Source organism: Manacus candei, unplaced genomic scaffold, assembly GCF_025592945.1.
Source record: "Manacus candei isolate 608988 ecotype Guabito, Panama unplaced genomic scaffold, ASM2559294v1 h1tg000008l, whole genome shotgun sequence".
In the NCBI taxonomy this organism is placed as follows: domain Eukaryota; kingdom Metazoa; phylum Chordata; class Aves; order Passeriformes; family Pipridae; genus Manacus; species Manacus candei.
This window is the reverse complement of record NW_026138056.1, coordinates 12,026,363-12,087,310: the sequence shown is the minus strand read 5'-3', so window position 1 is coordinate 12,087,310 and position 60,948 is coordinate 12,026,363. Positions and strand designations below refer to the sequence as shown.

The following is a 60,948-nucleotide window of genomic DNA, read 5'->3' as shown; positions in this document are numbered from 1 at the left end:
GTACAGTGCTTGAGTAACCAGTGAATGACATCTAGATGTCATACTTGTGGAAACAGAAAAACATTTTGTGGCATTCCCAGTGTTCAGTGTACTTCAGGGGAACATGTTTGCTCTCCAGTTGCTGGAGATGCCTGTAGCCTTGGGACACTTTCAGGCACATCACCAGTTCTCCAGGGCCAAGTATATGCTTCTGCCAAAAAAATAAGTCCTCAGAATTCTGTTAGTAACTGCCTAGGAGACGGTACCTTCCGATTACCTGCTGATTTGGCCATGGCCATCATGCATTCTTCATTCCTAGGATTCTTCATTGCAGTTTGTAGTGACTACAAAAAGTATCCTTTGGAACACAGAGATATTAGAACAGTTACCCTATGAGTTCACTCCAAGATCATACAAAAATAACCAGGAATCACCATGAAGCATATCAACTCTAGAAAAAAAACAGGTTTCCTCAACCCTTTTTTCTGTTTTTGGTTTCCTACAAGTATTATAGTGATGATGATAAAGTGTGTGGGAGACAGAAGAAATGGACCAAAATAGTCCAAAAAAATAGATACCAATAAAAACAGATACCATGGTGATGAGTGAAGTCGTCAGAAATACAATCAGCCTAATGGACACGCTGGCATTGCTCCTTAGCATGGCCTACAGCGTCAGGATTGGGCCAGAGACATCTCCTGGAGAGAAAAGCAAGCCAGATTAGCATCACATCAACTCAAGGTCCTGTATAATCTGAAGAGACAGGGCAGAAGAAGTGCCATTCTGGTAACAGAGAGCATAAGGCCCAGGCAGTGGGCCCTTGGAGAGCCTGATGCTGTAGGAATGCAAGAACAGCTTGGAGCCAGCAGCCTGGGAACTGGTTGTCAAGGGAAAAAAGCAGGGGGTGATGGGCAGCTGCAGTGCACCCTTGGACAGCAGAGCCAGGAAGAGTAATCTTCATGGGGCTGGGGAAAGGAGCCAGCCTAGGAACAGTCTGAGGAGAGAGCATGCCAGTTGGGAAGCAGCTGTACAGCCACGGGGTGGCCATGGATGCCACTGACAAATGTGTGCTGTAACCCAAAGGGCTGGATAGGGCTGCAGGGAAGAGCCAGGGCCTTCAGCCAGCAACAGCTGAGGAATAGAGCAAGCAGTGCACGGAGTAAGGACCAAGATGCACATTTTGTGTTGTAGTGTCCTGTCATCGAGTAGTGAGTGTCCTGTCAGCCACAGCAGCACACACCTCTGCCAGCCACAAGAGCAGGGATCAGTCTGCAAAAGGCAGGGAATTCTACCCACAGCCTACAGTGTGGCTAAGCAGGGCATGTGATCAGGAAAAAGCAGGTTTAAAATGCTTTAGTTGGGATCTTTCGACGTCCTTGAACCCTCTACCCTATGAAACTCCTCATTCTTCTAAAGAATTGTCTTAGACTTTGCAAACTTGCTCATGAGGCTCTTTGGCAAAACCGAGATTCCCTCCAGTGGCTGCACTGAAACAAACCAAAGCTGGTTTCAGCACTGCCAGAGTCTGCCATTTATATTTAAAATTGCAGCAGGAGCTGCTTTTCCCTGCTTCGTTTCGCTCCCACTCCCTGCGGCCGCTCAGCTCGGCAGGGAAAAGCAGCCCCGGGTCAGCGAGCTGGAGATCATCGAGTCCGACCCCTGCCAAGGCAGGGTCACCGACAGCAGGTGACACAGGAACGCGTCCAGGTGGGTTTGGAATGTCTCCAGAGCGGGACACTCCACGGCCTCCCTGGGCAGCCCGTTCCAGTGCGCTGCCAGCCTCAGCGTAAAGAAGTTCTTCCTCATGTTGACATGGAACTTCTTGTGTTTTATTTTAGGGCCATTGCTCCTCATCCTGTCGCTGGGCACCAATGAAAAGAGTCTGGCAACATCCTCTTGCATCGCACGTGGCAGGAGCGTCACAGTGGCAGCGGCACCTCCTCCGGCGCTTCCCGACCGCCGGTCCCCTCACGGACGGGCCGGGCCAGGCGAGCACAGAACGCCGCCCCCGCCCCCGCTACCGCTCCCCTGCCGCGCCTCCCGCCCCGCCCCGCCCGGCCGCCCGCGCGGGCTGCCCGGCTGCAACCAACGGCGGCGCTGAGCGGAGGGGGGAAGGAGAGAGCGCCGCCCGGCACAGCCCGAGCGCGTCCCCTGTAACGTGCGCACCACGGCGCTCGCACCCCCCCCATCCGCCGGCCGTACCACTTCCCTGCCTGTCCGGCTCTGAGGCGCGTCGGGCAGGATCGTACCAACGCGGCCGAGGGAAAGGGGGTAGACAAGAGGGTGCGTGACAAGGGGTGGGGGCTCACGTTCGAAACGGCGCAGCGCCGGCTCTCGGTCTCGTTGTTTTGGCCGAGCCGTGCGGGGCAGCCGCGGTCTCGTCGGAGCTGTCCCTTGCCGGCTGGAAAAGCGGGAAGGAGCCGCCGGTCCTCCTTAATGCCTTCCCCCGGCGGGACGGGGATGGGCCGTCCCGCCAGGCGCGCGCCCCCGCCCCCCCGCGCGCCGCGTTCTTCCCGGATCGGGGCCGCTGTTGGATTCGCGGGGCGCGCGCGCAGGCAGGCGGGAGCGGGGGCGGGCGGGGAGTCTCCCGGCACCCGCCAGACATGTCGGTGGCGTTCGCGGCCCCGAGGCAGCGGGGCAAGGGCGAGATCACGCCGGCCGCCATCCAGAAGGTGAGGAGGGCGAGGGGAGGCGGGCCCGGCCCGGCCCGGGCCGCCCTGGGGGCTGCAGCTGCCGCTTCCTGCCTCGCGGGGAACGGGGGCGGCGGCGCCCGGAGCGCCGAGGCCCCGGCGGGAAAAAGGGAGGGAGCCGGGCCGGGGTCGGGCCCAGCGGGGCACTTGTTGGATCCGCGGACCGGGGGCGGGCGATGTCCCTGAGCCCCCCACTCCACCGTACTTCCTCCACCTCGGCTGCCCCGATCGACCCCGCGGGCCTGAATTAACCCGAAAGAACTCGGCCTGGACGCGGAGGAGTCGAATAAGTCCCTTCCTGCGAGGGGGGCCTGACGGTGGGACCGCAGACGGGCTGTTCCAGAGTCTTTGCCTGACTTCGGGCCCTGCGGGGTAAGCGGCGGATCCAGCTCCCAAACTTGGTCGGCCAACTTAATGCTCCCTCCCCCAGAACCTGAGGTGTGATTAAAGAAGAACATCGCTGCCGGAGCCAATGACAGCGGCTCCGGACGACTCCATTTCAGCTTTTGTGGGAGTGAGCAAGTTAACTCGTTAAAGAGCTCAAAGAAAAGCACATAAAGGATTTGTGAGAATCCACAGTGTTTTCTGTCAGCAGAAATAAAGGAGTATGTTCAAGTTCCCTAGTAAGTGGGTGGTATTTGGATTCTGTGCTGAAGACTCGCACTGTTGTTGGTGTAGATAGCAGTGAATCAAACACATCTCAGATTGCTACAAGCTCCTTGCGTAGTAGGAGCCTTTTGGGTAAATGCAGCTAACCTCTGATTTAATAAAGAATTAGAGCGTCAAAAAGTAGGTGTTTCAGGGATATGGACCTCAAAGGAGACCCCAGAATTATAATGGAGTCCTCCAGGAGAAGTTGGTGCTTGAGAATCGTAGATGAAAAATATATGCCCACTAGGTGGAAAGCTGCTCAGAGGTAGTCTGTAGAGACTTCAGGTCACCGAGGTGCTTACAGAAAACGTAGACAAGTTTTTCTTGTGCTGTAGTCAAACCACTAATCTGATGGTGGTGTGCTGGCAAAATCCTGGTGTAGTTAAAGCTGAAGAATCTTTGTAATGTACGTAAGGTGTCAGAAGCCCTGGAGCTACCTTCATCCACCTGGTAACTAAATTCTCTTTTGATGGTAGGTGTTTATAACTATTTCAATTTTCTATCAGCAAAGACTCAATTAAACTTGTATAAAATAGTTGTCTGCAGCCCCATCTAGGATACAGTTATACTGCTTGTTGCCTTTCCTCTTTTCCCTATCATTTCCCCCCCCCTCCCAGCCCTTCTTCCCCAAGAGGTCCAGCTTACATTGGCTGCAGTGAAGGATGCAGCCATCAAACTGGTAGTCTCAAGGTTACCTGTCTCTTAAGTCTCTCCTGTGCGAGACATTCTGAGGAGAGCCTTGATTCAAGGCTTCCTTTGCGAGTCCTCTGTTAGACTTCAGTATCAAAGGTATTATCTCCTGTTTTACTTATTTTTTTTTCTGATGAAAGTGGCCACTGTGTTTCTTATAAAAGTTGAAGTTAGTATGTGTGTCATGTGTCTGTGTAGCAGTGGGTTTGTGATCCTCTTTGGGGAGTGCAGCTTCAGCTTTGCCTAGTTTCTGAGGCTCACACAGCAGCTGAAAATAGTGCAGTCATGTCTGTGTTTAGTGCTTAAATGTGTTTCCAGATCCAGCATTTTCAGGCAAAATACTTGTGCTGGGATCATTCTAGTCCGTTCTGGTGGATTCCTGGTTAGCATTTAAGAAAACTTGGCTGGCTGGGTCATTCTTATGTGGATAGAAGGCCTGAGTGGACTGCATAAGGTTTCTGACTCCATACACTTTTCATAGTGGAGGTGGATTAGTCAGGGGGGGAAAAAAAGTCAGTACTTCTTTCTTTTTTTTTTTTCCTCTCTGTAGAATTTTTGTAGGTTGGATTCCTAAGGAAGTGAAGATCATGTAATGTTGTTGTGCTTTCCTTGTAAAAGCATGAGCCTAGTCATGGCTAGTTTCAAACACGTTTGGAAGGAGAGAGTATTAGAAGTGGTTAAGATTCTATTAATTTTGTGAAATTCAGCAGCTGGGTAAAGGGATCTAAACTAGCTTTCCAGTAAAAGAAAGCAAAGGAATAAATTGATGCAAAATTTCCCATTTGGCAGTAAATTTTCTGTTTTGTTCAGTTGACTTGGGTAACTTGGCTTGTACCTCAGATTATCCATGGTTCTGCTGAGTCTTGTCTGATCAGAATGTGGGATGGGGGTTAAAAAGATAAGAGTGTGGGGATGTGCAGCTCCAGGAAACCAGACTTTTTTTTTTCCTGTTTATGTGACTTTGTGAACTTTCTGAAGAAAGCTGTGAGATTGACCATTTCCCATGATTTTTAGAGCTACTTTTTTTTTTTTGGTCAGAAAAATCTAATTCATATGTGTTCATTTTTGTGGACACTTCTGAAGTATAACAGAACTATTGTGCCCATTTGTCCTGATTCTGACCAGAACACAGTTAATTTTTCCAGTAGCCTGGAGGGGCATGGCTGGGACTGGGAGGCTCTTCTGTACCACCTTACATCAGGGATGTGGGAAGGAGTCCCTTCCAGATCGAATAGCCTGGTGGGGTCAGGTATTTTCAGAGTCCTGGGTGCTGAGCATTCACATGTGAATTGTTCACCACTCTTGTACACTGTGTTGTTAATGTTTCTGTTACTGGTTTTTTTCTTATTTCATTGCTATTTCCAGCAAATTGTTCTTATCTCAACCTTTTGTGCCTCCAGTTCTCCTCTCCAGCCACCAACGGGGCAGAGGGGGAAGTAAGCAAGGGGCAGGTGGTTTGGAGTGTTTCAGTGGGAACAATAAATTGGGGAATACCATTCCTCAAGCACAACACCATTAAACCAAATAGCTATAAAATGCAGTTTAGTTAGAGATTCTTCATGTAAATACGGCCTAACTTTCCAGCACATTTCCTTGAAACAAATCTGACTGGTCAGCTCACTTCTCATCAATAACAATTTCAGTGCCTTTTGTTATTAAATTTATAAACAGTTGCAGGCTTTAGAAGGAGAAGGGAAACTTGGGGTGTAAACTTTTAAGCAAGTTTCTTCTTAGCAATCAAATGAAGGAATGCAGAAAACTTCTAAAATTTACAAGAACATGATGCGGATCAGGCAAGTATTTGAACAGAATGCTTCACAAGTGTAGCTATGGTAGTGCTATGAAACCCTTAAACTGAAACCAGTAATACTAATCGGAGGGGAAAAATGGGAGCAAAAGAGTGTTTTATAAATTATTGGTGAAGTAGAGCTTTCTGGATTACGACTTTTTTGTTGTTGTTTTTAAAACCTCTGAGAAGAGGAGCAAGACTCAAAACTTATTTCCAGTCTTTCAGCAAAGAATGTGAAACTTACTCCAAACTTCTTCTTTATTGTTTCAGATGTTGGATGAAAATAACCATCTTATTCAGTGTATAATGGACTATCAGAACAAAGGAAAGACTTCTGAATGCTCTCAGTAAGACCTTAATCCATATCTTCTGTGGACTGGGTGAATTTCCATCTAGATCAGCATTACAGATTTTTTTAGCTCACCTTGTAGGAGAACTGTGCTCTGAAGAACAAATAAGTTGTGCTACAGATAAAATTTATGTGGGTTTTTTTATTTGCTGTATGAGTATCACTTTTGTCACTGAAATGTTTCAAGTTGCCTACTGCAAGCTGATGTCATGATGACAACGCTCATAAAAATTGGGACTGTATAACAAAGATCTTTTCCCTCTGTATCATAATTACACTTTGGGAAAGAGGTAGCCTTCTTCTCAAACATTTCAAAATCACGTAGGAAAATGGACCTTTCTTCTTCATGATGGCATGTTTGAAAACTGCCTGCTTTTCACTTGCCCAAGAACAAATAGGCTTGTCTTAAATGTTTGGCCTGCCAAAATATCCCATGTGGACTTGCTGTCTAATGAGAACTGTAGAAGGAGTCAGTTGTTGAGGAATGTTATTTTCTCATTACCCTTTTCTGGCACAAGATGATCACGGCACCCATGTAATCAAATATGGAGTCGTGGGACAGAGCATCATAGTATAGCTCAAGTCTGTTGCCGAGAGAATCAGTAGTGTGGGAGTAGGAGGGAAATCATAAATAGTAGGTATTTTTTGTTTAAGGGAATACTTTTGTTCTAGCACAGTTGGTGTATTAAGCTGTTTGAAAGCCTGTAGTTATGTACTTGTGCTCTGTTCCTGATTTTAAGGTTATTTTTGTGACTGGACTAGATGTTGGGACGCAGGACTGTGGTTCTGTAGCAGGAAAATCATTCCATAGCAAACTTTCAAAGCTTAAGGTCCTATTGAAATGTGTGCACTGGTCTTGGTCATGATTCACATAAATCTATGATATCTTGTATATTGGGACATAATAGAAAGACCTCTTATTCTCTAGTGTTTGTGATGAAAATTACACTGAACAGGCACAAACACACGAGAGAGCTCTAAGTCTTCTGGTGATTTAGTTTAGGGCAGGAAGTGAAATAGGTGAGAACAGTGTCACCCAGCTTTAGATTTTTTTCACAGCAAGACAAGTAGAGAATATACAGGCACAGATTTGGTGGAGATATTGGGAAAGACTGGACAATGATAAGTGTGAAGGGGAAAAAGCTTAAGATTCCTAATAATGGTGCTCTTGTAAGTCTCTTGAATCTTGATTTTCACAGGTAGCTTTTTTGACATGTGTAGAGTTAAAGTAAATTCTGATGTTACTGTATTTGTGAATTAAGATCTGTTTTGCTTTGTTTATTTTGATAGATACCAGCAGATGCTGCATACAAACTTGGTTTACCTAGCCACTATAGCTGACTCCAACCAGAACATGCAATCTCTTCTACCAGCAGTAAGTACAAAATAGTGCAAAAGTAGGGTATAGATTTCATTTGGATTCCTGGAGGAAAAAAACAAAACAAAACAACCAAACAAGTGTTTGAGGTAATGACCACCAAACACTTTGCCTCCGATTTACTGTATATCAAATACATGATGCAGTGTGTCTTCATGCTGTATTTGGGGTAATCTCGCTACTTAGGTCTTGCTTAAAACCTGACCTGTTTAACTGGAGACTGTTACTGGGAATCAGGTGTGCAGTGCACAAATTATCTGGCCTCCTTCATGGATAGATTTTTTTTCCCCCCTTAGCTGAGAACTGTAGTGATATGACTCTTAGTCAACAACTACAGCAGTGCTCTTTTTCCTCTTACATTAGGGAATATTTTAAAATATTATTATTATATTTTTATTTTTTACTGGAATATAATCCATTCTCTTACCTTGGTGGAATGAGGCTGGGTAAATTTTTGTCTGCTTTTCTATACTGTAGTTGAGTTTCAAATTCTTTGCCTCTCTCCTGTTTTGGAAAGCAATCTTTTTTAAGGTGGGTGGTGATAACATGAAAAATATAAGGGCTCACAGGCTTCACTTGAGACACTGCATTGCTTTACATTTCTTGGATATTACTTGCTGTCTTTTTAATCTGAATTTTTCTAAGTCTGTCTTTGTGAACTCTGTGTTTTATAAGATCCATGAAATTTTTCCCATGTTCCGTTGTTTATGGAGCAGTAAGGAAAGAAACAGCAAACATTAAAATAGCTTGCTGTCTGTTTGCTTTCTGCGTTAATCAGAAAGCTTGGGGAGTTCATTGTGAGTAACACAAGGAAGTTCTTTGTTTTTTGGTAATAAGACTTTTCTTGAATTAATATAGTCTTGATTCATTTCTGTAATATGAAGCTAAAAAGAATGTCTGTAAAACAGCCATTCCTAGATACTAGTTTTCACCAACTGAAATTGAATTACTTTTTCTTTGGTCTCTGGAGAAGTGTTCTCCAATCATTGCTACTAGCAAAGCATCCTTTCAAGTTGGTACCTAGAGGACTATAGAAACAGTGCTTCATTATGTCCAACCTGTTGTGCCTGTAGAGGCTTCTCTTTTTATAAATCCATGCTTGTAGCTGAGGGGGAGGGAGAGAAACCTTTAAGAGGGCTGTGTGTGTTCCTCAACTAATATGTTTTTTGAGGCTTAATTCATATCCTGGTTCTGATGACAACTGGAAATGAATTTGACCTTATCCTAATCCCTGGCGAACAGCCCTGCTGTTAAAGTTGAATGTGATGACATTCTCTTCTTAAAAGAAAATGAAGATAGGGCTGGGAAAGGCTTTTGCAGATCTAGACTGAAGTGCATTTCTGATCCTGAATGGAAGGAATGTTCCACACTACTGAGAAAAATAGCATAGTGTTTGTTGGAGGGAGAGGGAGTCCCCTTTGGACAGCTGAGGAAGGGAATAAAAAACGTAGCTTCTTTGTTTTTCTTACAAACTAAAATACAAAATCAAATTTTGATCTTGAGTGTTATCTAAATGTAGATGCTCTGACCTACCAAGTAAAATCTTGGAAGATTTCCCTGAAATGTGGTAGCATAATCAGATAAGGTGATTTTTGTTGGGGTTTATAGAAGAATATTCTTTAAGTTCTTTCTGTCTTCCCAGTAAATTTTAGTTAGAAGAATTTGGGAACATGTGAGCTACTGCCTTCTACAATGCAGGATAAACTACTTCAGACTCTTTTCCTCTATTGGTTTTCCATTTAAGAACTGATGAGGCTCAAGTTGACTTGGAAGTATTGAGTGTCTCTTCACTATGCTTCTCTATCAGCTGTTGAGCAGTTTACTAAATTCAAGCTGTTGTGGGTGGCAACAGCTAAATATGGAGAAAGATACTGTGTGTATAGACATCTACTATTTTTGATACTAAATAATCAATTATGATACTCCTAATGCAGTAACTTTGCACGTAACTTAGGAGGGATTGAGTCTGGATAGCTTCTGAAGGTGAGTTCTATTTCATCTATTCATCTCTGGAAGATTGTTCCCCTAGTAAACTGTATTTTCTTTTTTGTTTAAATTTTATCTTGTTGCTGTTTTAATCAGCTAAATAAACTCTAAAGAAATTTCTCAACTTAAGGTATTTTGTAGAAACTAGTAGTTGTGTAGTAAAGTGAGGTTGAAAAGAGAATACTGCTGTTAAGATAGCATTCACACTGAAGAAAAGGGATGAATGACCAGGTTCACTGAAGTTTTTAATACAAGCTAAAATGATTCTAACCTGATGATAACTTCATTGTATTCTCTAACAATATTCCTTAGACTTAATGCATAAAGCATTGCTGGGAAAATGGTTCATACTCAGCTGCTGTGCCTCTGTCCTCGTCTTTTAGAATGCACTAGTCTAATGAAGTGTCTGACCTCCTCTCTGAAACTCTGGTATTGCCTGTAGAGAACAAGAAGTGTAGTGGGCCATCAGTGTTGTGCAGAGAGTGTTTCTGCAAGGGGGACCTGGAAGTGAGGAGAAGGTGATGAAACAGATTAAGGAAGCACTGCAGGGTCTGGGGTGAAGGGAACTAGAAAAACTTTGAAACTCCAGTGTCATAATAAAGCTCCTGTTGTCTTTGTGTGCGTGCTAGAGTATTAAATTATGACTTTTGGGATGAGAGACCTTCTTTCACATTAAAAGACAAAAAGAGTGTGAGGTTATTCTGGAGTCAGCCAGTCTTTCCTCAGCTGTGTGAACAGCAACATTTTCAAGGGCAGGGCTGTTTTGAATTGTCTTCCTATCTGGATAAGAGCACTGACTAAGTTCACCTGTGAAGTTGATAGAACTTTCTGTTTCCTCTCTTAGAGTTGTGACAGGTATTTCTTTCTTGGATAGCAGTTAAAAGTCTCTTTACTACCACCTTATCAGATAAGCCAGTTTACCAAAAAGGGCTTGTACCATGAGGAAGACAACACTGTTGAAGTCTTGTGATATTTCATTAGTGCTGCTTTTGAGGGAGGCTGTAACAAAGTATTGCTGTCCTTGAACTACAGAGAGCAAATGTGCAATTAAAGCAGTAGTGAAGTATTGTATGTGTGTGTTCCTAAACACATTCAATCTCAAACTGCAGAACAGGCATCTTGTCCTCCCTGACTTTTATTTATTTTGGTTTTTTGACAATGTTTTAGTGGCCTCGAAAAGGCATTGCCAACTATTGAATAAAAAACCCCCCAGCTTTTCTACTTGGACATTTTCTCTCCCTCATATCTTAATTTTGCCAAATATTTATAAGGAAACAACCTGTGACCATCACTTTATTTGATATGTAAAGGGGAACTTTCCATTTTATAATGGGCAGATATTGAGGTCTACAGGAATTATTTGATTGGGTTTTTTGATTATTTGTTTGAGGTTTTTTTAAACACAGAAATTTATTTTTTTCAGTGTTTTTATTACATAATGCATCTTGCCTTCTGTCAGAATGAGATTTCAGCATGAGATTTCAGTGTGTAATTCAAGAAGGTGATGAAAATAAATGACTATTACTCACTTGTGTAACATACTAGTTTTATTTTATGTTGAAAGTGCCAAGTTGTAGAAAAAATCTGGACATCACATTAAATTATTTTTCTAAATTTCACAATACTGGAAAGATTATAATAAACTAATAAAAAAGTGATATTTTTTTCTTGCTTGAGATATTTATTTCAAAACTAAAACTTTTTGTAGGACTGGTGAAATCCCTTATTGTGTGTTGTTTGCAAACTTGTCACACAGATTAGAGTGGAGTCTGTTTAGTTACAAAATACTTCTACATAAAATGGTAGTTGCTTTTTATAAACACCCAACATCAGCAGGCACTGAAATGATGTTTATTTCCAAAACAACTGCTGCAAGAGATAGAACCACTAAGCATAATTACTAGCACTTGATGAAAACTTGCCTTCATCTTCCTTATTGGGAGGGGTTTTTTATTTGTTTTGTATGTGGATGGTGATTGTCTTTTTTTTCCTAAGTTGTGGAGTTCTGCAGGCTAAATAGGAATCTTTGACGTAAGCATGGTTTCACTCAAACAGTGGAAAGTCTCTTATGATCTTAAACACATTGTTTTTCAAAAGGGTAGTGTTTAATCTATGGTTTTAATGAACTTGTGATGTTTCTAGAAAAAAATTGGAGTCTTAGGAACTGAACAGTGCACTCTGCTTCTTCGGTAGCCTTTATTTGACCATAAAAGTTGTCTAAAATATATGTTAATTGAATTACCTTGATAACTATTTTTCTTGAAAAAAGCAAGATGGGATCCAGAAAATAAAAATATGGCTCAGTTTTAATAACTTAAAATTTTGAAATAAAGTACTTGTTACTGATGATGAGAGGAATCTTAAATTTATGAGAATCTTGTCCAGTTACGTACTAAATGCCTGGGAAAGACTGATGTCTGTGTTAGTGTGTCATGGTTTAACTTCAGCTGGCAACTAAGTACCATGCAGCTGCTCACTCACCCCACACACCTTCCCTCTCCTCATAGTAGGATGGGCAGGAGAATCAGAAGAAAAGCTAAAACCTATGGGTTGAGATAAGAACAGTTTAATAATTTAAATAAAATACTATAATAATAATCACAGAACACGCTGAGTTGGAAGGGATCCACAAGGATCATCGAGTCCAACCGTTAGCCCTGCACAGGACCATCCCCAGGAGTCACACTGTGTGCCTGAGACTATCATCCAAACACCTCTTGAACTCTGTCAGGCTCGGTGCTGTGACCACTTTCCTGGGGAGCCTGTTCCAGTGCCCAACCACCCTCTGGGTGAAGAACCTTTTGCTGATATCCGACCTAAACCTCCCCTGCCACAACTTCAGGCCATTTGCTTGGGTCGTGTCACTGATCACCACAGAATAATGTAACTGTAATTAAACTGAGTCAGCTTTTGCTGAAACCAGTGCCCAGCCTGAGTGTGATATTCTATGGTGTGGAAATATCCCTTTTGTCACTTTGGGTCTGCTGTCCTGGCTGTGCTCCCTCCTGACTTCTTGCACACCTGCTCGCTGACAGGGCATGGGAAACTGAAAAGTCCTTGACTTAAGAGTAAGCACTGGTTAGCAACAACTAAAACATCAGTGTGTTATCAAGGTTAGACTCCTGCTGAGTCCAAAACACAGCACTGTACCAGCTATTAGGAAGAAAATCAACTCTATCCCACGGGAAACCAAGATAGGTAGTATAGCAGAAAGTCTGTTTGTGGTGTATGCTTTCCTGCTCATCACAGCTGGCATCAATCTTTAAACCTCTAGATTAATTCAGTGTATATTTAATGTTAGTGTATTGATTAAATTACTTTTAAAGCAGATACACAGAGCAGTATGGTGCATAATTCTGCATTAGCTTTTCAGAACACAAGTCCATGCCCAACTGAAGTTCAACTATTTGTAAACTGACTTAATAGAGAACAGAGCAAAAGGAAGGTCAGATGTTTCCTGTCAAGAGGCAAGGGAGCTATTAGTCAGAACTGGAGCTTGGATTTTGAAGAATAGTTGCTCTGATTAAATGTTTGTTAAATAGTTTTTAAAAAATCATAATAATTTCTTAAGACTTTCTAAAAGAGATACATTTGGTAGTAGATTTCTTGGGAAAGGGAGGAAAGATGAAGCGTTCATACCTACCATATTATGTGGCTACACTCTAATGCTACACTCTGCTGCCCTTCAAACAAGGGACAAGTAGAGCCACTATGATTTGATGGGTAAAACAAATTAAGCTCCATATTCCTGTCCTGGTATTAGAAACTCAAGTCAGTGCAAATCCATAATTGATAAAAGCTAATTTATTTGTGCTTGCATCCTCCATGAAAAACTTAATTTCTTAAATTATTCCTTCCTCCAACTCTTCAAGCTCTTACGTTTTTGTTTGCTATGTTGGTTTTGCATAACAAAAAAGATGTCCTGTGTTTTGTGCGCAAGAAGCACATGGGGTAAGCATCTTTTGAAAATAGTCTCCAGCCCCCAGTTAGTTAGGCTTTGTCAGCAATGAATAGGAAATGTGGGACATCAAGATTCATGTTGTATTGCCACAATACTCTTAAAAGTCAGCATTACCACTGTGTTAGTGATCTTGGAGACTCAGCAGTCTGAACAAAATGGTAAATAAGACTTTTCTTGAACTTGTACAGTATTCCAGGTCTGTTAGGGACGAGTTTTAATTCCTTGTTGCTGTCCGTAGCCTAGGTCTTAGGTATGACTGCAGTAACCAGTCATATAAGCAATCCATTACGATCTAGCAGTTTCAGTGCTTGCAGAGAGCTCTGGTGTGTCTGTATCACTTAACTGGCTTTACTTTAAGGCCAGCGTGTGATTCTCTCTATCCATTTGCTTTCTTTGAGGCTTTGTGTGCTATTTTACTTCTGACCTCTCAGTGGACATGCTGATTGTCTGCATGTTCATTGTATGTAAAAACGCGGTTATGAGAGATTAATCAAAAGAGAACTAGTTTTGCAAATAGGGACACAGATTTTTATTTATTTTGGGTAGAGCATGAAAAGAAACACATCCATTGCTTATACCATCAAACTGAAAACCTACTAATGGGAAGGAAGTCCTGGAGAATTGTCAGTAGTACAAGCTTTTTAGAAGCCTTAAAAGCAAAACAACCAAATTTACTATGATTTAAGTTTTGTGGACTGTTTCTTCCCTAGTCTTTTTTGTTGACTCTCTAACAGTCCTTGTGTCGATACACATCTTCTAGGGCTAGTAATGCCACCCTGTTTTAGCAAAAGCGAATTGTGTATGTTTGTTTTTAAAAGAATTTTCAGGTTGTGGATCCTCAGTTGATCCGTGTATGCCATGGCCTCATAATAAAAATTCCTTTTCCAGGTTGTTCGTTTTAGTCCAGAGAGGCTTTTAAATGTTGGAAAGAAGTTTGGTGGCTGTTTAACAAGATTTCATTTTGATGGTGATGGTTATGTTAACATCAGTAGAGCTGTACTCTCATCAGCTGCAGTTCTGCTGTGTGATGTTTTAAAGTTGCTGTATGATGAAAAATCTGGAGTCCAAATTAATTAGGTGGAAAGGGCAATATTTTCATTCTGGATTACTCCAGACTAACTTTGGGACCGTGTAAGTGGCTATGTTGGCACAACTGAATGAGTGCTGTTGGAAATAGGGAGCTGCTGGAAGGAGCTTCTTAAGCCAGCAACTCCACTTAAAAAAGAAATAAATAAAATCAGAATATGGGAATTTCAGTGTTTGAGATGTTAGGTGAATTTAGAGACTACTAGCTACCACTTTAAATCAGAGGGTTGTTTAAGTTCTGTAAGCTAGTTTGCATGTGTTGCTAATGAGGTGTGTCCACACGGGGAGCTAGTGCACTGTACACAAAAAACTACTTCTGTTGCCTCCTAACTTCTGTGGCTGATTTAGAAATCAGTAAAAATAGCTAGCAGTTTGAAATAGGAGTATACTCTAAGGTGTAGTTCTTTCATACTTGAAGATGTGATTTGCCTCTCCGTGGTACAGTATCTGCACAATAAATACCTGTTTGAACCGTAGGCAGTTTGCTGAGAGCCGTACCAGGCAGTCTGGTAACATAGGTGCCAATCCTTCAGCCTCTATGGTTTTGCTGTTTCCCCAGTGCCATGCTTTAAGGGTTCTGCAGGATTCTTTCTGCTTTAATAGAGTTTACATAGGGCCTTTCAGCTAGAAGAGAGTTGGATTTTTTATCTTAGGTTACTAAATGCAAGCAAAACCTGTAAATATTAGACCAGATAATAATCCATCTTAAAAGTGAAGGAGACAAGAGGCTGTGGAACACAAAACTCCTGCTTTTGGGGGCAGATATGAACTGCATATTACTGGGGAATTACAGAGCAGCTCTGAAGTTCTCTAGTTTCAGTAACTCAGTGTGCCCCAAGCTAATATCCACAGTTAATTTATTCATAGTCACTTATAATAAACTCTTCTGAATTCATACTGGATTGTTTAATTTTTGATTTAAATATTTTCTAGTTATATCAAGAGTTATGAATTATTTTTGATTATTTTTAAAGTATCAGAATAACTATTGCAATGAGGTTATCAGATATTTTAGAGTTAAATTTTCTGTTTGTTAAAATGTTGTTTAAGAATATTGGTATAGTAAAATATTTTTATACAGTGATATATGCAATTTAAAACAATTTCCTCTTCAAACAGAGTGTTTTAAGTATTACATTATGCACTATTTTAAAATTTTGTTCAAATCTTAAGTCAGAATGTCTCTGATTTTTGAAGATACTGATGTGTAAATCAAGATGTATAAACTGGATGTCATTCTAAATTTAGATTTCCTTACTCCTAGTATCACAACTCGTACTCCAACAGTGAGAACACAAATTACATTTGTATTTGACTTTACTGTTTAGATATGATTGATAATGCTTTTCCTGTAGAAATCCTTTCTCTCCCTAAATATTACACTTGCTGAGAATTGATACATGTTCTTTATTTTTTTAAGACATTCAGTTCTAGAATACCCTGTACCTTGTAAAAGAAGAGTCACAACCCGATTAAATAAATCCTGCTCTTTCAGTTCTCAAAAATGTATCCTTTATGGTCTTACTTCTCAATCTGACACCTCAGTAAGTACTCTGCAGGTGCCATCACCACCTATCAACAGAGTACTGCTCTCTGAGGCCAAGACAGGTCCTGTTATATTAGCAATGCGATATGTGCAGGGCAGAGTACCTCCTGGGACGGGGCATTTTACTTTGCAGAAAATGGTATTTGAGAATTGAAAACAAAAATGATTGATTAAATCCTCATTTAAGGCTTCTCTTGGAAAGATCAGAAGGCTTTTATGTTTGTATTCCATGTAGCTTTTAATTGTTATTCTGAAAGAATTTCAGGAAAATTGTATTTTTGATAGTGTAGTTTAAATATCTACTGCCAGTTCTATTGATTAGCTATATTGTGTTTTAATGTGTGTAACAGTAGTTCCTGTTTTTTACATTTTATTGATGACTGAGTTGGTATTCCACCTCAGTTTTTATAGCAATAGAAGTTCCATAAACAAATCTTAGAAAATTCCAGGTGTACAATTCTACCGTGGCAGATTTTATTGTTACTGTCTTTCATTTGATCTAATTTATTATTTAAAGGAAAAACTCTAAAAAAATGCAGTGTGGCTATTGTTTTCAGTGCATGCTTTCAAATAACTTTGGATTTACTAGGATTTTGTTTGCTGAAAGTTGTCAGTTAAAATCTTGTCTCTTTTTTCTTGTCTCTTGTTTTTCTTGTCTCTTTTTTTGGTTGCAGCTATTGGGTCAGTTTCAGTCTTTTTCCAGTTCAGATTTGCAGAATTGGACTAAATAGCTTATAATTATTGTTTTTCATGCTCTGATAAATTTTAAATGCTCATAGCAGCTATAAATGTAATCTGTGTGTTTGGGGAAATGAGCCAAAAATTAGTGTTTAGCAAGTGAAGCTATGTCTATCATCTTCTAGTTCTTTAATTTACTTTTTACTGATAGCAAAATATTTAACATTTTCTACTTCATATTTGGAATAAAATCATCAGCGATTTTAATTTTCATTCCTTTGCGTCATGCATCCAGCAGGAGGGAAGTAGCCTTTCCTTTGGTTCTGTTAACCTTACTACGTTTGTATGTCATTTCACCTTTCAGAACTAGACTTAATGGGTAGGGTTCATGTTGGGTAGCTTTCCTTTCACAATGGGTGGGTTGGGTTTTTTTGAGTACTGTGTGATCCTTTTGTGTTTTAAAGGATCTTCACCCCGTGTAGAGCATGTTACTGGGAATAGTTAATTTCCTTCTGTAAAAAACAAAAAAGGTTAAATAACCCAGGCTATGTGGTTGGGTTTTTTGTTTGATTATTGTTCTGGGGTATTTTAATTAAATCTGATTTAAAGAAGTTTATAATTTGTAAAAACCTGGATCAACTCCAATAGAAATAGGGAAGTTGCCATTTTAAAACAGTTTTTTCTTGTTTTCTTCTGTCTGCGTCCAGTAGAAAAGTACTCTGGAGGATTTTCGCTGGGGAATAATTATATCTGCAGGAGACATTTCGTTTTAATTACTATCAGGTAGTGATTGGTTTATGATCTGACATGAAGGCTTGTAATACACTTTTAAAATATCCTATATAATATTCTGTATAACTGTTTCTGTTGCATATGTATGTGTAATTATCTCTGAACCTTATTTAAACTTTGTTCTAGTGTCTTGTGTTGATGAATTCCTCAGGTTTATATGATTTATGTGCTGCCCTGTATGTTTAATGTTGTTCCTCCATTTACTGACTGTTCTCCTGAGGTTTTTTTTGTTGTTAAACCGTAAACTGAAGGATCTACTTTTTGTATGTATCATACATTAAATTGTATTTCTGTCATATCCTCTTAAGTTCCTGCCCCTGCCCCTGCCCTTTTTGACTTGTTTCAGGTGATAACATTCAAAATTTTTAATCACTGTTACCTGTCTTCAGAATCCTTCTGTTTTTACAGTATCTTTTGGTGATTGCTTTCCCCGAACTGAACGTGTATCATGATCACAAATACTTTGACCTTTTCTTCTTTCACATTGTACGTCACTTTTGATATATCAAGTCACTTTTGATATATCAAGTACTGACGATAATCAGAAAGTGACCATGGGTATTATGAATAGTTTTTATGAGTTTTGGAGTTTTCTGTTTGTTTTTTGGGGGTTTTATTTGATTTTTTTTTTCCCCCAGCAAACTGTCTGGGTTGTGGTCATTTATTTTTTCTCTGGGTTAATGGCAATAGGAGTTTCTTCTTTCTGAAGAAAGAATAGTTCACAGTTCAGTGTATTTGCCATATATTTATCCCTGTTGAATTTTACTTGGCACCTTCTGTTCAGTAATGGTGCAGTATCTTCAGATGTTGATATTTACTGAGAAATATTTTCAGGAGACCTCTGTATGTTCCTTTATTCTTTCAACTTCTTTGGGCGGTTTTTGATCAGTGCAAGTGAGTACTCCTGAACAACATATTTCTCCAAAAGGCTTTGTCAAAAAACTTGTATTAAGAAGATCTTGTTAAATATGCATCTAGGTGGTTTAATTTATATTTATATTTTTAAAAAATTCTAATAGGTTAGAAAGATTTGACTTTACTGTATTGACACTTTACTAACTTTTTACCGTTGGTATTTTATGATACTCTAATTATTTTCATAATTTTATCTGTAGCCCAGGGAGCAAACCTCACATGATTCCTAGAATTGGTCCCACTACTTTTTTATAAATAGAGGTACAGGGTTCATCTACCTTCTAGTCATCTTATAGGGTAGTTTATTGTAATGGAAGATTAGATTTTTTTAGCAGTTTGGTCCTTTTTCTTGCATTATTTTCAAGAATTTTAAGTGGGTTCACACAGGTCTTTGGGCTGTTTCTATATCCAGGAGCTCCTTTTGCTGAGTTATTTTCTGGTAGTACCTTTTTGAGTGTTTTTAATTGCTCCCACAGTTCTCTTAATTCCCTGTGGTTTGTGAAGTCTCTTGCAGGTTTTTGTATCTAATGGGATTTTTAAAGTCCTTAATACTTTTTTTCCCCTGTCCTTGCATGTTTGCATTCTTATGCTGTTTTTTTTTTGATAACTGCAGTGTTTGTCTTAAAGGAGAGTTGCTTTGAAAACTTCCAGACTTAAATTTTAGAGTTGGAATGTAGTTTTTCTCACGTAACCTTTGGAGGGTTTTTTTCCCTCTTTCCATGCGTAAAGGCATGCCTATGTTTGTGCATATCACCTGCAGGATAGCTAAAACCTAGGTAGGGTCTAATCTTTTTTTAGTACTTTATAGTATTTTTCATTATCAGCGTGTTATATGAACATTGGATTTGCTAATGTTTTATGCTTGGAATCTAAGAAGTTAATTTTAATTCTGAAAACATTTCAACTTGAGTGGTTTCTGACTTTGCTCTCAGTTTGCTGACATGGGACTGCTGTTAGGCTCTGAGCTCTGGCTGCTCATGTGGAGGTACCCAGTGTGTTGGTTTTGCTGATATTCCTAAGCGTACTTTCTAAACAGAAACTAAAAATAGTCTGTTTGTTTTCTTTTTTTGTTTGTTTCTCTGTATATCAGTTTTAGATAACTTCTGTTACATGCAAATTACCACCATAGTGAGTTTTGAAAGTGAAGGAAGATTTAACTGAGGTGAAGCGGCCTTGCTTTGGTTGCTCACTAGTGGAGGAAAAACAACCAAATGAAGCAGTTTGGAGAGTAGAGCTGCCTTTCACTCTTACCTTCTCTACCTTCTGCCACTTCTGCTGTAGGATGAGGAAGGAACTTGCTTATAAAATGTCATTCTCTTCATTGCGGATGAATGAAAGGAATTTAGTAAGAGAATTTGCCTGCTTGCTTGCATTTTTCTTCATCTCCTTCCTTCTTCCTTCCGAAAAATAGCTTTTACTATGTTCTTGAGGAATTCTTAAAAGTATTGCAGGGAAAATGATACCCACTTGAGCTATGTGAAGAAACATTAAGACAATAAATCCATACTGTTCACTCCCCTCCCCTGGCAAGCAAATATGTGTGTATCTGTGTTACCCTGATGTTACTGTCTCCAAGGGTAAGAAGGGGTCCTGCCTCACGCTCATTGGGAAAGCCTTACTTTTTACCTCTGTATTGTTTCTTGTCTTTATGAATCTCCTGATGAGTAGGTGTAGGCATAAGAGGGCACTGGGCTAGACAGGAACTTAGGGTTCACATCCTTGATTCTTTCTGAAGAAGAGAAACACTGAAAAATGCACATGTGGTTGTGTCATGGGAAGAGTTTTTCATGAATAGTTATGGTCTGTAGAGAGAATCCTCAAAAGCCAGAGAGCCAGGTGTTCGCTCTCACAGAGATGACTTTTATTCCCCTGAAAGTGTTTGGCTAAGGTATGTGAGGAGGATTGTAGAGTCCCACAATTGTTTTTAGTAGGAAAATGAAGGTGGCTACTAGCAGTTTCTGCATCTCCTTACATTGCCGTGAATAGAACCTACCAGTAAATTCCCCCTTGTATTTATTGTTTTTTTGCTCTCCCTCTTTGAACTCTCAAGGTTATTCAGTTATTTTCCTCACAATTTCATTAGGAAATTTGCCAAAAACATCCTTTCTAGGCAGCTGTCTCTGGACCTTTGGAGGCCAGCACTAATGTGCTTCCAGTCTGTAGGGGGTGTTTGGCACGGAATTATGAACTAGGCCTTCAGCGCTTTGGGGGAGAGCGGGGGAGAGATCGCTAGTGTTTTACCACACCCAGGTGCAAATTTTTTGCCAGTCTATGAGCATTCAGAGGCTTTCATCTCATGTTGTACCTGTTTTGTCCCTGTGCAAGGTCTGTTAACAGCAACAAATTGTTGATGTGAGAGAATTACAGTGAAGACTTATTTCTCTGTTGAAGGAAAGCTTTTGTGTGTGTGTGAGGGAGTGACTCCAGCAGTCTTGAACTGTTCAGATGTAATTTTTTAATGAGGCATTGATTTGTGTTTTTTTATTTTAAAGCGATGCTTGAAGGTGCTGTGGTGTTGTATGTGTGTAATACTTCATGTAAAATTGATTGAAATGTTAAATGTTTTGCCAAAAGTAATGTTGGGAGGAGTTAAAATGTATCAGAAGGAGCAAGAAATGCCTTTCAGTGCTTGCTTTCATAGCCTGCTGAACAATATAGGCAACTGCTGTACCATATGTACATATAATATATTTGTCAGGCTAACTGCTTCTCGTGTTTGACTAAACTGTCTCCTTTCAGCCACCCACACAGAATATGCCTATGGGTCCGGGAGGGATGAGTCAGAGCGGCCCTCCCCCACCTCCGCGCTCGCACAACATGTCTTCAGATGGTATGGTAGGTGGGGGCCCTCCTGCACCACACATGCAGAACCAGATGAACGGCCAGATGCCTGGTAAGTTTTTCTCCTCTAAGACATTAACACCAGCGTTGCCTGGCAACTGAAACGACATGGGGGCTCAAGGGATACTAGATTGTTGATGACAAAACTGCTTTGAATGCCCCCGAGTACAAGCTCTCTTAGAGTTTGTTAGCTACAGAGCTACGTGACCTGTATTCAGTGTTTATCAGGCTGCCCTTGGGCTTTGATGTAGCTGACACACAGCATTCCTCTGATGAACAGAACTGGCTAAATTTAGTCTGAAACCGTGCAGTACAGCTGGCTTTAGAAGGCTTATTGGGGAAAGGTATTGGCCTGTGGCTGAGTGAACACAAATCCTTCCATATAAAGATAATGTGAAATTATCGTAGCTAAATAATTAGATAATAATAAAATAGATACATCTGAAAGTGGGTGTTTCTAATTTAGGTAAATGTTTTTGTTGATTTGTCTTTTTTTTTTTTTTTAGAGATTGTTTTTGTACAGAAAATTGTCCAGCTTCCACTAATCCTCTGTGTTCTTTATTACTGAAGATGTGTTGAATTGTAAGGGATTTGTAAAGGAATGGCCTCCAGATTATTGTTCTAGGTGTAAATTCTAAGTTTCTATGCCATCCTGTTTTGTAATAAAAAGAAAAGTGCTTTGGAAGGCAGAAACAAAGCAGTGAAATAAGATGATAAAAATCTATGTTTTACCTACCACTACTGGCTTTGGGGTAACTGCTCCCTTTAGCAGTCATGGAGTAGACCATGGAAAAGCTTGCCGCTTTATATAGAGGCTGTATTCCAGAATTTCCACTCATAAAGTAATACTACCTATTTCACATGAAATGGCTTTCAGCTTAAAATTGCATTCCCAGGATTGCTTTTGTTCAGGACCACATTTTTTTTTTCTTTTCTTTTTTGTATGGAGAAAGTTTTCACACAAAAGCTCTTCAAGGTATTGATACTTCCAAGAAAGGAAACTACCGTCAAAAGATCCTTGAAAATTCACAGATTTCACAGAATATTCTGAGTTGGAAGGAACCCACAAGGATCACTAAGTCCAACTCTTTAAGTGAATGGCCCATACAGGGATCAAACCCACAACCTTGAGTGTTATCAGCACCATGTTCTAACCAACTGAACTAATTTCATCTCTCACTGGTGACAAGGATAAACTTTCATGACAGGAAACACAGTAAATAACTTTGCAAAACTTAATATAGGTAAAAAATACGATTGCTGTAGTCCCTCATTTCTGAGCAAATCTTAATAGTGCCACTTGATAGTGGCAGCTTTTCTGAAAGAGTAGCTAAATAACCTGCAGAGGCTGTGTGTAAGAAGTGTAATAAAAGATCTAGAGAAGAAGTTAGTTTCATCATACATGTTGGTCATGGTCTACATCTGGAAGTGTAAAGAGCAATATATGCTGCTCCCTAATTAGGGCAGAGATATTTTGATTGTGGAGTCCTTTATCCATCTAAAATTCATCAGTTCCCATGGAGAATAGCTTTGCCTCTCAAAAATCAGTCTCTTTGACCCTCGAGTGTAATCATATTATTGTTATTATACTGATCTTTTCCAAGGAGAAGGATTACTAAGTCACAATGTGAGCATAATGACTTCACTGCAGAGCCACAGGGGAGAAAAGTCACTCCTTAAACATACATATTTTGTAATTAGATAGAATAAGAAAAGAGCTCTTATGAAAATACGTGAAAGGTAAATAGGTTTGTTTTGGTATTCACCTAGACGGATACTTAAATACAGATTCCAACTAAGCTTTAATTTAGCCTTTCCAACATATTCCCTTTTTTGAAGGTCTGTTCTTTCCTTCTCAGTTTGAAGTTGTCTCTGAGGATGTGAAGATAAACGGCTTAGGATGAGGGCATCTCTAATATCAGAAAGGCATGCTAAAATCATTTCATGGGTAGACCTTAGAAAAAGGGAAACGGAATTATCTTGGTAATTGTATAGCTGAATTACACATATTTTTAAAGTGTTTGTTAGTTTACCTGCATGTGAGCCTTTCTGTATTTCACAGAGGCATGTTTCTAGTAATTTCTGCAGAGTATGGATTTGCTTTCTTTTAAGGCATTTACTCTGAAGTTACATAGACACTTTGTAATAGAAAACAGATACAAACCCACAAATATCTGAGGAGATGATCTGTCGAAGGGGAATAAAGTCCCTAATATGTAAACTGAGAGAATCCAGGGTTGACAGCAACCTGACCAACCTGGAATAAATAAAATGCAATCTCTTAAAAAGTGCTAGCTGAGAATTTCTGGGAGGCCTTACCTGACCTGGGGCTTCCGCAGACCTGAGTATGCGTGGAAGGGTTGATTAAAAGAACTGTCTAGTGATGGTCAGGACATGAGTCAACTTAAAGTTCTTCTTTAGATCTGTCCCATTACTTTAAAGGATGATTTTTCTCATACTTGTGTTCTGTTAGTGCAGAACCTGAAGTGCTGCTGAGGCCATTAATTGCATCCACTGACAAGTGAATGTCTGTATCCTCATGCCAGGGAAGACAGTTATGGCAAACCTTTTTCAGCCTGTGGTACAATTGAGAGTTTTCTGTAGTGACAGATTGTGGTTTGTAGATGAAAAAATTACTGTTTGAAGAGTTACTTGGAGAGTTTGTGTGATGCCAAAGTAAGAGTGGTCCAGATTTGGAAGGAGATGATGAAATGAGCTGTGCCGCTGGCAAGTTATTTTCCTGATTTTATTGTATGTAAAAAGTTGAAAGTTAAGACTAGCCTCAGGGTTCTCTGGCCTTTGTCCTTACATTGGTAAGTGACCTTCCTGAATAACAGGTGCTTGTGTGTTACCAGCAAGTTCTCTCAAAGTCTTCTTTCCTTCTAAGCCTTCCTCTCCTGCAGGCTTATATGCACTTAGTCTGGCTTACAGCTTCTCGGACCTAAGGTGCTGGTCTATAAGTGAGTAAGAGGAAGAAGGACTTCTGTTTATAGTCAAGATAGATACTTACTCTGCTAACTATTATAACACAAAATCTAATTTGTACTACATTTAAAGCAGTTACATTAAAGTGCAGATACTTCATTCATATTCTCTTCTTTCTATTTCATTTATTCATACAAAAAAAGAAAATCAATTGTTTTTTCCTTATGTGCAGGAGAATGCCTTGAAGCATTTTGGCAAATGATAAAAAAAGTTATTTGTGAAGTGTGTTTTTATTATTTTTCATTTGCAAGGCTTTTTGATATTTTGGTCTTAGCTTTTCCCTTATCCTTGTATTCTAGCTTCAGCTTTTTCACTTCTCTTGACAAAATAGGTTTATGTGTTCATTTCAGTAAGGTGTCTTGAAAAGGGCGAGAGGATAAATGTGTTTTTAAACTTATTCTCTGTTTCTTCACGTTGGCTTTAGTAGCTGTGTTCATTAATCATTGTTACCTTTCTCCTCTGCATCTTTTTGTTTGCAGGTCAGTTTGTGTTGTCTCTCTGACCTTGTGTACAGGTCTCTATGTCCTTATTTCAGCCTTCATTCTACCCTAGATTAGTGCAGTTATTTCTTAAGCCAGGGCAGGACTTGGGGAGCTGTTCACATCTGAAGATGCAGGTGTGTGGGTGGTGGTTGTTTTTTTTGGTGTTTGGTTGGTTTTTTGGTTTGGTTTGGTTTGAGGTTTGGGGGGGTTTTTTTGTGTGCTTTTTGTCTGTTTGTTCGTTGGTTGGTTTTGAGTTTTTTAAATTTCCACTGTGAAATATGTAAACAAATCACTGTCTTCCTACAACTCTACTGGCATTGTTTCTTTTAGATTCCTTTTCTTAGGGTTTTGTAGCTTAACAGAAAACCTGTGGCGTGTTTAGCAACAGTAGCATGTCCGTGGTGAAATCAGTACATACCAACATTTGCCTTGTTTACAGTTGACCTAGTCTGTCACATACTCTGGTTGTTCATATCTTCAGAAGCTCTTCATGTGGTGCTTGTCATAGGCATAATCCTGCCATTTCATTTACTTTTTTCACTTGTCGTAGTTACATCCAGTCACACCTCTTACTAATTGTGGTCCTAGTAGCTATTCACCTATCCCAACTAAAGTAATGAATAAACTGACCACATGGTATTGTAATGTTTGTACTTGTTAAATTACCCATTGAGAGTAGCTTTAATTCAGAGAACAATCCAAATCCAACCTGTGTTATCAGGAAGAGGGGAAATAAAAGGTGAGAAGATGCTGTTGGCCTCATGGGTTTATGAACAGGTTGCTTTTCCTTTGCATCTTCACAAGTTGAGCTGATAATTTGGTGTCTGTCCTTCCAGTAATCATCTCCCACCCTACTAATCTCTAAATACAGTTGCAGAATATTGGCTATAGACTGTATGTTCAAAAATGTTAAATATGCCTTCAGCCATTTTTATTATACATATGGATGGTCACATATGAACTGAATCACTGCAATGCCAGTACAATTACAAATCGAAAGTGTTGGTGATTTTCTGTTGTGTTGAAATTTTCCACCTTACTTAGAAGTAGGAAAAATGCAGCACACTGTCTTTAACATTTTTGCTTTGTTCTTTTCTTCACACCTTTCTCTGTTTTCCAAGGTTGTTCTTTTACTAATGCACAGGAAAGCTGATGACAGTGTTTGCCAATAAAGGTCACTTAATGCTTTCCATTTACAAGTCATTCTTTTAAAAAAGTCATGATTGAAGCATCCAGGGGAAAAAAATCTTAATATCTTACCACTATCATTTGTTCTCATTCCCTTCTCAGGAGATAAACTCAGGAGTCCTATTCTTGCAATAAATAACTTTTGGTTAGATTTTTATCTACAGGGGCATTAAAACAGCTCTATAGAAAGAATGAGTTTGACTTACAGGCTTTCCGTAAAAGCCTTTGCTGTTGTATCAGTGACTCCACGGAGTGTTTGTCACCTTCTTTATCTTTTATGGGTGACTGTGTAGTCATTTGAGTGAAAGTCACAGCCTAAGTTAGCATTTAGTGATGGACTTGGCAGTGTTAAATTTGTGGTTGGACTTGGTGATCTTAGTGGTCTTTTCCAACCAAAATGTTTCTATGATTCTATGTAGTTGTACCATGTCAATGTTAATATTGCCTGAGTTTAAAAATAATAATAATAAATAACTGTTACTTTCAGAAAAGTGTCTTATATAGGTGTTCGACTACACAGAAATGTTACAGCTGTTGTAGTAATTGCAGCTGTGGTGGAGATAGCAAGCTGGCTCTTATACTGGTCTTGTGCAATTCTGGTTGAAATTCAGGAGGTGTTGTGTGAGTACTAAACAGACTAGTTTTGTATGTGATATAGATAGAAGATGAGCTATATTATAATTTACACCTTTCAGCTGCTCAACAAAAGAAAATGTATTGCATAGTAGAGCTGAACTTTGTTTATTTTTTTCAAGTGGGGAAATCATACAAACTGTGTTTTAATTTTTTTTAATGTAATTGCATTTAATGACTTTTATTTAGTTTTGTGAGTCAGTGTGACTGTATTTGTTTGCTTTACGATGCTTAATGTAGATCCTTTTTCCCTGTTTTTCCTTCTGAAGGACCTAACCACATGCCTATGCAAGGACCTGGACCTAACCAACTCAATATGACGAACAGTTCCATGAACATGCCTTCAAGTAGCCACGGGTCAATGGGTGGCTATAATCACTCCGTTCCATCCTCACAGAGTATGCCAGTGCAGAATCAGATGACTATGAGCCAGGGACAGCCGATGGGCAACTACGGTCCCAGACCAAACATGAATATGCAACCAAACCAAGGTAAGAGAGGCGTTAATTTTTGTAAAAACAAAACGTCTCAGGCATTTTTAAAAGGTCTAATCTTGTAAATTTCCTTCTCTAAATTTGTACCTATGTACAAAAGAGGATTCTCTTTTCTCCCATATATCTGTGACTTTTTATTTATTTGCAGACATTGAACTGTTTTCGGGTATTGTGCGAGAATCTGGGAATGGATCTGCTTACATCAGTTATAAGTTTGAACTACTGTTTATCTTTTTCAGACTTTACACTTCTAGCTAAGTGTTGTTATTGTTCAAATTGATAAAATATATCTCTACTTTTAAGTCTCAGGGGTAAATTTAAAAATTAAAGTCAGATAGCCCTCAGATTTTTATACCTTGTTAATCTTGGTTTTCTGCTGCATGCTGTTTTAGCATGGAATGTGTGTTAATCTTGGAGAAGTAAAATTCAGTTCCAGGAACAAATCTGCTACTGCTTATTCTTTTCATGAGATGGCCTTGTGTACATTGTAAAACCCAAAACTAATTTTGTATCTAAGATATTTCCATTGCATAAACTGATGATGATTTGTTGATGTCCTTGTTGAAGTGCAAGGAAATTGTGAAGTTAAAATATTACATTAGAGTCACAGCACAGCAAATTATTAAGTTGTATATGTACTGCATATTCTTAGAAATATGCTTTACAAGTCAACAAGCAGTATTTTCAGCTTACCTTTTAAGTCTGTTACTACATTGGATCTGGACATAGCACCTGCAGCAGAATTTTTTTTAAAAAATGCTTCTGCCATGTTTGCAGCAAATATGTTTTTTACCCCAATATATATGAACTCTTATGGATATCTTAGCTGAAAAATGTGACTCGGATCGAGGTTTTAATCTCTTTTCTGATGCTGTAGAATGTGGGTTTTTTCCTAAGGCTCTCTCTCTCCTTGGTCATTTTAGAAAAAAATAATCCACCAGTGCATAGGTAGTTCTTACTGCTGTGTACTCTCTTTGAAGTCCAAAATTCCATTTTTTTATATACATAGATACCATCTGTTCCTAAGGTGGACAAACAGAACAGGTCATACTGATCGGTTTGATTATTAGATCACAGGAAGGTTCAAAACAGATAAAAGACTAACTTAATGAGAGACCAAAACTAAGTCATGATGAAACAGCTGTTTCTGCACTTTTCTAACCAGTAGAGAAAGTGGGAAGTCTGAGTCCATCATCCACATTGTTAATAGCATTTTTCTTAAAATATAGCAGCAGAGGAAATCATCATAAGTGGGAATATTTTTGACTGTCTCTCTGAGCTGACAAGTTATCTGCGTACTCTGGGCAGTGCACAAAGGAGTAATTTTGTAAACGTAAGATGCTTGAGAGAAGTCCTGTGCCTGCTCAGTTCAGATTTCTTAGTTGCAGAGTTAGCAATAATTATGTAGCAGTATGTGTGAGGGAGCCATCTACTAAGTTGGTCTACAGCAAATGATTTTGTACGACTGGCTTAAAATTTAGGACTAGTGATTATTATGTCTCAAAGTAGTGCTCTTTACTCCTCCTTATAATACTCCTCTGCTGTGTTTTCAGTGCTGTGTCAAACTTGAAAATTGCTCATTAGAAATTAGGCAGAAAGATACTTAAAAGGTTTCTGTTCTGAAAAAATAACCAAATTATAGGTTCAAGAACAAGAGCAAAATCTCTAGTTAGAACAACTGGTACTACTACCTGTACTTACGGCCATGGTAACCTTTCACGTTTCGTACCTCTGTTTCTGCCAAATTTGGACCCTTTAGGCTGAGACTTTTTCTATTCCAAGTGTCTGCTACAAGGCTGGTTCTCCTTTTTTGCAGAGGCTTCACAGAAATAGAGAGCCATTTCTGACAGTGGCATGAAAAATTGCATTCTTCAATATGTTTCATTATCTCCCAAAAACATTAGTAAATAGAGCACTTCGTATATAAGTGTTGGAGTGCGGGTGCCCCTTGCTTTAGAGTGAAAGCTTTGAAACTTGTCTGTGATGCAAGCAAGGTGCTATTTGCTGTTAAATGAAAATACTGTTCCGGATACCTGTGAGGGAGGAAGTCTAAGCCTGAAGATTCGCATGTTTGTTATGTATTGGTAGTTAAGGTTTTTAACCTAAGATTATTCCCAATCAGGTCTGCTTAGTACATATTCTCCGTTTTCTACTCTTAGTTTTTACATGTGTATTGAAATTTGTTGACAAATTAGAGGTAGTATTTTTGTATCTTGACAAGACAGCAGGGCAGAGAACGACAGAGAAATCTGTGACACCATGAGAGATTTAGGTAGGTAGCCAAGCTTCAGTCTGGCTGGGCAGAGGTCTCAGCCAAGCATTGACACTGCATGGTTCTCATCTAAGTGAAGACTCAAGAATGAGCAACTGGGAAATGCACTTAGTGCAGTTTAATAAAAAGGGAATAAATGGATTGTGACACAAAGGTTTCTTAACTGGTAGCATGTGCTGCAATTCAGAAACAGAAATGAACAAAATTTCTTAATCTCAGTATTGTTGTCAGGAGACGTTTGTGAACCCCAAAGCATGCTTTGTTTCTTTGTCTTAAAGGGGTGATCCATACTGAGAATGAGAGATCCTACTACCTCTGTCAATTAATAACAACACTAGCTAAACATAATTATAAATATCCCTCAAGATGAGGTCTTAGCATCTCAAGTTGGCTGTTAAAAATTAGTAGATGTTTTTGACCTTAATCTTCCCCTACATGGGTTCCTCATCTCTAGAGGAATGAATCTGATGGTAAGATTATGATACCATCTGATTTCACAGGAGTGTTGTGAAAGTATATTCATTATGAAGATTTGGACATTTTACTTATGGGTACCATAAGAAAACCGATAAGTAAATTAATAATTCTGTCTTCGGTGTTTGCTAGGCATGGCATCTCACATGAACAATTAGGAGGAAACAAAATATTGAAGTAGTTTTTCAGTGAGTGATATCTGCTATGTGTGCTGATTGAAGCCAATACTTTTAGAGGGAAGAAGAAAAGCATAGTATTATATAATAGATAAAGACACCATAACACACAGCAAGGTTTGATCTAACACTTGGATGGGTTTAGCATAACTTTTTATGTGTGTTTGCTAGCAAAACATCTTGCTGTATATACACCTTGTGAGGCAGATGGTGTTAGTCAGAAAAAAAAATGAAAAAATGCTAATTAAGAAATAAACTGTGTAGTAACAGAACTCATTGTTGGATTTACTTTCTGTCTCCATTGTGAAGTCATTATTGATTTGCACTAGTTTATCAAATGCTAGCCAGAGGAATACCTTAAATGAGAAGCAAAGTTGTCGTGGTATTGATTTTATATAGTCAGTCTAGCTAAAAGAGGAATTCTAGTAATTTTTGATTTAGGAAGCAGAATGTTTCAATCGGAAGATTCTGTAGATGACTCTTGATTAAAAAACTTATTTTAGCAGCCTGGGATATCTGCAAGGAATATTGGCTACCTTTTTGGAAAAGATAGGAAGCAGCAGGAACTGGGTGACTGTGGAAGAAACTCCATTCTTATGGATGTATCTTTTCTTTCTTTTATGGGAAGCTACTTAGGTTGAATAAAAAATTTCAAGTTGTCAGTTTTTGACTTTTCCGAGGGGAGGTGTAAGCATGGTTTTATTGAAACCTGAAACTTACATGAAAATTCCTCTTACTTATGTTGACCAGATTTTTCACAGTCAGAGAATAATAATAATAATATTAAACAGTAGAATTAATACACTTTAAAAGTAAGGACCAGGAAATTATAGCTTGGCCATCTCAGAAACTGTTTCTCAGATCCTTCTGCTAAGCTTGGCCGTCTCAGAGACTGTGTTTCTTGGATTCTTCTGCTAGGATTCCATTCCCTTGCCAGAAGTGCTTGAAGCAAATTTACCAAACTCCCAGTCGGTATTTAATGAGCATTATATGTTGCTTGGGGTAAGGGAGGGGAACTAGGTTACTTTTAACAGGTGAACTCTATAAGAGAATATTATCTTGACTTGATAATTTCCAGGAGACCAGTTATCAAATCTGGTGCTGAGATTGTTTTTAGTGAATTTCACTTATATAAACTTAAAAAATTTCCATCAAAATTTGAGAGCTCTTCTACTTACAAGCAAATATGAGGAGATCATGGAAACATCAGAGATGAGACAGGTGCAGATTCCTGTGCTTTTGTTGTCCACATAAAAAAGGAGCATAAAGATAGGAACATCCAATGTTAGCTGAAATATAAATGTATTCAGGGTATGACAGACCAGGATAAAGTGATTTCTGAGGTTCAGTACCTTTTGTGAATGTCTTACCATCTGTTCATTCCCATGTAAGCAGAGACTGTTACGTTTCAATACCTTGACTTCTAGTGTAGTCAAGATGTCATGGAGAAAGCAGGGAAGTCTCAATTTTTTTTGACATCTAACCTATTAAAGGGAAATAAAATTGCCACCACATTCTGAAATGCTGTCATGCTATAGCTGGATTTGTAGGATATCTAGCTGTAGAAGACACTATAGTTTTGTCATGAAAAAACAAGATATAAACAGCTACCACAGAGCTTGTTCTTTCATCTTTCTTTCCTGGTGTAAAACATGAAAGACAACATTGGTAACTAAGGAATTTTTTTGTATGACATTTTATATACTGTTTTTTTAAATCATCCCCAAAATTACAGTTCAGTTTGAGATGAGAACTTTGTGGAGTAAGCAAGTGTGGAAGAGTGTCTACTGATCTGTCTATTGATCTTCTGAGCAACAAGATCAACATAATTTTGAAGACTGAAGAAATAATAGCTTGTACTGCTGCTTTTTGGTCATACCTGCCTGTTCCCAGTCAGAACAGCAGAGTCACCCGTTCATTTGTATGTGTTTCCTCTGCTTCTTCAGAAGTTTCAACCATATCAGCAGTTATCTTGTCCTCTCATAGCATTTACTGCCAGTACCTGAGTTTCAGCAGAAGGGACAATGCTAAGAGACATTTTTAAACCACTAAACTTTTCTGCAGCTCTTTCATCCTCAATGCATTTCTGCTCTCCGATTTGTTAGCTTTCTCTGGGACCTACTTTTAGTTTGCATTTCTGTTTCTTTCTATTTATCTTATATTTGTGAAGACTAGGTTGTCACTTTTCTGAAGTGCTCTCTTGTCAGGAGGCTGCCACTGGGTCGCTGCACTTACAGGAAGATTAGGTAGAAGCCCATTTTTGCTTAAATCCACATACCTTTTCTTCTCTGTACATGAGACCTCCTTATGAGGTACTGTCTGGAGCACAGGGAGGTTTTTTTTCCCCTCAACTGCTCATTTCAAAGTTGTCTACACCTACTAAACCGAAATGTGGTTTTCATCTGTTATCTGGCTTGCTTTATACATTCACTGACTGCATAAGACTGATTTTGATCTACATCATGCAATTTTCAAACGCCTGTTTAATGACTACAAAAATTGCCTGCGCTCCTCACAGGACCTACAGTATTACTAGTTAGCATCTAGTAATCTACCTTTATCCCAGGAATACTTCCAGTATACTGACATGTGAAAACTGCCTTCTGAACATACAGGAACATTTACAGGACTTTTGTACTACCAAAGTTTAAATAGTTTCTTGTAAATCCAATAAATAGTCTACTTGTGTACTTGCATATTTTACAGAGATAATCCTACACAATATTTTCTTGGACTCGTTTTTAGCTGTGTACAAATCAGATACTTTGTCCTCTCTGAAATAAATAGTTCTCGAAATTCACAAAAAAAGAGTTCCTATGCAGAGTTTTTGAAAGCAACGAGCATTCTCTTGAAGTGCACTGTTTTGTGAACTTTGTATGTGATATCTTATCTCCAGGTCTGGAAGAGATCATGACTTCCACCAAATGTAGCTTTTTGTGACCTGATTAGAGATTCAACAGCTGTGTTTTAAGGGGGTTGTAGAAACAATTGCTACAAATATTAGAAAGTATTACACATCATACAATGATGAGAGTTGGAAGGGACCTGAAAGATCATCTAGTTCCAACCCCCCTGCCATGTACTTCTGCAACTAGCCCGGCTTGCTCAAACTTCATCCAACCTGGCCTTGAACACTTCCAGGGATGGGGCATCCACAGCTTCTCTGGGAAACCTGTTCCAGTGCTTCATCACTCTCACAGTAAAGAATTTCTTTCTAACATCTAGTCTAAACCTACCCTCTTTCAATTTAAATCCGTTACTTCTTGTCCTTTCACTGTCTGCCTGTATGAAAAGTCCCTTTCCCTTCTTTTTATAAGCTCCTTTCAGGTACTGGAGGCCACAATAGGGTCTCCTGAAGCCTTCTCTTCTCCATGCTCCTTCAGCCTGTCTTTGTAGGAGAGATGCTCCATCTCTCTGATCATCTTGGTGGCCTTCCTGGATTTGGTTGAACAGGTCCATGTTTTTCCTGTGTTGGGGACCTCAGAGCTGGATGCAGCGCTCCAGGTGGGGTCTCCAGAGCGGAGAGGGGGCAGAATCACCTCCTTGACCTGCTGGTCATACTTCTTTTGGTGCAGCCCAGAGCATGGTTGGCTTTCTGGGCTGAGAGCACCTAATGCCAGGTCATGTCCAGCTTTTCACCCATGAGAACCCTGAAGTTCTTCTCCACAGGGCTGCTCTCAGTAAGTTTCCCATTCTGTGCTCAGGTATGGGACTGCCCTGACCGAGGATGCAACACCTTGCACTTGGACTTACTGAAATTCCTGGTGTTCTCTTGGGCCCACCTATCAAGTTTGTCCAGGTCCAATTAGATTATGACCTAGTAGTCTATGTTTTTAATTAGGTATTGAGATTTTATGTCATATTAAGTATTACACAATGAATATATGTAGCTTTCTTGTAGGCTTGATTTTTCTAAAGGAAATACAAATTCAAAGTTCCCTCACCCCTCAAAACTACTGCATAAAAGGGTTATGTTCCATGAGACCATAGAGACCATGATGCTTCTTTTAGGTGTCTTCTTAATAAGAGGGAGATGTGAACCAAACTGGAAGGAAGCCAGGCTTTCTGTTATGAACACAACACAGCCTGATACAGGGTAGTGAATTCTCATTGTGGCTCTACAAAGCGTTAATGAAGTTCTAATTTAAAAAGCAAACAGAAAACCTCTACATTGCACCATGGGGACCCAACACATTTTATCACATTGTATTGTGACTAATATTAATATTGTTAATTAACAAGCTTTCTTGAGATCTAGGAATATTATGGCAACAAGTTTTTATTTTTTTTCAAGGCTGCCTAATGATTCTCAGTACCTCCAAACAGAGGAGCAGTGAAATGGAATGATCTAAATTACGAACTCATTTAGAATATCAAAAAATGAAACATTTTTGCCAAGTGAAAAATAATCACATCTCAATTTAAGCAATTTTTTTACACTTTAAAATAGAAACCGTTAAAACAGAAACTTACCATGCTGAAGGATAGAAGCATAACTGGATCTTTTTAAGTGTGGCCAATATTTATCTTCAGAGTGAAATGAAGTTTACGCCACTTCTCACTGAGAGATCCCACACAGGGGTTTAATGGGATTTAACTAAAGCACTTTGAATTCATACAAATTAATTCAGACATTAATTATTTGTCTTAACTTTCCTTCATAACCCCACATAGACAGGATCTGACTGTGTATTCCTTTACTTATATAAATCCGTTCTCACTATTGACTGTATCTAGGTAATTTTCCAGTACTGTGGTTTCACACAGGACTTTCTTCTTGTGCTCCAGCACCTACTTATTTAAAAATACTGAATGGAATGGCAAAATCGAGCATACAGAAAAGTAGATGATATCTTCCTTTTTCTCCTGGGATGACACTTAGGAGTGGCTCTGCTAGTTTGGTGTCATAATTTGTTTTGGGTTTTAGTGAGGCTAGTTACTTGCTGTCTTTGGAGTTTATAAAATAAATTATTTTTTTAAAAAGGCAAAAAAAGCTTAGGATTTCATCTTCATAAAATATGTAGTATCTCTTAAGCGGTTTGAATTAATGTGCTGTTTAAAAAGTTTAACTCCTTGTCACAACTCTTTACTCCTCATATTTTTAATACTGGAATAACTCTTTTCTGAGGCGGTACTACAGAAGAAGCACAGAAACTGTGCTTTGTTAAATGTTGTATCAATCTAACCTGCAATCTCATATAATGAAATGGCGTAATCATCATTTTCATTGCCGTTTGGTGTCAGTAGGGTGCTCTTTAACTGTCTGTTTTCATTACTGAAATTTGCATTTCTCCGAGTACAACCTTAATCAGATTTTCTCAGTTGATAAAATATGGACAGTACTTGATCTCTCCTGGTCTCTTTCCATGGTTCACAGAAACTTGGTGCAGCTTGATATGAAAGAATATTTTTGGGGTTTAGTTTTTCTGCATATGCCTGTCGCGAGATTGCCTGACTGGTACACGTGGTTTGTCTTTACAGGCTAAATAAAATTGCATATTTTGTGATAACAGCTCAGTGGCTTGGTGGTGGACTATAACAACAACTGTGTGTGCATTAAAACTATGCCCTGAGGATTTCACAAATGTTAAATAATTTTTCTATGACTTACCAGAGTTTCACCATCAACTTTTCACCTGCACTTTTTTTGGTAAAAGTGTTTCAATATCTTTGTGCATGTGTAAACTAATGTCTGTGATTTTAAAGAAAAATCATCTAAAAAGCAACCTTATTTAGGCTGACTTCTGTTTTGTAGTTTGGTTACTGAAGCAATCACCTGCATGTGCATAGGTCCAGAAACAACAAATCCTTATGAGAGCACTAGAAATACAGAGCCTCGTTTGGTCCATATTTAAAGGTTGGGTTTTCCATGTTCTTTTGGAAAGATTTAACCTAAAATAATTTTTGCATGTTTGACATTTTTGCTGCTTGTCCTTTTGCAGGTCCAATGATGCACCAGCAGCCTCCCTCCCAGCAGTACAACATGCCGCAGGCAGGTGGCCAGCACTACCAGGGGCAGCAGCCGCCGATGGGAATGATGGGCCAAGTTAACCAAGGAAATCACATGATGGGTCAGAGACAGATCCCTCCATACAGGCCACCACAGCAAGGTAGAAATTCACTTTAGTACACTTACATCGATTTTAAATAACCATTTTAAAAACTATTTTACATCACTTGCCTACACCAAATTTTGATCAAATCACTTGGTGTCACAGACTTTGTTTGCACACTCTTTTTATTACTTTTTAAGGGTGGTTCTTGCAGCAAGAGACTACTGGTATCACCATGAAACACGAAGACAAATATTCTCTTTTTTTTTTCTTTTTGGTTCTCTCTGAGATTATGCATTCTGAAATTATGCATCTCAGATATGCTGATGCAGAATTCTGTTTTGATATTTAAATGATAGGTACAGAAAAGGAACAGAGTACCTGCTTGGTTCTGAATTCACTCAATTACAAAAAAAAGGAACAATGTTCCCCAGTATTGCTTCCCCTTTTTTTTTTTTCTTTCCAGTCCTTTTTGCCGAGGAATAATTTTATTTTTAACACCTTAGTATGCTATATGCATTCCTAAAATGAACTCAAATCTGGTTTGATATGTATGTTCTCAGTCTAGTCCAGCCAAACAACTGTGTGTGTATATATGGATGGATACATTTGTTTCTTTTTTTAATTAAACTGGATTACATATGTTGTCTGTAATGCAACAATATGGGTGGGGAATACATTTGAGAAATATTTCTCATACTAAAATCAGAAATTAGCAACTTTATAACAGAGAAAACAAGTTATTTACGTATTGACTGGTTGTGGTTTTTCAGGCCCACCACAGCAGTACTCAGGCCAGGAAGACTATTATGGGGACCAATACAGTCATGGTGGACAAGGTCCTCCAGAAGGCATGAACCAGCAATATTACCCTGATGGTAATCTCTCATAAATGTTAACTTTCCCATTTTCTATACCTGCCCAATACTAATGTAGTCCTATGCCCAAAATTAGAGGATGAGGCAAGAATAGTAATTGGATATCATACCTCACATTTACAAAACCTTCCAAATTCAGAATTGTTACTACAGTTTAAATTACTGTGACTTACTGTGACTAGTTAAATTTGCAACTTTAAGCATGTAATTGGTATTACTCCCATTTGAAACTCTTAACAACAGTTTTAGTATTTAAAAATTAATTGGAATAATTGGTTTATCTAAAAGTATGGAGAGTTCCTTAGCATATCTAGTATGATTGAGATGAATGAAAACAGTCGTTACTTTATTATCAATAAGAGAGGGGGCGATATCCTTTTATTAAAAATTTTATTGAACTGAAAAAACTTGCTAAAAATATGTGGCTTTTCTGTAAATATTATATTTTTTTCACTTAGTGTTTAGTTTTCGTGTAAGTTGTACAAATGTGTTATTGCTGCTATGGTGTGGGCCTTTAGTTTAATTTGTATATGGGAATGAAATGGTCCCTGCCCTGAAGAGATTGTGTCCCCTCAGTGCTTTCAAGACAAGACCGAAACCTTGCATTTCATAAATCTGTCTTCCTACCTGGTGGAATACAGAGTGCTGAAGGTTATTGGATTGTGTTATAAGTTAGAAAAGTTGAAATTAACTTGTTTTCAGGCTGAGCAGAGACTGGAAGAACAAAGATGCTGACTCATGACTACTGTGATAACCATGTGTGCAACTTAATAGTATCTTACTAAGTTCAGGGAGTGTGGTATATGTTAATGTTTTAAAAATATATACAAAGTAAAGCTGTGTCATTGCCAAAGCAACTACTCATTGCAAATAGAGGGATACAAGTTAGTTGTTTGAATTTAATATCCATTAAATTGATTTTAAGATACATCAAGACACATCTACCTAAGCTTACATGTGTTAATTTTTGGAGATGTATGTGCAGAGTTATTTTACAAGTTGCATTAATTCATTAAGGCTTTCATTTTGGAACATTTATGTTACACACATGAACACTAAATGGTTACAGCAATTTACTCTAGTAAGGGCAATTTGGTGTTACCATCAACAGCTCTGTGACAACACAGATTGCTTTTAAGACCTGTTCCTTCCAAAGAGTAATCTTTGGCATCACCTCATTATCACTCTTATATAGAATGCAAAGACAATATGTTTTAAGAATTGTTTTAATGGTTAAGTATTCATATAAGATTCAGTCGGTGACGTATGGTACAATTGCAGAACTAATAACAAAGGCCAACTGAGTTTTAGAACTGTTTTCTCCTTTCCTTATTTCAAAATTTTATTCCAAATTCGTATTATTAAATTTCAAATGTAAACAAAGTTTTGGCTTGTTTTCTTGACCCAATTATCAATAAGATATATTTCGATCATTTGTAAGACAAAATATGTTTGTATGAAAACCAACAACAGGTGGGGTGCTTACTGCATATATTGCTTTCTTAATCAGAGATGCCTGTAGTCTCTGAATAGGAAGGATTGTTTGTAATGAATCTACTCAAGACTGGAATATAAGAGGAAAAGTTTTCGTAAGACTTAAAGTAGGAATTCTGTTTGTAGGGAAAACCTCGAGAATGTTATTTTTCTGTCACTTAAAAGCTGAATTTAATGTAGACTGTGGTTCATAACTTTATTGTGCTTTATTTGTTATATTTCACACTGCTTTTAGCATATGCTTTTGAATTGGAGATCAGCAGAACAGGTGTTAGACAAAGTATGATAATTGCTTTCTTTGTTCATTCTAATTTAATTCAGGTTATTTACATGTGAAAGGCCTAAATGCTTTCATTTTTTTCTGAGTGAAAGATAAAGTACTTCCCCCCCTACTCCCCCAACAAGGATTATCAGAAGGTTAAGACCATCCCTTGCTGTGATGTTGCTAGAACTACTGCATTAAGCTTTTTTTTTTCCCCCCGTCACATGTTAATTCATATGAAAGAAAATCATATTAATAAGTCTTTGGCTAGTGCAATTGAAAATTCTTCTTCATGTATATCCAGTTGAAATTTTTTTTTTTTTTTCATTTTTCTGAGAAATGAAATATTTTTAGGGTTTTCACTCAGAGACCATTAACGTTTCTTCCTGTCTCTTGTCGAATTGATGTAGGTCATAATGATTACGGTTATCAGCAACCGTCGTATCCTGAACAAGGCTACGATAGGCCTTATGAGGATTCCTCACAACATTACTACGAAGGAGGTATCTATATACCTTCACACACATACGCACATACATTCCCTTTCCTCCCCCACCCGCAACGGGAACAAAAATTCTCACACAACACAACTTATACCCATGCAAAGCTCTTGTAGAATACTAGTTGCTGGCTGTCTTGAAAATTGCAGGGAACTTGAAGCCTTCAGAATAATTTCTTGCAAACACCTAAAAATATATAACCACAATTTACCATTTCTAACAACAGTAAAATGACTAAAACACTCTAGAGATTTTTTTTTTTTTACCTCAATGGAAATTTTTATTTAAACATAAATTTGTTGGTTCAGTTGTATATCTTTTTGTGTGTGTATATATTTTGTATAATTATAGTGCTGTTAGGAAACAGCTTGCTGATCTTGTGTAGCTAGTCTGTGCTCTTGTAGCTGTCTTTAATTTTGTCTTTTTTTTTGTTTTTTATTTTATTTAGCGTAGTCATGATCTTATGACTGTGATGTTCCAGTAAATGTAATGCTCGTTTGGCAGAGATGCTGAAAGTGCTGCAGTTCAACTTTGCAAAATTGGCTTTAACTGCAGTTTGTTTGGCCGAGTTCCTTCTGTTTGGTTTGAGTTTTCTTTGTTTTGTTCAGTTTTTGAAATCAATATTGCATTTTCATTTTGTTTTTGTGTTGTTGGCTGTGCATCTTAGAAGGAAAAAAAATAAAATAGGTATCTTTATAAGTTTTTGCTTTCTTGCAATCATCTTACAGGAAACTCTCAATATGGTCAGCAGCAAGATGCATATCAAGGACCACCCCAACAGCAGGGTTACCCACCACAACAGCAGCAATATCCTGGCCAACAAGGCTATCCAGGACAACAGCAGGGTTATGGTAAGAACCTAAAGACACAGACAGCAGTCACAGAAACGACTGAGAGACCCTTGTTGTATATTATCCTATCCCTGTTTTACTGGGTCCAGAGGCCAACCCTGTGCAGAACAGCTGTATGCCTGCCCTTTCACTGGGCCAAAACAAGAAAGCTTAGAAGACAGATTCTTTTGGGAATTAGGTCTCTTGGCAGTCTAGGAGAGTGCAGTAGCACAGAAAACTGAAGGTGACTAAGTAGCATTATAATGGGTGTCTTTAATTTAGAAGGACCCAGAAAGACTCTGCTTTTTTCTGTCCTCTGTAGGTGAACACAGTCAGAAAGATGACAAAGAGCCATTTATACCTTTTCACCTGTGAATTTACCAATTAGAACAAAATTATTTAAAAACTTGTTTAAAACTTTGTCCAACGTACATGAATCATTCTTTGAAAATTCTTTTACTGATCAGTACAGAAATGCAACTTTCACAAGAGTTTGTCATACAAATTTCACTAGTAGTGCACACCTTCTGATACATGGCAGGAGTGAGAAATCCTCTGCCACGAGTAAGATAGTGTAGTCCCTGGATTCAAGGAAAACCTCCCAAACAGGAAATTGAAAGTGGTAGCATGTAATGTTTGTGCATTACTTCTGAAAACTTGAGGTCAGAAGAGTATACTGAAAATACTGCTCTTTTAAGTTTTACATGCTTGCACATTGTAAAGTTGTAAATATTTGTCACAGAAGAAAAAAATCTCTGAAGTTCCGTAATTACAATTTTCTCTGAAATTCCGTACATTCTGTATGTATTTTAACTGTTAGCTTTTTTGTAGGTTTAACTGCTAAAACTGTCAGCATTGTAGGTATGTGAGGAAGTGCAGGGATGATTTGTTTGCCATGTAGATAAATGCCAGATTTACATTAAGTCTAGTTATGTTGAGACAGAGTTAAGTTTTATGAGAATCCACTGAGATTTAGGAAGTGTTTTCCTTTTGGAGGTTATGGTTGAATTGATAGTTCTAAAATAATACTCAGGTGCTTCTCTTCTTCTAAACATAACATAGGAATAGAATGAAGACCAGAGTGGAGGTCCATGTAGCTCACTGCTCTGAATATGGAATTAAAGAAATAAAATCTGACCTATTCAGAAAATTTAGCTTAAGAAATACTAGAAGAAAAGGGATAAGGAAAACTGATGGAGGGACTTACCCAATGTAATTCGTAAAAAAAAAAAAAAGCATACTTTTAAATTTCTGGGTTTTAGCAGAAATAGTTATTGAAGTTCCATTTTTATTTTATAAAATCTGTCAGTGAATATTTAGAATTCAGTTATAAAGGTTTACCATGAATAAATAAACCCATGTTCATTTGTCAGATGAACACAGCAGTTTTTCGGATGTCGTATTCTTGCTCAATTTAATATTTAATTGCTTTCTAATTTGCAAAAAAAAAATCAATATCTCAGTCATTATTATCAATCTTGAAGGTTTTGTTTCACTGTAGAAAGCTGAAACTGCATAGTTCAAGGGGATTTGAGGCCTGAGGAGAATGGTAATAGCTTATGGAACTTTTTTTCTCCAAGTCAACTTTTTGACTATCTTAGATACTACTGAAAGAGTTACCAGCTGATGTCATCTAAATGTCCAGTGCCTGTACCTAAAACTAAAAACTAAAAAGTGTTGGTTTGTTTAAAAGAAAGCACTTTAAGAGCTGCACGTCTTCAGCTCTTAAAAATGGAGAGACAGTTTTCAGGGATGGTGTTGAAAAATCTAACAGATCCACTGCAAAGGATTCATATGGAGTGCCACTGAAATACACAGTACACCATCTCTCCCAGTGTTGGAGGCTACACTGTCTTATGGCAGCTTCCAGTGCTAGACAGGCTGAGTCCCTGTGAATAGTAACAGAAAGAGTTTGTACTGACAAAAAAAACAACTTCTTTTTACAGCCAAAAAAGACTGGAGTCAAAGTTTTGGATTTTTTCCTAGCCTTTTTCTGGAAAGCTAATATTACCAGAGGAGTATGGAGTAGATGGTGCTTTTTTTCCATCCCACAATAGTTTTTACTGGTTGTCACATCCCACATTGTATGCACAGAACTTGCTTGCCTGACATCCCATTTATGATTGCCTGCTGTGGTGTGAGAACTCGCTCTCTGGCAGTGAGGTGCTGCTGGTCTCTTCAGAAGGTCCAAATGCTGATCATCTGGCTGCTCCTGGCATTATAAACTTCTGTAACTGGAGCAGCACACAGCAGGAGGAGCCTGCTTCCCTAAATCCTGGAAAGGGTTCATGTTTATCATTCATCATTTCTTGCCTTGTTCTGCTCTGTCCTATGACTTTGTCTGTGGAACTTGAATGCATGGTATTACATAATGACTATATAAATAAAGGTAGATGTTTCTGTGGGTGGAGCACAGGCCCTGTCAGCAAAGGTGCTTTCCAGGGAGAAAGGAGGGCCACTCAAAAGACCTAACTACACAGTAGTGATATTTCTTAACCCTGCTCAGCTGTAAAATTCAATGCTTTTACTGTTCTATTCTTTCCAACACCTTAAATAGTCTTTTTTTTAATTTTATTTAAATTTTTTTTTTCCATTTGCATGATCTCCAGGCCCCTCCCAGAGTGGTCCAGGACCTCAGTATCCCAATTATCCACAAGGACAAGGCCAACAGTATGGGGGATACAGACCCACGCAGCCTGGGCCACCCCAGCCACCCCAGCAGAGGCCTTATGGATATGACCAGGTATTCTTTCGTTTGATGAGAAAATTGTTGTTCTTACGCACTCATTTAATAATCTTAAGATTCTTCTGGACATTTAAAGTAATGAATTTGAGGACATGATCTCTCAGGTATGTATGTACAGTTCTCCCGGGTTTTATTTCTTGGTGATTTACCCAGAATCATTTGTCTGGAGTTGTGACTAGTCACTCTCTCCCGAGTTTGCTAAGTTTTAATGCAATTTGGCAAAGTGAGGCCCTCCAGACAATCTTTTTTGACTTTAAAAATTAAGTATAAGGTTTCATAACCTCATGATGAATAAATAAAATGAAATATAAGGTTCCTAAATCTAATGGTGGATCATTTTTCATCACTGCTTTGCAGTAGAAATAGTTGAATTGATTTTCCACAAACACAAATCCTAATCCTAATCTTCCTCTCCAGTTGCAAAAACATCTCAGGTGCGCAACTGAGGTCTTTTAGCTGTAGAGCTGTATGGGAAGACATGAAACCTCTTTGTGCATAGATTTTCTCTGAGCAGTATCAGGAGGCACTGAACATGGGAAAGCAGTGTCCCAAAAATCAACTGCTTCCTTCCTACCACTGCTAAGATAAGTTTAAAACACAACAAACCCACCATAACTTCAGGCTGGAGTTGTAGTGAGGGACTCCTGTAAAAAAATCTGTCTTAGAATTACAGGATGAAGCAGAAGTTTTATTCCTGTAGAAGGTACTAAACTATAAAAAACCTAATCTTTGCAGTATGAATCGTTCAGAAATGTCATTAAAACATACACTGTTATTTTCCTTGGCATAAATAAAATGAAGATCAAGTAAATGATCAAGATGAGGTTCTAGCATTTAAATAAAACCCTGATATGTCAGTAGAAGATCAGTTGAACTTTCAAGAAAAACTTTCCCTTGGAAGTGAGAATAGTCACAGTTGCCCACATTTTTAAAGGAGAACAGTTGGCTTGCTTTCTACAGAAAGTAAAAAAGACAAGGAAGAGGGAACAAAGTCTTTCAGTGTCATAGTTTAGAGATGCAGTTACTTCTAATTATTTATCAGATAAACAAAATGTTTATGCACGGAACTGGTAACTTTCTCTGCAAACAATAAGCTACAGCAAAATTCTTTGGTTTTGGCAAATATAGGGTCAAGGAAACTTAATCACAATTTGCTGAGTTTCTTTCAGTTTTTCTTACAGTAGGAGTGGATAACCTTCTCTGTAGATAGGCTCTGCTCCTCTAGTTTGTGCAGTCTTAAGTTCCACTGGGAAACTCAATTATAGAAGACCTCTCTTTCATACTAGCCATTCCCATAGGAATTGCGCTGCTTAAATTCTCATCTAGCAGCTGTTGTGAAACTCTTCTTCATGACTGATTGTTATATTACAATGTAACAAAGCTAACATTAAACTGAAATTTAAAATACCACCTTATCGTGGTGGTACTTAACACGGAATGGTGGCAGGACTGCAGTTCGGGACACGTTCACTTCCTAGCACAGTGCTTTCTTCTGCAAGCCTTGAACCCTGTGGTGAAGGATCATGGTAAGCTTGTAGCATTGATGCTTTCACCTCTGCCCACCTCTGCAGTACATGACATTCTTTCAAAAGAAGGAGAATATCAATAAGGGTAATAACTCTGTGTATTGGATCTGTGGAATAATTGCTTCCCATAGGATATGTGGACTAGTTCTTCATGTTCACTGGGATGTGCCTTGGTTTTTGAGATACATGTACAATTCTGTAATGCTTGATAGGTGGATATTTTTAGGTATCTCTGTGTCATGGTTAGTTTCCTAAATTACTTTGAATTTAGGTGACCTTGTCCTTTTGAAATAATTTTCAAAGTTCAGGTGGGAAGTAATCCCCGTCTTTTATTTTTTGCTGATGTTCTGCAAATTTCACAGCAGTCCTTTGAATGTAAAGGTATACTCTTTTGATCCAGGTTCCTGGATTTAAATCCGTGTCATTGGTTTTACTTTTACATCAAAGCACAAAGGATTTTTAGTGAGATGAAACTATACCAGTTACTTATATCAGTTTATCATTTATTGTTATTTGTTTCCACCTTTTAACATCACAGTTTATTTGGATGGTCTTCTGATTTCAGCTTTTAATACAGGAAAATGTGCCTTGTGGTCTAATTATATATTTTGAATTTTTTTTTAGGGTCAATATGGAAATTATCAACAGTGAAAAAGTACTCACATTCCGGTAGGCAATATTTGTTAGCAGCCATATTGTCTCCTCAGCACTGTGGACATCTTCCCAAGATGAGAACCTCCCATTCCACCTAGCTTTTGGAAAAATCTTGTGGCTGTGTTACGGTATACAGTCTTTATGGGTTAATTATTAAAGACTGTAGATTCTCAGAAACTGATTTCACATCTCTACTCTAGATGGCAATATTGGACAGAAAATCTGTGACATAACAATTTGCAGTGAGTTGAGGACTGTATGTCAAATAGACTGTTACTGACTGAAAGGTGTGAACCAGCTTTGTATGTTTATGAAGGTTATGGGAATTTAATATTTTTTTCCATGGATTTTTTTTGTAGGGGGGAAAGGGGAAATGCACACTTTTTACAGCAGCAATATTTTGTATATAATGTTTTTCATGGGGTGAATATGCAAGACAGTACACTACTCGCTGGGCAGGATAACAAATCTACTGTTAAAATGGGTAGGACATGGTAAGTGCTTGATTGTATTAGTCTTGAAATGGTGTACGATCAAGATAAGAGTGAAAAAAGATGGAGAGCATCCTACATCACTGACAGGTTCACGTACAAAGGTAGAGAATCCCAGTTATCTAAATGGGAACATAATTAAAGACAGTGTAATATAGTCTTGTGCAAAGATTAATTTTTTAAGCTTTCCAATTTTTCTGAGTGAAGCGGTTTTGTAAAAATTGTTTCTAACAGTTTGACAATTTTCTGCAACGTTTTTTGGGTAACAAACGTTTGGGTTTTATTTCTCAAGTGTTTTGTCAGAGCTTTGCATAAGCAAGCTGTAATCCCTCTTATTAATTGCAATAACAAAGAAAATGACAAGTGTTAATTTTACTTGGCTTGAATATGCAAAGAACTTGAAAAAGAATATGGAGAACAGGACTGTATTGTATAAGTGTATTTTAACCTTTAGTTGAATAATTTTTATGTATCAAAATAGCCTAGAGGACTTTGTAAAACCTATCTAAACTTTTGTTGTGGTTTAGGAACGGTATTCCCCAATTTTATGTTCCCACTGACACACTCCAAACCACACGCCTGCTTCCCCCTCCACCTCTGCTGGGGTGGCTGGAGAGGAGAATTGGAGGCACAAAAGGTAAAGATCACATGTTGACATTAGAACAGTTTACTGTAAACAGCAATGAGATAAGAAAACAGAAAACAAACAGTAACAGCAACAATACTAATGACAGAGGGTACAAAAAAGAGGCAAATGAGTCACACACAGTTGCTCACCCCGTGGAGCCCAGCAATTAGTGAACCACCCCAGGCTAAATGACCTGAGGTGGTGCAGAATAACCTCCGGGTCCCAGCCATGCCCCTCCTGGCTACTGCAACAATTAACGCTGTCCTGGCCGGAACCAGGACAACTTTTCTAACTGGGAGTTAATAATTTTAAAAAGGGGGCATTTTTTGTGTGTGTCTGTTTTTCTTATTGGTTAACATGAGACCAAGGGGATGTTTTATAACATCAAATATAAAACCTGTTGGTGAGGTAAATGCCAAATTTTGTTTTGAGTTGCATTAATGCTTCTAGTGTTGCATGTGAGATAGAGGCAGCACCTTGATCAATAGCATAGTACACAAAAAATTGGTTTTGAGACTGTCCTGCAACTATGTATCAGATAAGTAAAAGGATATTCTGTTCTGCAGAAATATCTGCATTCAGGAATTCCTGGCAACATTTATAAAGGATAAAAGTTAAAATTAGTCCAGGAGTAAAATAATATTTTGGGTTTTTTCAGTTGGCAATCAGTGTTCGGGGAAAAAAAAAAGAAAGTCAACTGGTGTTCCTAATATGTATGACATTATACATGAAAGACAAGATTTTCAATTTGTTCATCCTTTTTAAAGGGAAAAGAGTTTTCTTAAAGTCAGTAGAAAATACACATCAAGATTTGAACAGATATGGGATGAGGAACATTATGAATGAAAAACTTGTAGGTTCTGTGCCAATTTTCTACCACTGTGTACTTCATTGCTATTTAAAACTGTACTCCATGAATTCTAACGGAAGAATAAATTATTTGTGATTTTAATTTTCTCATTTGTTTCTTTAAATTAGATCCCTATCACTTTGATGTCTCGTCTGGAGACTCTGCTGTGGGTTTTGATTTTATAGAAGTTTGGCTAGAATAACCAAACTGTATTTGCAGTCTAGGACTTTATCAAAATTCTCTTGCCATAACCAAGTTAATTAGAATTAACTGTTCAGTAATCAGCATGTTGTGTAGGTTGTTTGTTAAGAAATTCTTCCTGTGAAAATGAAGGTCCATGAGGCTATAATCAAGATGACTGAATTAGATAAATGAGTTGAGGAGACAAAAATATGTTGAACCCAACCTGGTGTAGATATGTTATCTCATTTGAAATAAGCTCAACTGACATTAAGAAATAATTTGTCTTGCCAACCCATCTTCTGTTGTCTTATTCTCCTTTTTAATGGAAAGTAAAATTGCAATTTTAATAAGCAGAATTTCCTCCAGGGTTTCCCTCCTAGAGACTACTGCATTTGCAAGGTTTAATTGTTTTATAACGGTCCTGTTTCGTAAAACTTTTTAATTGGTGGTGACAAAAATTACCTTATTCCTCTGATACTATGCCAGAAGAACAACTTGAGAGGAGATAGCTCCACGCAAAAGTATTTCTACTAAAATGATATATTAAAAAGGAACCAGTTTTCCCTAAATGAAAGAAGCAGGAACGCGCAAGAGGACCAGCATGAAATGGCAAGATACAAGGTTCATTTTTGTAAGTCTTCCTTATGAAATAAAATCCACCCAATAGTGAACTAGTAAAAACGGTATTGGAATTGGCACTTTACATGTAGAATGTAGAAAATAAGGAGGGGACTGGCACAGCAAATCAAGTATGTGAACAGAAATGACACAGATGTTCAAAGAATAAAGAGGAGGGGTTAATGCATTCAGTGACTTTTAGTTATTGTAGGGCCGTGATTTTTGCCATTGTATTTTGCTCTTTTCATATGGTTTTATTTCCTTTTCTGCTCTGTGAATAACTCACAAAAGGGCTGGCTCACTGTTTCAATTGAAATTGACTTCACAAGGTTGTAACATAAGTAAGCATTTACTTTATAGGGCAGGATAAATGTATCTTTTTGCAAATAGTCCCACTTCCATTTTCATACCTAAATTACTTCAAAATGTTTAAAGTAATTGATTTTTTTTTTGAGAAAATGCACCTGATTAAAGGGGAGCAAGGACTTAAATGCAAAAATATCATTGTACTTCTGCAGTTCTCACCACAGAGGATGCTGAAACACTTCAATGTGATTTTTTAAAAAAGATCAGATTTTAGATTCAAAAAAGGAGAGAATACTTCAATTTACAAAATTAAGAGAAAATGTTACTTCAGCAAGTCTAGGTGGAATTCTGCCAGAAGCCCTGAAGAAGTTCAGAAAGAAAGTAGCGGGTTTTCCCTACGTAGGCAGCAGTTGCAGAAGCATAAGGAAGAAATCCTGTAAAATGAACCCCAAAAAAACCTTCTCAAGCAAATAGATACCTGAATAAAATAGTAAGTTTAAAAAAAAAAATTAAGTACTATGCTAAATGACATGTTCATTAACAAAAAAAAAAACCAACAAAAACAAACAAACAAAAACAAACAAACAAAAAGGATAATAAAAACTGACCCTCAGTCTGCTAGAATTATAGTACAAAATCGTAGTACAGTCTGATGAAACTGATCCTTATGTTCACAAAGCCTGAAGTTGTCTGAGAAGCTACTGCCATGAAAATAAAGCATGCAGTAAGGTGGACTGCAAAGCACTGGAAAGGAGATTATGCAGGATTTAAAACTGTAGAAATGCAATGGAGCATACATTGCAGATCTTCAGAAGTTACTGATGTTTACAATCAGAGTACTGGGTGGGATAATTCCAGTTTACTCATACATGGCTAATCAGCTGTCAGGAGCAGTTCAGCGGATAGCACAGTAACACTTCCATTCAGTGGGTGTCAGAAGTCACAGTGCCACCAAAATATTCCAAAAGCAGTGGTATGGAACACCTAACAAAACACTGTAACACTGATTGGAGTTTTTTCAGCTCGGAATTACTATGCTCAAGCTTGTCTCTCCCATATCAAAAAGATAGCTCAGGTAAAAGGTAAGTAGGTAACAAGTGGTCAAGAACAAATCTAGTATGTTTGGGGTTGATTCAGATGTATATGTATAAACCAGCAGCACATAACAGTGTAATTTTTGTAAGGGTACTGACATGATGAAAATTAAAGGCAACACCTTTGAAAATGATAAGAGGACGTGCTTCTTATGACATGGACAACTACAAACTCAGTCTACAGGGGCTCTGTAGGATTAAAAAAAATGAGTTGGACGGAAACATGAGAATGTAAAATTGTGTAGGTTGGGAAAGACCTCTAAGGGCATTAACCCGGCAGTGCAAAGTCCACCAGTAAACCATGTCTCCAGCTGCCACAGTTACACATCTTTTAAACACCTCCAGGGATGGTGACTCCACTGCTCCCTGGGCAGCCTTTTCCAATGCTTGACAACCCTTTTGGAGGAGAAAATTTTTCCTAATACCCGATCTAAATCCCTCCTGGCACAATTTGAGGCCATTTTCTCTTGCCCTATCATTATTACCTGGGAGAAGAACCCAAACCGTACCTTGCTGCAATCTCCTTTCATGAGCACATTTAACTTAGAGGAGACAAAAAGCTTACTTTGAAAGAATATAGAACCTCATGTTTCGCAGCTTTATGCAACAAGCAGTATTCTAGAGTGTGGAATGTACTTCTCTTGGTGCCTTGACAGTAAATGTTCAGAGTATATTTAGATTTTTTTTTTTTTTTAATCGTAACATTTAGAATGTCACTCTGCAAAATCTGGAAGTAGACATTACTAGCAGCAGACTAATCTAGCAGAATGTCTAGTTTCCCCTTCTTGAGATCTGATTCTGCTATGGGAAGATTTTTCAGTTTTCTATAGATTTTTTTCTAATTTTCTCTTACCATTCTCCACTTGGTTTTATGAAATGAAGGCAGTTCAGTATGTCAGTGGTTTTACAGATGTACACCTTGGGTTTCTGGTGGGAAGAGCTCTGGGGCTGGAAAGGAAGATGCTGGAACAGCCAGAGCTAATAGTCTGTGAACTCTTCGGACCACTGCGTTATTTTCACTTGCTGTGACACTTTTTAAACAAATGGCCTAGGTGAATTGCCATATAAATGCTTTTGCATTTTGGTTCATAATTTTCATTTAATCTAAAAGTTAATTTTACACAGCATAAATTCTAATCACCTACTGCAGTTGGTGTTGCCAGAAGTGCGTTGGCATCTTGACACAGGTTCATTACAGATATTTTTTGTAGAAAAATGCCATTTGTGAGGGCAGGCTTGATAGAAATACACATTTTGTTTTCATGAAATTAAGTTACATCAGTTGTAGCTCTTGACTTTTTTTGCAAACTTCAAGTGAAGCATTTTCAGTCTCCAGTTGCCACCTTTACATTTTTGCAGATGTAGCTTTTCTCAGCATAGAGCCTTTAGACTTTGTTTCCACAGGGCTACAAAGTAAACAAGTGCCACAATTCTTAGAATTTATTTCTAATGCTGATTATGGCTTTGCTTGTTAAGATAGTTGCTTGCTAAGTTGATACTGTGTCAATCTCAAAAGGTATCTCTCCTTTTTTTTTTTTTTCTTCTCTTTTTAACCCCAGCAAAGGTACAGATCATTTCAGAGCTAGCTTTTCTTATTTGAGCACCTAGATAACGATATACTCACAAAGCTGTTTCCAACTCAGAAAAAAATGTTTGCCTTCTACCATGGAATACCTTCTTTAGAAACTCACTGTTGTGTAAAAAGGATTCTGCCTATAAATGCCAGAGTTTCTAATTTCATAAGCACAGAGAGCCTGCCCAACGGAGTATGATGAAGTATTTGCTAGTGTGACACTGGCTTCAGATTTATCATCAGCCTGTGTCCACATAGACTCAGGAAAGGTAAGCACATAGCAAAACTGAGGCAGGCATGAAGGTTTCTGTTGTGTCCCCCAGAGTATTTTTGGTTGATGGCAAGTGGATGATCTTAGGACCGTAAATAGATGCTTGGTGAGTACTAGGATATCTGTCACCACTACAAGTACCTTGCGTGCATGCTAACATGTCTAATGGAGCCTGGTGTTCATTGGTGCTTGTTACGACTGTTGCTGTGGTCTTGCTATAAAGACAGCACTGATACTTTATTACCTCAAAAGCTTAGTTCTAAATTGCCTCTACTGTATTATTTGTTCTTCAGTTTCGCATTGCTTCAGGTTTTCTGGCTCTCTGGCAGGAAACAGGGAAGGCAGAAAAGCAGGAATCTTATGTGACACCGATTCTGCTGACAAGGAACATGGAGACTGATTGATTTGCCTGCTTCAGTAGTTCCTTTGACTCTTTAGAAATTCGGAGTTTAAAATGTGGCAGGCCTGAGATCTGTGGGCCTGAGAGTATAAAGAGTCCATCTATCCACCATACTGTACACTGATGAATCTGAGAGCAATGTAGCCTTTCAAAGCAAAAAAATCATGTTCGAGCAAAGGGAGGGTGTAGATAACTAGGAGTAAGAATAAATGGTGAAACACAGAAACATCAATAAGCATAAGGGCTTCCTTAATGTAACCCAGGAGACTTGCAAGGATAAGTGAGGGTCTGTAGCACCAGTGGCAACACAGGGGGGAGAGGGGCAAACTCGATGGTTTACAACAACTTTGATGACTGATGGCATTTTCAGAAGGCAACAATTCAGATAATAAACTAATACACATTGGAAGGGACCTAAGGAGGTCTCTACTCCAACCTCCTGGTCAAAGCTGGGTCAGATTCAGGTTGCTGATCATCCTCCAAGGATGGAGACTGCACAACCTCTCTGGAACCATGTTCCCCTGCCTGACTTTCCTCCACATGAAAAAGTTTCTTCTATTAGCAAGTCTGAACCTCTTTTGCTTCAGCTCATGCCTGTTAGCTCTTGTTCTCCAGCCGTTCACTGCCATGAAGTACCTGGCTTTGTCTTCTTGCTGACCTACCTTTGTATGCTTAGAGGCTCCTGTTAGGTCTCACCCCAAACCATCTCATCTGAGCTGAACAAGCCCTGTGGTCACAATCTCCTCTCCATGGAAGGGAAAGCACTTCAGCCTAGTGGCCCTCCACTGAATTTGCTCCATTTCATCGGGTTCTTTGCTGAGGGGTGGGGTAAGGCTGGACACAGTACTGCAAAGTCCACACAACTCCTGATGTACAGTCAGTCCCCCCCCAGTCGAAGATGTCAGTGCCCAGGAACAGAAAGTGTCAGGAACTGAAGATTATATAAAAGGAGGTGGTTTATATTATAAGATCAGAGGAGGAACAGGAATGAGGATACTGAATCAATAAGCTTAAAACTCCAGATGTTTATGTGTAAGTGCAGTAAGTACAGAAATGTACAGAAAGATTCTTAAGTGTGAGATTGAAGCTGTAACTGCATTGGCATAACAGAAACACAGTTCTATTTATTTATTTACTGGTCTTGAACATTAACATATACACATCTTTTTTTCAAGTTGAAGAGGGGAGATGCTTTGTCAGTGAATAAGGCAGTACGTCTTCTCTGAGGTATGAAAAGTTGACCAATTGAATGGTCTTCCCAAGTAGGAAGAGAGCAAATACAGTCATTGTGGTGAGATTTCACTATAGGCTCTAATTTAGATCTGCCTAAGATGTACATGGCCATTCTCTGACTGACCAAGCCAACTCATCTGAAATGCAGGAGCTGAGGATAATGGGGAATGGTAGCTCTGAAACATACCTTGGGAAAAGGATGCAGCAGAATGCAGGCAGGTTCCTAGGAGAGTTTTGATACAGAAGGCATGAGGAAAGGAGCCACATGGAAGATGCCTTCTGTGTTCCTTCATCAGTGAATAATCATCTCTCCATGCAGGGCTTAATGGCACCTCAAGTAAGAGATCATGAGGTGGAACAATTTTACTTCTAGAAAAGGAAGGAAGGAGAGGAGCAAATAACGTTTTGAACAACCAGAGACAACCTTGCCATTTCTGCATTGTAGTATCAAGAGTAAATATATGGTTCGATTCTCTGATGCCTAACAGGTTGAGCTCTAACAACACTCTGCTGAACTGTTTATAAAATCTCATTTCTTTCCTAGCTGGGTTCTTTTGTGGTGATGGTAGGAGTATAATGTCTTGAAACATCTCTCTCAGAGTTGCATGAAATTTTTCAAATTTGGCTGAATTTTGTCAAGGAGTTCACTTTTCCTCAGGAAACCTAACAAACAGCAAACTTCCACAAAAAAAAAAAAAAAGACGTCTGTAATCTCAGAAAATAAAAACTTTCATATGGGAAAAAAAGGATAAAAAAGAACTTCAGGAGAGTTGGCAAGTCCTTAAAGAAATTATAAAGAAAATTATACTATTATAAAGAAATTATACTATGCTATATGTACAAATTACCCCAAAGGATGGTCAGGAGCTCATCAGTGCCTTCAAACAAAGAAGAAAGTGCACTGAAAGCTCTCATTGTTAGGAAAAAGCTTAAAATAATAGTAGAACACATTGAAATTAAATTAAGGCAAGCCACCAAATGAACTATAATTATTCAGAGATACTGATAGGAAAAAAAGAAGAGGTGGTCCATTATTTCACAGAGAACAAAAGCTGTGGACAGTGTTGCTGAAGAGTATTCCAGCTTAGGACATCGTTCCTCAACTTAGGTAGGAATAATCGGTTACGCAAATATCTGATGAGGAGAAATTTGTTAGGTACATAGAATTTTACTACAGTAAATTATATATACAAATTATTAGATTGCTAGCCCTATTCTAGGATCAAGGAACTAGTAAAATAACAGCAATAATAGCAATACAGTTCAGGTTTGTTATCTTAGTGCCCATATCAGACCAATTTATGACAGAACCAAAGACAGTGGGCACATTAGACGTAGGCTCTTGGCGGGGATAATTATCCCCAAATGACTACTGGGAAGAGGTGAGTATGAAAAGATGATGGTGGGGGGATCTCAGAGGGGAATAACATGTATTGATTGTATTTATCAAACACAGTGAGCTGACCACAAGATCCATAATAGTATATTGGCTCATTATAGTACAAAACATATATTAGCTCTAACATAGATTACACCTTTACTTTTAATCCCCACCAGCACTGAGGGAGTCATGAACTTCCAACAAAGGATCTGATGGGGAGGGAGTAAATAAATGGTCTTGCAGAGAACCTGCCAGCTACCACATCTCATGGAAATGGATGCTGGGAAACCAGTAGGTAAAACTCTCATTTTGAACATTAGTTGTTGCTGCTATTTGGTTGCACTCTTACTCTTTTTAACTTCAGAAAACATCCTTTAATTTTAAACTTTGCCTACAATTCATGATGTTATGATTCAGTGGGTCCCATGCTCCTGAGTGATTTTCAACATTATTAAGCAGCATTCCAGGTTTCCTAACTGATGCTAAGAAACTGTGGCTTTTGGGGAGGTGAGAATCCACAACATCTACTAAATAGGCTGTTCTTAGGCACCACCTTACAATTAAAGAATAGCTTGGGTTGGAAGGGACCTTAAAGATCATCTAGTTCTAAGCCCCTTGCTGTGGGCAGGGACACCTTCTGCTAGATCAGGTTACTCAAACCATCTTTTATGGTTTGCTTCTCTTTTTGATACTGAGAACTTAATGATGCTCAGGATATCCTTCCATCATCACCTTCAGCAGAGCTGGAGATGTGCCAGCTGGAGCTGCAGACAGTGCCTGTGCAAGGGAATGAGGCTGTATCACCATCACGAGTGGAGTTCCCATTCCCTAAACACCCTTGCTTGAGTTCGAAGGAAGAGGACATAAAGATCTTGTATGCTTCCTCTTTCTCTGGAGGAAGAAGCAGGTCTGCTGAGCAGCTTGGTGCCAAGTACAGGGGGAATGCACTTCCTATGGTAGGGAGCATTGGAGTGGCACTGTAGAGCCCCTGCAAGACATAGACCTCACCAGAAACTGGTTTTCAGTGTTACTTAATTGACCTGCACCTACTGCTTTAGACCATGCTATCTGATGTGTATACTAAAGCAAGCACCTTTACTGAGGAGTGCTGAAAAAGTACTTTTGCATCACTTAGGGATATTTCCTAGCTAGTAAGCGCAGGGACTTGGGAGTGATGGAGGTAGGTGTGTGTACTGGGGAACGACAACCCCATTGTGTGTATTTTGGCCCTTCCTGGAACATCTGAGACTGCAGGAACAAAACAACTATTTCTATGTTCCCTCCAATCTCCTCAGATTTTTAAAACTCTTCAGACTCTCCTTAAAGGTTTCTGAACAGAATCCTAAGGGCTGCAGCTCTCTTCAGCAGCTGCAGCTCTACTAAGTTACCAAGACCTAGTCCTTTAATTTCAACATCCCACCCTAGCAAGTTGTTGAAGCTTCGTAGCGAAACTTGAGTACTTCAAACCCTACCAGTTAGAGCTCAGTCCTCATTCCCACATAAACACAACCATTTTGCAAACATGATCTGATATTAATTACCCCCCTGGCACCAAAAGTCAGGCTTTCCTGATACAGCACACTAATGTAAAATGCATTAGTGAAAATGCTGGCTCCAAGGGGTTAGGTTCTCTAAATAAACACAGCAAAGTTCTTTTTTATTCGCAACTCCCAGGCTATTCTCAAAGACCGATTTCTACAACAAGAAAAAAAAAAAAAAGACTAAAATCATCCTTGGGTTTTTAATAGGTTATAAATGCCTTTTTTCTATTCAGTTGCAGGAACTGAATGTCAAATTGTAGATCAATGAAATCTGAGTCTTTCTTTGCCTTAGAATGAAGTTTGTCCAAGCTCTTTTCTGTGGTCGTGTGCTTTTGTGTTATGTCTGTAACAGCAGATGGCTGAGGATCAACAGGGCAGGACTGCACTGCTGACTTCTGGGCTAAGGTGACAACACCGAAATTTGTGAGTGAAAAGGGAAAAGTTTGTAAGAGCTAGGGAAGATTATTATATATATATAAAAAAATTAATTTCTAAGGCACTGACTTGGAATTATTTTTCTTACACTGAAAATTGGAAGTAGGACTCAAACAAAGCCAGCTTGCAATGAATGAGAAACGTTCAGCTCTGTTAACAAAATAGGGCTGTGAGGCCAGTGATTTCCATCTGAGAAATTGCCCGTGTCCTCACTGGCAATACCAGCTTAAGGCATTGCCACCTTCTGCCAGTGCCGCAGTGCATTGCCTTCGCATTTGTGCCAAGGCTTGGACATGATCTGGAACTTGATCTGGCTTGAGCAGAAAAATAAGAAAACATTAAAAAAACCCAAACAAATCAAAACAAAGCAACAAGATAAATCCCCCAAGCTATTCCCAGCACTGTCCCAGAAGTATTGTCCTGGGACACCTGACAGGCACAGAATGGCAGGAATGAGAGAGCAGCAGTAAAGGGTAACCCAGACAGGATTGCCCAAAACTACCTATTTGCTGAGCTGCTGCTGCTCCCCGAGTGCCAGCAGCAAACAGCTGGGGCTGGAGCCTGGTGGTTCACGGGGCTGGAGCTGCCTGCCCTGCCTGTGCGGGGCAAGGCCCAGCATGCTGGGGTTGCTTGGGGAAGATCCCACTGTGGGCAGGACTGGAAAGAATCAGGGAGGAGTGAGCTCTGTGTCCACATGTTCTCCTGGCTGTTGCTTGGTTTCGTGAGCTTCTCTGAAGTCCCATGATGTAAAATTTCCATACTGACTAATAAAAGGCATCCTTAAAAGGGTTGTGGGAGATGCTACAGAAGTCATAAACCAGTAAGTCTATGTCCAGCCATCTTGGACTTCCCTGCCTCACTGATGGTTCCCCATCCAATTTGTGCCCCAAGGGTTTAGAAGGGTCTTTGGAAATTAGACCCAGAGTATCCATCCTTGTTCTGCTTCTTCTGTTGTTTGCACATCCTTACCTTTCTCTCCTTAGGGATATGGGAATGGGAGTGTGTTAAAGACCTAAGCCATGGTATAAAGAAGCTGAAACAGTAGTGAGGTTTTTAATCCATGAATGGCAAGTACTATATAACTAGATTGTCAAAATAATGTCTACTTGGTCCTCTTCCCATCTCAGAGCAACTAAAAATATATGCACTGGTATGATAAGACCAGTACCAATACAAGCATCTTATCCTCACCTGATTTGAAACACAAATACCAGTTTAATTTTACTCCACTGCAAATAAATTTATATCTGAAATGCTGTTCAGCACATATAATAAAATTATTCAGCTAATAGTACCATCATATTCATAAGAAGGGCTGAAACCTGCAGTAGGTTGAAAGAAAATTCAATTACAATTTCAAAAGAATACTTGTCCAGATCAAAGTTTTTTTGAATCATCTAATGAGGCACACTTAATCGCTGGGAAATTGCAACATTTCCTAGAGCAATTTTCAAATATTAATTCTGAGTGTAAGTGCATCTTTATACTCAACAATATATCTATGCCATGTTTGGTTACAAATTTATCTTTCTTGATTTCAGCTAAAACAAAAACACTTTCTGTCTTGGCAGTCTAACCTTGCGTATTCTGTTCTTTCCATTGAACCACATCCTAGAAAATATTTTCCTTTTGTCTTCCATGCTTGTGGAGAGATGAGTGAAATGGCAGCTTCAGTCTACTCCAAAATTTTTTCTTAATCTAAAAAAAAGTTTGCTGTGCAAGTTTTCTGCCAGGGTCAAGATCTAGAGGAGGGGGTAGAGGATTCTAAAATTCCAAAACTAAATACTTCTTTTCTACCTAGAGCTTTCAGAATTCATTCTTTGTCATGCAGGTCCAAAAGGTTAAAAATAACTGTACCTCCTGAGACTTTTCCCTGGGCTGTGGTCTTCCCTGGGATTCTGTAAGCTTTTTCCACCCAAACTGGGTCAGCTTCCATGCCTAATTTTAAAATCTCTGGGATCCAACGCTTTATAAAAATCAATGAGAACTTTCCCATTATATAATCCCAGCAACCATATATGATATACTCTGACCTGATTCTACTTAAGCTTGATTTTATATATTGAAATGGCAATTATTAGTTTTAAAGAGAAGCGAGCTTCTTGTGGAATATTATGGGGAAAATTCTTATTGAACTTAGGAAATTGACTTTTAAACTAAAGGTCGAGAAAGTACATTTTCCTATGTTTGCTCTTACTCTCTGAAAATGTAATTACAAGAAATGGTAATGGAGATTAAAAATATCTTTACAAATACTGTTTTTCTAGACATTTTGATACCAGAGTCATTCCTGCAACTAGCCTACAAAGTCTGGGAAGAACTCAAGCAATATTAAATAATATAGGACACCATAACTGTCAGATCAATGAATAAACCAAATTTATTTCAGTATTTATGTGAAGTACCTAATTGCTTTTCCAAAGTCTGCTTTTTTACTATAATGCCTGCAAAATATTTGACAACTCTGACTGCTTGCATGCTGCCCAATGTCTGTCCTACCCACCTGTTGTTGTGCTCTGGCTTTCTTTATAATATCCAGCTGTTTCTTGACTTAGACTGGGTATTGGAATAAGAATTTTTTTGATCTGCTTTTATGCAGCACCTAGCACAGTGTCATCCTGATGCATGGCAGGAACTAGAAGATGCTCTTGCAAAGCAAATTAACAGTGTCTTTGGGATTTGGAAATGACACGAAGAATTATTCAAGATTCGGCTCCAGAAAGTAAATCACAAAGTCAAATTGTTAATGATAGCTATGACAGCAGTGCATGGTTTGGAATTTTATTGGAAAGAATTTGACAAATACTTTAGATAATGAACAAAGTAATAAAAAAATCAGTGTCTGTTCCCAGATAATTTGTGAAAAGGAAAAGGAGTTTATTTATCAAATATATTGTTTCTGCAAATAGTTCACCTCATGATTTCAGAGGGGAAATAGGTAGGAAGAGAAAATGAGCTTAACAAAACAAACATTGGTTTATATGTCAATATTCTTGTAAATGACAATGACAGAAGGGAAATGGAGCTAATATGACATGGGAACAAAATAATTTCTAAACTGAAAATTTTGTTGTGACTCTTCCAAATCTTTCCAAAATGACAAATCCAAGAATCGCCTAGTGCACTCTGATATTGGACATTGAACTGCAGGAGAGCCCTGGCTATACTACTCCAGTAGTGCTTCCCAGCATTCCTATCTTTCAAATCACCATACGGCGCTATATATTTCCATTTAGTCTCTGTTTGTCTGTGGCAAATGACTGTTTGGGAAACAAACAGGCATATTTCCGTATTCCAGGTGAACAGCAGCCTGTCTCACAGCAGATTTCCTTATGACTTTTTAAGGACAACATTAATATCATTTATAGTTATCTTAATCATTCCCTTTGACAGAAACAACCACAGAAGAGGGAAGCTGAGATTGACTCTGCCAGGCTAGTGACTTCTCCCTTAATTAGGAAGCCAGAGGCATATGTCTGAAACCTGTCTAGTATAGAGCTGAGCAGGTTTAAAAGCCCAGACATCTATAATTTTAAGACTTAGCTACCCCAACCCTAGCCAAGGAACAGGTATGTCTGTGTGACGTGTCACATCCTTTCGTCAGTGGCATTGAGTTTCACAGCAGCTCCCCTCCCCACCTTCCAAGGTTTTCATTTCAGTCTGATGAATCACTGTGCTGGTTTTGGCTGGGGCAGAGTTAATTTTCTTCACAGTAGCTGGTAAGGGGCTATGGTTTGGATTTGTGCTGTAAACAGTGTTGATAACTCAGGGATGTTTTAGCTATTGCTGAGCTCTTTCACAGAGTCAAGGCCTTTTCTGCCTCTCACCCCAACCCACCAGTGAGCAGGCTGGGGGTGCTCAAGTAGTTGGGAGGGGACACAGCCAGCTGACCAGAAGGGTATCACAGACCATATGGCGTCATGGTCAGCATGTAGAGCTGGGGAAAGTAGGAGGAAGGGGGAGATGTTCGGAGTGATGCAGTTTGTCTTCCCAAGTCACTATTAGGTGTGATGGAGCCCGGCTTTCCTAGGGATGGCTGAACACCTGCCTGCCCCTGGGAAGTGCTGAATGAGTTCCTTGTGTTGCTTTGCTTGTGTGCGTGGCTTTTGCTTTACCTATGAAACTGCTTTTATCTCAACCAACGAGTTTTCTCACTTGTACCATCCCAATTTTTTCCCCCCATCTCACAGGGGGACTGAGTGAGAGGCTGCATGGGGCTTAGTTGCCAGCTGGGGTTTGCAGGCAGAGAGGAACAGCTGCTCCAAAGAGGTACAATAACTTGTTTTGTTTCCAACCGGAGCTGTCATGTTTTTTTGTGGGTTATTTTTAGTCTGATCAGATGTGGGAGAGGAAACAGGTAACACCATAGCAGCGATCAGGATGGAAAGCAAAGCCAGGGGAGTACAGAAAGCCCAGCTGAGCTCAGAACCTCCTTCCCTGTAAAAACACCAGTTTATGACCTGGGAAAGCAAAGCATTCCAGTGACTGTGTACATGGGGAGAGTGGCGGAGGAAGGGTTGGTGGGGTCCTGCCAGTGCCATTCACTCTCCCCTCAGTGTAGACACTCCTCACTTCTGTGGGAAATGGAAGAGCATGACGTTCGAGGTTTGCATTCTCATCTCCCATCTCCTCCCCAAGCAGGGCTGCTGGCATTGCTGTGGCAGGGCTGGCAGCTGCCAAGCACAGCATGCCAGTGCCGGCAGCACTTTGCGCCCAGGGAAATTCCACCACACAACCCACTGCTGAAGAGCAAAGCGGGGTAGTAGTCTTCTACTGATGGAATGGCACATGGGAAAGTGGAGCCCTCAAGTTGCTCATGGGTCCTGGAGACCTGGCAGGTGAAAGGAGGCCCTGGCCAGGGCTGGCAGCTGCTTGCTGTGATGTCCTCACACCCTGGCTGCTCAGCCATGGGCTTCGATAGTGCTTGCTGCTCCCCTGGTGGCTCAGGAGCAATCCCAGAGCTGAC

General features: G+C 39.0%; 1 protein-coding gene across 5 annotated transcripts; it reads left to right on the top strand.

The window, feature by feature from the left end:
- The first annotated feature begins 2,493 nt into the window (after positions 1–2,493).
- On the top strand, positions 2,494–47,049 carry SS18 (SS18 subunit of BAF chromatin remodeling complex). 5 transcript variants are annotated; one of them, XM_051775369.1, is made up of 11 exons: positions 2,494–2,651; positions 6,070–6,146; positions 7,439–7,523; positions 21,230–21,383; positions 26,889–27,110; positions 35,978–36,145; positions 36,862–36,966; positions 39,133–39,225; positions 39,951–40,073; positions 42,662–42,795; positions 44,949–47,049. In XM_051775369.1, exons 1-11 carry the CDS (start codon positions 2,583–2,585, stop codon positions 44,973–44,975), a joined length of 1,257 nt encoding a protein of 418 aa, XP_051631329.1. In that variant the 5' UTR covers positions 2,494–2,582; the 3' UTR covers positions 44,976–47,049. The 5 variants fall into 5 exon arrangements, with proteins under 5 accessions (XP_051631329.1, XP_051631348.1, XP_051631339.1 ...); XM_051775379.1 differs by lacking the exon at positions 39,133–39,225 and having other exon boundaries at positions 2,496–2,651; XM_051775388.1 differs by lacking the exons at positions 36,862–36,966; positions 39,133–39,225 and having other exon boundaries at positions 2,495–2,651.
- Positions 47,050–60,948: the final 13,899 nt, after the last annotated feature.

Coding starts and splice junctions, on each gene's coding strand:
- SS18 (XM_051775369.1), top strand. CDS start 2,583: ATGTCGGTGGCGTTCGCGGCCCCGAGGCAGCGGGGCAAGGGCGAGATC. Junction 36,146..36,861: donor ATACAGGCCACCACAGCAAG/GTAGAAATTCAC, acceptor GTGGTTTTTCAG/GCCCACCACAGCAGTACTCA. Junction 36,967..39,132: donor CCAGCAATATTACCCTGATG/GTAATCTCTCAT, acceptor GAATTGATGTAG/GTCATAATGATTACGGTTAT.